This window comes from Electrona antarctica (assembly GCF_951216825.1).
Source record: "Electrona antarctica genome assembly, chromosome: 8".
NCBI classification, from domain to species: Eukaryota; Metazoa; Chordata; class Actinopteri; order Myctophiformes; family Myctophidae; genus Electrona; species Electrona antarctica.
This window is the reverse complement of record NC_136789.1, coordinates 56,846,246-56,909,235: the sequence shown is the minus strand read 5'-3', so window position 1 is coordinate 56,909,235 and position 62,990 is coordinate 56,846,246. Positions and strand designations below refer to the sequence as shown.

The window sequence follows — 62,990 nt, the reverse complement described above, 5'->3', positions numbered from 1 at the left end:
CCTCTCCTCTCCTCTCCTCTCCTCTCCTCAGGAGACTAAGCACATTAAACAAGTGTGTGGAGATGAGAGTGGAGCTGGGCAGATCAAAGCGCAGGGTGAGTGGAGAATGAAGCGGCATAATAGCCTACAGCTCCGTGACGACTGACGACTAACCCTCCTAAACCCCCCACCTCCCCCCCCCCCTGCTGGTGCTCAGTTTAGAAACCCAGCGGCATGTATACACGTTCTGAATGACCCTGCTGACAGTTTCAGTAGCGCAGCGCAGCTTGGAATCTGTTCTCGCGAGATGAGCTAGTGCTATACTGTAGATCCCTACAGAGGCTTCTATCCTAACAATTTTCTGAAAAACCTATGTTTCTATGTCAGTGGTGCTCAACCTTTTTCCTGTCAAGGACCCCCAAACATTATGTATTTGGCTTCGGATCCCCATCTGAAAATATGTTGTTTCAGCCCCCCAAATCCAGCAAAGATTTGAGTTAAAAACGTTCACTCTGAAAGAATACATATTCAAAGATTTGCGCCACATTTTCACGATTTAAAATATAAAAAAAAGTATAACATAATGCGTAAAACACCATCCTGAATGGGTTAATTGGGAAGTTTGCGTATCAATTGGGTCCAATGTTTATATAGCTTTGATTGATTGAATGAAATTCGTATTCACAGTATATAATATTATGTAGAACAAGAAGTCAATACAAAAACTGCTACGAGGATGAAACCAAAAAGCACTATCAACTCAATGGTCGCCAAGGACTTATTTAACTTCTTTTTCATGATGTCCTGGAACGCCAAGGACGTGTTTTTCGTGTTTTATAACATTATAACATTTTATTATATTTTTTTCTTTTTTTAGACTTTTTTTTTTGAAAAAATAAATAAATATATAAAATAAAATAAAAGATATATGGTGGCGGTCTGGGACTTTTGGCGCCCCCTGGTGGCGGTGAATGTTAAAGGGCAGATTCAAACTTCTATGGCTATGGTCCCGGATGTGCACTCGGGACCACTTGGCAGGTGTTGTGGTCAGTGTGAGTGCTGCGTACCGTTCCCGGGGAGCGGATCACCCCAACCGTTCCCGGGACCGCATGGAGGTACAGTTGGAGGCCATCGATATTGTCCTTTTATTTTTGCTGAGGTTTGCGTGATCTGCGCAAAAGGACAGTTAACCCATTTTGGGCGGGAACCCCTTTTGGTGTTTTAAACATTATGTTATAATTTAGCTATTGAAAAATAGCAGATCTACAAGCTCATAGCGTGCCACCGAGTGGCGCGCTACGAGCTTGTAGGTCTGCTTTTTTTGAAAAATCGTGAAAATATTTATTTCAGAAAACTGGAGGATTTATAAGGATTTTTTTTAAATTTTGAGGTCAGGCCTAAATGGGTCAAATGATAAGGGACAATATCGGTGGCACCCAACTGTACAGTCTTCAGGACGGATTGAAGCGTATACTCGGATACGCATCGCTGCGATGTGAAAGCCTTGTAAGACTTGTTTACGTCAGGGTCCTCCATTTTCAATTCATCAGAACATTTGACGACGTATACAAATATACACTTCTCTGAAAAAACGGGGGGGAAAAAAGGAAATCATCATAATATACAGTTTAGGAAAGAAAAAAAAGGGGTAGGTCGGTATAGACGAATTCACAGAGGGGTGCCCTGGGCGCGGCCATTACTCAGGTGTAATCCATGGAGCAGGTGCTCCGTAGGCCAGGTGTAGCTAATCAGTGCTGCTGCGCTTAATGGTACACCTCAGTAATGGCCGCACCCAGGCAAGCCTCTGTGAATTTGTCGGGCTAAAGAATCATTGTGTTCACGCTCACTCTTACATTGGAACTAACAGGCTCCAACCATGCATGCTCCAACCTCCTCAAAAGGCTATACAGATACGGGAGGAAAAGCGGAGATGTATTTCTTCTTTCTTTGTCTTGGGGAAACAACCCTCAGCCTCCTCTTCTTCTGCAGGTACAGGAGCATGTGGATGAAGAGGCGTGCTGCATCAGCCCTAGGTGGCGCTATGACACACGCACGCGCCACTGGACACGCCTGGAGGTATATACGCAAGCGCACGCACGGAGGCACGCACGCACGCACACACAGGCTACAGTTTAATATTGCATTATGTCCAAATATTACAATATGTTTTCCAAATGTAGGCTATACTTACAAAATAAGTAGCTGTCTAGGACTTAGGATGTTGTGACAACCACACATTATTAGTGCAATGCATACAACTACAACATGTTATGTAGTTAACTTAAAATATAAATAGTTTGTGTGCACAAGAGATTACAAAATAAATGAAAAAATCATATAAATTATTTTACGCCCGAAACCAAGCCTGTTGGATCATGACCATGCAAAACCTTTGATTCCGTGTCAAAATGAATAATGAATTAATGAATGAATATTATATACTATATTTAATGAAAAATCTAAAACCTCGAAAATGAAGTTAGGTGGTTCCCTCCTGACAGCAACAATATATTTTAACCATTTACAAACCTTTTTCGGGGCATGCCATTATAGTGTGTGACGATATGTGACGATGTGGCATATTGTCCATTGTTGTGAAAACCACTGATTATAAGTAACATTTGTAATTAACATCAGAAGTGATGCTGTGACATGCCGCTAACATTGCTCAAATTGACCTTGACTCGTTATCTCTCAATCGGTAAATCAACGATCCAATCGATGCCCTCCGACGCCCCCTACAGTCGGAGGGAGATAACGCCACTCCCTCCTGCCTGGACTTCCCCCCCGCGGACTCCGTCCCCTCGTCATGTGACGCCTGCTCGCTGCACAGCACCAGCAGCACGGACAGTGAGGGCCACCGGACCCTGCAGAGGGGCCCCCGGCAGACGCACAGGGGCCCCAACACCAGCAGCAGCACCTTTGGGTGATTTTATTTTTCCATGTTATGTGCTCCTCTGTATTGAGTTTAACCCATTTTGACCTGAGATCAGATTCTAAAAATGTCTTCTACATCCTGACAGTTTTCTGAAAAAGCTATGTTTCTATGTCAGTCGTTCTTCGATTTTTGAAAAATAGCAGACCTACAAGCTCGTAGCTATGAGCTTGTAGATCTGCTATTTTTCAATAGCTAAAGCGTAACATAATGCTAACACCAAAAGGGGTTCCCGCCCAAAATGGGTTTTAAGTACCCAACAACGCTTTACATGGGGGGGAGGAGAGAACGGGGTGCATACGTTGGTTAGACATACTGACATACTATTAGTCCGACAACACCGTCGCTCCCGAAATGCATGGCAGGATAAAACGAACCCGTGGCAGGTCAAAACTAACCCGTGGCTCCTGACATGCGTGGCAGGTTAAAACTAACATGTGGCAGGTTAAAACTAACCCGTGGCAGGTCAAAACTAACCCGTGGCTCCCGACATGCACGGCAGGTTAAAACTAACCTGTGGCAGGTTAAAACTAACCCGTGGCAGGTCAAAACTAACCCGTGGCTCCCGACATGCGCGGCAGGTTAAATCTAACCTGTGGCTCCCGACATGCACGGCAGGTTAAAACTAACCTGTGGCAGGTTAAAACTAACCCGTGGCAGGTCAAAACTAACCCGTGGCTCCCGACATGCGCGGCAGGTTAAATCTAACCTGTGGCTCCCGACATGCGCGGCAGGTTAAATCTAACCTGTGGCTCCCGACATGCACGGCAGGTTAAAACTAACCTGTGGCAGGTTAAAACTAACCCGTGGCAGGTCAAAACTAACCCGTGGCTCCCGACATGCGCGGCAGGTTAAATCTAACCTGTGGCTCCCGACATGTGCGGCAGGTTAAAACTAACCCGTGGCTCCCGACATGTGCGGCAGGTTAAAACTAACCCGTGGCTTCCCGTGAGGTCATAGGATTAGGGTTTGGGTTTTGGGTATACACTATATAGGGTGTCGGGACTAATGCCTGTCGGACACGCAAAACAATCCAAGAGAGATTCCATGACCTGTGTTTGTTGCATTCTGTCTGCTCTCCATTCCAGCGACAGCACGGACGACCAGGAGCTCTCCAGTAGTTCCCCCGGCAACGAGGCCCCGTCCCTGGGCGAGGAGCCCCCCTCCCCGCCGGGCTCCTCCAGCCAGAGCTCCGAGGCCGAGCGCTGCTTCCCAGACGTTAAGCCCCCCGTCAGGAGGAAAGGCCCCGGCCTGCTGAGGAGGATGGAGAGGCTGAGACTCAGGGGCACGTCCGGCGCGCTCTACCCGGGCAGGGGTCCCCCCGGCGCGGGCCGAGCTGGGCTCGGTGCAGGGACCACCAGGCTGGTGATAAGCGGACCGGTGCTGCCGGAGGAGAGCCGCGTGGAGGAGACGGACGAGAGACTGAGGAGGTCAGAAGGAGACTGTCAAAGCACTGGTTCCCAAAACCTTTTAATAACCCGGCCGTAACCCATAAGAGAAGTTAGATATTTGCCCGGGACCGCGCATGCATGCATGCATGCATGCATGCATGCATGCAAAAAAGCAGATCTACAAAGCTCACAATGCACCGCTTCGCACTGCGTTGTGAGCTTTGTAGATCTGCTTTTTTGCACTTCTTAAACATTTTTTTTTCCTCAAATTTATCGAATTTCTTAGAAAAGTCAAAAGCAATTTGGCTGGAATGACATTTGTGATGATTCCATTGGCTGAGCACGGAATTGATTGATGTATGATGACGTATGATTATAATGGCCCCCCTCACGGCCATGGCTCAGCGGTCCAGGCACCTTGGCTGCGTGGTAATCTAGTCATGGCAGCAGTGTGCCGCGGGTTCGACACCTGATCTCAACGGCCTTTACCGCATGTCAAAAGATTAAAACTATTGCTAGAGCCAACTCTATTGTGGACTGACAGTCATACGTGATCACAAGGCTGCGGCTTTTTTAGCCACGGTTTCAATTGATATTGAAATAATTGAATTGATAATTGATATGCTGTGCCTCCAGGGTCCTACAGGGGCGACCGGACAGCCAGGCGTCCGCGTCCTCCACCTCCACCTCCACCTCCACCTCCACCTCCACCTCCACCTCCACCTCCACCTCCTCTCCGCACGCTGCCGACAGCAGCAGCAGCAACGCCAGCAGCACCAGTCCATCGGCGAGCAGCAGCGCCGTCAGCACGCCCAGCCCCGTCACCCGGGTGCGGAGGTCGGGCAAACGCTCCGCCGTCGGCACCGCCCCGAACGGCCCGGAGGAGGACAAGGGACTGGCGCTTCACTGCAGGCACACGCTGGCGGTATAAGTGCATGCTTTCATGACAACTATACAATGCTCCTGTGAGAGAGACAATAGTTTTCGGGGAGGGGTGTGTGTGAGATATGAAATGTGCGCCTATACCATAATCACAGTAATCCTAATCGTTAATCATAGTCCATCATATTCAAGGGCTTTTGCAGAGGGGAGGTGCGTGCCTGCGACTGTGACCAGCTGATGGTCGTTGACGCTCTAAGATAGCGTCTTAACACTACATTTCTAATATAAATATATTTATTAGAAGGGACCCAGACTTAAATATATGTTATCAATGAACAACTTAAGCTCCATTAAAAAATATATATTAAAAAAAGAATAGTGAAAATAGCTCACAACTTGTCAGGCCGTGACACATTGCAACTTTGTAAATCTGCTATTCTCTCGTTATTGAAATGTTCTGAACTTTCTTTCTTTTTCCCCAATTTCTTTTTTACGTTCTGAATTTCAATACATCGATGCAACGATATTTAAAAGAATACAAAATAAATAAACAAACAAACAAAACAAAACAAAACAAATAAATATAGGCTACGTCATAATGTGTATTTTTGAATACTTTACTTGAGTATACTTGAGTATATATACTTTGTCCACCACTGTCTGTAATTAAAACGCATGCATAACATGGCAGGCTTGTTTACATACACACAACAGCTTTATTGGCATGCTTTCCAGTGAGCTCAACACATTACTTTGCTCTCCAAATATTTAGCCGGGGAACTTTGTTTACCAGTGAAAATTGACCTTGTTGGCTTATTTATTCAAGGCGTCTTATAATTACTTGCCACAAAAGTGTGAAAAACACACGCACAAGGAAAACAATGAGAGTATAGGCTATTAAACTCATAATTAGCTAACTTATAAACCTCTATCTGGTTCGCAATGTGGGGTCCACGGACCACCAGGCCGTCCAAACGGGTGTGTAGTACCCCTGAGATAGTGCTGATTTTCACAGCACATTTTGATTTAGTTTTAGTCATAAGAGTTTAGCCGACTAAATCTACAGTTGATTTAGTCGACTGACATGTAATGTTGGCGGGCCTTGATGGTGTCGTAATGGCTGATTGTGATTTTACACTTGGTTGCATGCTGAAAATAGCCGATTTACAAGCTCACAACGCGTCGCAGTGCGACATGTTGTGATTATTATTAGAAAACGTCTATATAGGCTACTGACATTTTGCCCATTTGAAAATAGTCGATCTACAACCTCACAATGTGTCGCGATGGGATGCATTGTGAGCTTGTAGATCTGCTATTTTCAAAAGATGAAATTGGACCTTCTGCAGTATAATTTTACAATTGGTACTTTAAAAGTACATTTTGAAGACAATACCTCTGTACTTTTGTACTTTTACTGTTGTCACAGAGTGTTTCTACATTGCAGCACTTTTACTTACATACTTTGTACACCTCTGTTTGATTCACCTCCCACTGCAGGACCACAGACCCCAGGTCAGCAACAACAACAAAAACAACAACAACAGCGGCGGCGGCCATGACAGACTGCTGTTCCACGTACCGCGGGGACACAAACCGGGGACGTTCCCCGCCTCCCTCTCCCGCCAGACGCCCCTCCCCCTCCCCCCGCTGCACCCTGGCGTTGGTGAGTAGCGGGAAAAGTAATACTATTTTTTTTCTCAGTAAAGGTTATTCAAGTTTCAAATGTATACAGCTGCCATGTTGGGGACCAACACAGGTGTTTCAATTTGTCTGAACGGTCTGATTGGTGTATAACTAATTAATTGGTTTGCTACACCTGTTGGTCCCCAACGGTAGGTGTAGGACTACATTTGAAAATCACAAATAGTAATATTACTAATTACTAGTGTTTTGAGTAATAATGATAGTTACTTTTTCTCCCCCAAAAAATAATGAATTCAATTTTGTTACAATTGATTGTTACAATTGATACACATTTAACCAAAGTAACAGAAAAGTAATACAACATTTACTTTAGTTTTTTTGTTAATGTTTCGAAACGTATGTACTTTCATAATCGTCCATTCTTACCTCGCGCTGGTCACGCTAAAGTCTCTCTAGAAGCGTTAATATTCCAAACGAGAGGCATGTTGAAGTCAGAACTGAAGACAGAACATTGTCCTTCTGGCGGAAACCATGGAGAGCTCCCTAGATCAGGGGTTCTCAACGTTTTTGGCCGGGGACCCCCGGAAATGCTTTGGCAATGTCTCGGGACCCCCGCCCCGCCCCCTCCCGACCCCCAATATAAATTGACTGCTATAACCTTAAACCATTTTGGGCGGGAACCCCTTTTGATGTTTTAAGCATTGTTATAATTTAGCTATTGAAAAAAAGCAGATCTACAAGCTCATAGCGCGCCACCGAGTGGCGCGCTATGAACTTGTAGGTCTGCTATTTTTGAAAAATCGTGAAAATATATATATTTTTTTTTTGGAAAATATTTTGGGGACCCCCCAAAATAATTTGGCGACCCCCCGAGGGGTCGCGACCCATGGGTTGAGAACCCCTGCCCTAGATTAGGAGTTACGAGCCATTCTTTTGGAGCCGCAAACAAGGAAGTGAACGGCAGTGCGCATGCATGCACATGTCCTTAGCACAACATGGTTTCGATATAAAAGACGTATATACACGTCCTATAGCAAAAATGGTGTTAAGTAAACTAATATCACTTTTGAAAAGAGCATCGCATAAGTAATCATGCATGTTATATAATATATTGTCATGTCTTAGTAACGAGCCGAACACTGCCCGGCATCGACCACTCCTCCTCCTCCGTCAACTGGCGGACGGGCAGCTTCCACGGTTACCGCGGCCGAGGCGGTGGCGACGCCCGCCAGCAGCAGCCCCCCTACGCTGACGCAGCCGGGGACGATGATGATGATGACGATGGCGATGTGGGCGGGGCTGGGGTCGCAGCAGAAGGAGAGGCGGACCACCGTGCCAGCATCTACGACAACGTGCCGGACGACCAGCGCCCAAGTTGCCCGTTTGTGGCGCCAGGTGATGGGGAGGAGCCAGGAGGAGATGGGGAGGAGCCAGGAGGAGAGCACAGGGTGAGGCACTTTTTGGTTTGCTTTATTTCTTTATACTTTTTGCTTTTTAAACTTTTGTTTAACCAGGCAGACAAGTCACCTTTTTCCCCTTCCTAGAAATGTACTGGAGTCAAAAGTACTCCACCTCACCCCCTAGCACTCACCTCTTCAGACTCCACCTCACCCCCTAGCACTCACCTCTTCAGACTCCACCTCACCCCCTAGCACTCACCTCTTCAGACTCCACCTCACCCACTAGCACTCACCTCTTCAGACTCCACCTCACCCCCTAGCACTCATCTCTTCAGACTCCACCTCACCCCCTAGCACTCACCTCTTCAGACTCCACCTCACCCCCTAGCACTCACCTCTTCACTCCACCTCACCCCCTAGCACTCACCTCTTCACTCCACCTCACCCCCTAGCACTCATCTCTTCACTCCACCTCACCCCCTAGCACTCACCTCTTCAGACTCCACCTCACCCCCCTAGCACTCACCTCTTCAGACTCCACCTCACCCCCCTAGCACTCACCTCTTCACTCCACCTCACCCCCTAGCACTCACCTCTTCACTCCACCTCACCCCCTAGCACTCACCTCTTCAGACTCCACCTCACCCCCCTAGCACTCACCTCTTCAGACTCCACCTCACCCCCTAGCACTCACCTCTTCACTCCACCTCACCCCCTAGCACTCACCTCTTCACTCCACCTCACCCCCTAGCACTCACCTCTTCACTCCACCTCACCCCCAAGTTGTTTAGACAAAATTGTGAAAATATCAGATCTACAAGCTCACAACGCATTGCGGCATGCTGTTGTGTTGTTATTTTGAAAAATGTTTGTATTCTTTTGTAATACACAAAAAGGTAAATCCTTCTAGATTAAAAAAAGAAGAAGAAATGTAGGAAATAAAAAACAGCATATTCACCCAGTGTTTGCGAAACAGTGCGGTTCAGAGATGATGTATAAGAAACAGTGTGGTTCAGAGATGATGTATAAACAGTGCGGTTCAGAGATGATGTATAAACAGTGCGGTTCAGAGATGATGTATAAACAGTGCGGTTCAGAGATGATGTATAAGTGTAACACAGCCTCTCTGTCCCATCAGGTGGGCGCTGGTCTTCTGGACGACGGTGACCTGTTCTCCGCCCTGGACAGTGTCATGGAGAGGATCAGCCTCCTGGTGGCCTCCTGGTCCCGGGACCTTTCCGACGAATCCCCCTCCTCCCCCTCTTCCTCCTCCTCCTCCTCCCCCTCCTCCAGGGCCTCCCCCGCCCAGCAGCGCTCCTCTGCCCCGTCCCACATCCACCTGGAGGTCCAGCGTCCCGAGGTAGAGGAGGAGGAGGAGGAGGAGGGGACCGCCCCGTCACCCCCCCTGCCGCCCGAGAGGAGGTGAGAAACCACTAAGGACCCATTTACACTGGCAGCCACATCTATAGCCTGAATCAGATCTGTGCAGTGGTGGAAAGTAACTAAGTACTTTTACTTAGGTACTGTACTTAAGTACAATTTTGAGGTATTTGTACTTTACTTGAGTATTTCCAATTTCCAGTACTTTTACTTCTACTCCACCACATCTCAGAGGCAAAATTTGTACTTTTACTCCACTACAATTATTTGAAAACTTTAGTTACTAGTTACTTTGGAGGTTTTGATTAGAAAACATACATTAACCACTTCAACCCTATACATTTCGACCATTTGAAAATAGCCGATCTACAAGCTCACAATGCGTCGCAACACATTTTGAACTTGAATGGCACATTCTGCACAATGAGTACATTTGAAGCCGATACTTTTGTACTTTTACTCAAGTACATTTTCAATTTTCAATTCCGTTCTATACAAAAAGTTTCTACTTTTGGTACTTTTAAGTACATTTTTCTACCAATCATTTTATACTCAAGCACATTTTGATTACCAGACTTTTACTTGTGACCGCATGTGTCCTTGTCCTGCCACAGGCCGAGTCTCCCCTTAGCTGTGTTAACCGCATGTGTCCTTGTCCTGCCACAGGCCGAGTCTCCCCTGTGTTAACCGCATGTGTCCTTGTCCTGCCACAGGCCGAGTCTCCCCTTAGCTGTGTTAACCGCATGTGTCCTTGTCCTGCCACAGGCCGAGTCTCCCCTGTGTTAACCGCATGTGTCCTTGTCCTGCCACAGGCCGAGTCTCCCCTTAGCTGTGTTAACCGCATGTGTCCTTGTCCTGCCACAGGCCGAGTCTCCCCTTAGCTGTGTTAACCGCATGTGTCCTTGTCCTGCCACAGGCCGAGTCTCCCCTTAGCTGTGTTAACCGCATGTGTCCTTGTCCTGCCACAGGCCGAGTCTCCCCTTAGCTGTGTTAACCGCATGTGTCCTTGTCCTGCCACAGGCCGAGTCTCCCCTGCAGTGAGCGTGGTGTCTCCCATGGTCCCGGGATAGAGGGCCTGTCCGTCTCCCAAATGCACCTCCTCCAGAAACTGTCTCTGCTCAAACTCACGTCGCTCATGGACAAGTACTCCCCCTGCAGCAAGCAGGGCTGGAACTGGTGAGACCCTGTGTGTGTGTGTGTGTGTGTGTGTGTGTGTGCGTGCGCGTGCGTGCGTGCGTGCGTGAGTAGGGATCAACAAGGTGTTGGTCGGCAATTTTCGGGCTTTGCTGGGCGTTCAAGTGGATCATACAAGTTTAAGCATGTTTTTATACTGTGACATAATTTTCATATCGTCCCATTCCGAGTTGCGAGGCGCTTACAAAATGTCCGGCCTCTCCAACAGGAGGGCCAAGCAGTTAGCAAGGTATTCTGCTCAGTATCGGCTATTATAGGAAGCCGCTCAATTTGGAGGAGGCGTTGTTTCCTTTTACACATGATTCAGGTCTGCCACCGTCTGACAAGTATATGTCAACTATAGCCTACTGTATGTAACAATGTTCTGACAAGTATATGTCAACCATACTGTAGGCCTATGTAACAATGTTCTGACTTATAGGCACGTTGTACTATGTATGTGTCATGTGCCATGCGGGTGGGAGGGAATAATTATAGTATGCCCCCCCAAAACAGATCTAGAACACTGCGCCACTGACTGTGATCCCAACGTGCGTGTGTGCGTGCGTGCGTGTCCGCGTAGCATGCAGGGAGAAGGTGCAACAGGGTGAAATTGTCTGTTAGAAGTACAGTTCATCTATTATGTATCCGTGTCGAGAAACACAACAACTGCAATAATGGGTCTTCTGTTGAAAGAGTTCAGCGCTGCCCGGCAACCCTACCCCATGAGCCACTGACGCCCCGTAATCAGACAGGCAAGGCAGGCAGGCAGGCAGGCAGGCAGGCAGGCAGGCAGGCAGGCAGGCAGACAGACAGACAGACAGACAGACAGACAGACAGACAGACAGACAGACAGACAGACAGACAGACAGACAGACAGACAGAGGCTGACTCTGATTGCAAAGTGTCTATAGATCTGCATATCGTCACTATACTTCGTACGGCCAATCGTATAATGTGCACTATAGAGCTTGTAGATCTACCATTTTCACTACGTTTGGAAAGAAAGGGCTCAGGTGATTGCAGGTTCATTCCTTTTTTTTTTTTTTTTATTTTTTTTTTTTGCGGCTTACGCCTTTTATTGGTTTTTGAAGGGACAGACAGTAGGCTGACAGGAAACGGGAGAGAGATGGGGGAAGACATGCAGTAAAGGCCGTGTCGGGCTCGGGAGTCGAACCCGCGGCACACTGCGACTGGATTACCAGTCGGGTGCCCAGACGGTTACGCCACCGCCTGGGCCTGCAGGTTCATTCCTAATGTACAGTAGACCACTTTTTTTCTTTACCGTCCTTGGAACGCGGTTGAGTCAAAAGTCGCGCCTATATACGACTTTCACAATACTTTGTGGAAGACAAAAAGTATATCCAAAAAATGCAAATACTCAAGTAAAGTATACATACGGTATAGTAATATTTTGTATTTAATTGTACCGAAAATGTGCTTTGTTACTGCCGTGTCCACCACTGAGATACTGTTACTGTAGCATTGTGGCAATTAGTCAATAAAACATATGGATACTCTCTCTCTCTCTCTCTCTCTCTCTCAGGACGGTGCCCAAGTCTCCGAGGAAGGTCAAGGGGTCGGAGGTGAAAGGTCGCCGGGTGTTTGGGGTCCCCCTGCTGCTCAGCGCTCAGAGGACAGGAGACCCTCTCCCTCCCAGCATCCTCAGAGCGCTGCTCTACCTCCGAAACCACTGTCTGGACCAGGTACACAAACCATGCAACTGTATTTATACTGTATGGCATTCAACATTAGAACATGGGTTAACCCTAGCCAGAACATGCTTTTCTGGTTGCCTTTATTATAGGCTTTGTAAACAAGCTTGCGCATATACAGTATGACAAATAACGAGCATAATCGTCAATTATGTGTGATCAAATTTACCAAAAAATACAAAACGTTCAAATATGGATAGAGGAGGGTTCTGTCTGACAGTAATCAATACATATAGGTTCCTCTCAGTGTAGATTTGACAGCATTTTTTTTTTATTATTATTTTTTGAATAAATTCCATTCGCGGGCTGTGATTGTGTTGACATGCCTGATTTATACTGTGTGCTGAAAATAGCCGATGTACAAGCTTGAAGCTCACAAGTGTGAGCTTGTAGATTGGTGACAGCTGCACACAACCAAACATAAAACTTAATTCTACTGGATCTCTTCTATACTCTCGTCCCTCCCTTAACATTTCTGTCTGGGGGGCACGGTGGCACATTTGTTAGTGCTGTCGCCTCACAGCTAGAAGGTCCTGGGTTCGATTCCCGCTGGGGACGCCGTGGGTGCTGGGGGCGTGCTCTCTCCTCCGCGTCATCAGTGCCCATACCCGAGGCGGGGGTTGGCGAAAGGGCCCCTTTGTGTGGAGTTTGCATGTTCTCCTAGTGTCTCCTAGGGTATAGGTACCCTCACAAAAAACATGCAGTAATCCTGGTCTCTAAACTGTATACCTCCCCCTGGCCAGCCGGGGCGCCTGATGGAGGGGAAAAGAACTGGTCGGAATAACGTGCTATGTCCGGCCTGGGAAACTCTCCCCTGTCAGGTGAAAAGAAGCAGCTTGGACTCCTCATGCATTGAAGGAGGTATGAGGTCAGTCCGCTGCCCTCCCCAGGTTGGCAGAGGAAGTGTAGCGCCCAGGATTACATTAGATAATTGACACTGGGTGAAAAACGAGTTAAAAAATTGTGGGATAAAAATAAACATTTCTGTCTAGTTTTTATTAGCCTCCCCCTTGCTAGACAACATTTTCTGCCAGCGGGGATGAAAATATTTCAAGGGGGAGGAGGGGTTTACCAGGCTAATATTTACTAGTCATAGTTTTAGTCGTCATAACTTAGTTTTTTATCAGCTTGCAGAGCTGGTCAATGATCAGACTTTCTCGTCTAGTCATGTGGTCTAGTAGCCATGTATAAGTGGTGAGATTTTCATGATTGGCTGGCCTCTAAGCCAATGGGAGACTCGCCCTATACAGCCAATGGGACACTAAGCCTCTCTCCCCACCACCGCACCTGAGCCCCTCTAAGGTACAATGTGGAATGGAATGCAAGCTGATACATAAGTGGAAATATCTACAAGCTTTTAGATCGGCTATTAGTGCATTGAAGAAGGTCAGTAGACCGAAAGCTTGCTAATTAAATACATTGATTGTGCGCAGATCTGAGTGCGCAGAGCTTCCCTTTATTTTTCTCATGTTCCCTTTGTGGCTCCAGCACCTCACTTAAGTTTTTTCAGCGGATGAGCGGTGGTTCTTTTTACATTAGATCGGCTATTAGTACAACATGGAAACGATCATGGCGGTGATTGCTTACGTCTCTCTCTCTCTCGCCCAGGTGGGTCTCTTCCGTAAATCGGGGGTGAAGTCTCGTATCCAGTACCTGAGGGAGGCGGTGGAGACGGACCCGGAGGGCGTGCGCTTGGAGGGCCAGTCGGCGTTCGACGTGGCCGACATGGTGAAGCAGTACTTCAGGGACCTGCCTGAGCCTCTGTTCTCCAGCCGGCTGCGGGAGTCCTTCCTGCACATATACCAGTGTAAGCCAGTGGTTCCCACATAAGTTTTCACGTCAAGGACCCCCGAAATGGGCCCAGGCGGTGGCGTAACCGTCTGGGCACCCGACTGGTAATCCAGTCGCAGTGTGCCGCGGGTTCGACTCCCGAGCCCGACACGGCATTTACTGCATGTCTTCCCCCATCTCTCTCCCGTTTCCTGTCAGCCTACTGTCTGTCCCTTCAAAAACCAATAAAAGGCGTAAGCCGCAAAAAAAAAAAGGACCCCCGAAATGATACTCATTAGCCCGCGGACCCCCCCATTTGAAAAGATATGCCAGGGACCCCCCATAAGAGAAGGTTTTTACGGCACTAGCATGTGATTCTCAACCAGTTTAATTTCAAGGACCCCCCTGGTTTGACCTGAATTAGGCTACGGTCCATAATTTAATGGCATTTCTATCTCTGGGAGGATGTACTGTATATTGTAAAATCAAAGTTAATTTAACTCTGAGAGTGTACAAATGTATACGTGCATTTGTACACTCTCGGAGTTACAGACCCATAAGGGACCATTTGGTTCCTAATTATCATTTAGCATGGGGACCCCCTGGAACTCTCTCAAGTACCCCTAGGGGTCCCCGGGCCCCACTTTGGGAACCACTGGTGTAAGCCATAGAGTTCTATATAGAGAAACTATATAGAACAGCTACTCAATGGAAGTAGCTCAGTGGCGTTTGAAGCATATAGATATTTAAAAAAATCACACCCGTGTGAACTGAGTGGTGTAAGGTTTTATATAGCATGATCAGCTGTGGTCTGACGTAATGAAATCACACCCGGGTGAACTGAGTGACCACTTTCCTAGATCTAGGCTATTGAGTTCAGCAAGGTATTATATAGCCTGATCAGCTCTGATCAGTAAGGTATTATATACCCTGATCAGCTCTGATCTGACGTAATAAAATCACACCTGGATGTGATTTCACAACTGGCTTTTTTTGTGCAGAGAAAATGACCACGGTTGCTACGGTCATCCAGTTCACCCGGGTGTGATTTAATTACGTCAGAAATTATTTTGAACATAGCAACCATGGTCATTTTTTTATGCACACAAAAGCCAGTTGTAGGAGTGGTTTACACCACTCAAAAATAGATGACTCATTGGCCACTGCGGTTCGTTGGAGCGATGTGTGTTGAAGGAGGGGTGGAAGAATTTACACTGGGGAGAGGAAGTACGCCGGAAGTGTGGAAGGCACGTTACGTCACGCGGCTGCCACTCAAGTGATTACTGGCCCCCCTACGCACCCCGCACCAACCTTAATCCGGTCATTTTAACGCACCCCTCACCATCCTTAATCCAGTCGGACCAATGCTATGTCTAACCAATGCTATGTCTAACCAAAGTATGCCTCCCCCCACGGTTGTCCAGAACCGCCCCAAAAAAGGCCTCTGCCCGGGCTCTGGACATCGCCCCCTGCCCAGGGTCCAGTTATGGAGCAGGCCTGTTCTGACATCATTCTAACGTCTGCATAGACTCCATGTTTGGGCATGCCTGATAAAGAACTCCATATATGGGCATAAAAAGGGACACAGACATAATATCTGGGTGGGGCATCAATTTCCAACTTGCATCATTCCAAGTAGGCCAGTGCCCAACGGGCAGCGCTGTAGAGGCTCCAACGGGCACCGCTCTAGTACCATAAATAAGCCGATTTTTCTATTCTTCAGCCATAAATATATCAATGATCTTTAAACATTTTAAAACTTCTGAAATGGGACATTCTGCATAATGAGCTTTTACTTTTGGTACTTTAAGTATACTTTGATGCCAACACTTTTTTTTAATACTTTTCCTCAAATAAATCTTGAATACCAGCCTTTTCACTTGTAAACAGAGTATATTGCACTATTAATGCTTGTACTCACGTAACAACATGTTGAGTGCCTCTTCCATCAGCACTGCTCCACCGCCGGGACCCAAACTAAAAGAAAGTAGAACTCGGTGAGCTCCCGGTTGAACATTTGCAGCCGTTTGCTTTCAGAAACATTGAAGACAAATCCATGTCATGTGGAGGAGAAGAGCAGACAGCACACGTTACAGACATTAATGATGTAGCAGCCTGGCCTTTGAAGGCCTGCAGTGTTTTCACCCTGCACGTGCTATAATATGATACACCAGCTGAATACAATTATACACTCGTTGAGGTAGAGGGAGACAAAAAAAAAAAGCAAGTCTACACTACAGCACTGTTTCCCACACACTGGGTCCCGTTAATTCTTTTTCGTTTCCTATTTTTTGTTTTAAATCATCGTTTCAAAACATTGAACTTAGCTAACTCGAGCGCCCAAGTTAGCCAGAGAGAGAGAGAGAGAGAGAGAGAGAGCTCAAGTTAGAAACTTGAGAGCTTAAGTTAGAAACGCTCAAGTTACTAACTCAAGCGCTCTAGTTAGTTGAGTTAACTAACTTGAGTGCTCAAGTTTCTAACCGAGTGGAATAGTGAGCTGACAACACTAGCGTTGACTCCCATTGTAACAATGGAATGCGGAAGTGCTCATTCTATCTCAATGGGATAGTTCCAATGTTTGGAACTATAGCCCATTGCGGCGAGATCAAAGCGTGTCGCCACTCTGTTACTATTCCACTCAGGTTTCTAACTTGAGCTCTCGAGTTATAGCTTTTCCCCCTCTCTCTCTCTCTCTGTCCCTCTCTCTCAATGGCCACTCCGGGGCTCCGGGCGTACATACACACCGAATGAACGGAATTAATCTGCAGTCTAGTATTGTTCTATCAATCTACCGCAGTTCGCCAAACAGATGCTGCAGTAGATTTTTAAAAGAAGAAGAAATATGAGGGAATAGCACTTACAGTATTGATACTGAAGGTAAATATTGCTGTTGTGTGAAAAACATGTATCGTCCGATACCGATGCGTTTGCTGATTAATCTCCCCATCACTACTTTTTTGGAAACAATACTGCGAAAAGGGTTTAACCCATTTTGGGGCGGGAACCCCTTTTGGTGTTAGCATTATGTTATGCTTTAGCTATTGAAAAAAATAGCAGATCTACAAGGTCATAGCGCGCCACCGAGTGGCGCGCTACAAGCTTGTAGGTCTGCTATTTTTGAAAAATCGAACGACTGACATGGAAACATAGCTTTTTCAGAAAACTGTCAGGATGTAGAAGACATTTGTAGAATCTGATCACAGGTCAAAATGGGTTAATCCACCATTTGTGGACGGCTCGACCCCACTTCGACCCATGCAGGGAATATCACGGTACGGAAGCTCATCTCGGAGCTAAAGCATACAGCAGCGTATAGATACTGAGGTCCCAGTATGGACGTTGTCAAGACCAGGCCTTCATTTCTTTTCCGCTCCGATCTGCGCAGACTTCCCCAAAGACCAGCAGCTGGCGGCGTGCCAGGCGGCCATCCTGCTGCTCCCGGACGAGCGCCGCGAGGCCCTGCGAACGCTGCTGCTCTTCCTGGCCGACGTGGCGGCCTGCGTGCAGCACAACCAGATGACCCCCACCAACCTGGCCGTGTGCCTGGCGCCCTCGCTGTTCCACCTCGGCATGCTCAGCAGCCGAGACCCCCACCACCCCCCCCACCACCACCACCAGCACCACGCGCAGCCCAGGTAAAGAGACTTAGATATCAAAGGGCGCTTCGGCCCCTGCCCTTTTAGCCTATACCCGTCTGTAAAACAACTGCCCTCTCCAGACCACGAATGCAGCATTTATACCCCCCCCTCCCTCCTTTCCATGCCATACGGGAAGGCAGCATTCAGGAACTAATTTGTTTCCAAATCCATGCCGTATATACACCGCATCTCCAGTAAAGAGTGCAGGGGGTTTGCGCCCCGAAAAGAGCTGATCTACAAGCTCTCAACGAGTCGCAGCGCGACACGTTGTGGGCTTGTAGATCTGCCGTTTTGGGCCAAAAGTGCCCTCTTATGGGATTTCAGCCCCTGCCTCTCTAACACTCTCTGCACGTGCCTGCAACTCAGCATGCTCAGCAGCAGAGACCACCACCATGCGCAGCCCCAGAGCCATAGAGTAAAGACATGCTCAGCAGCAGAGACCACCACCATGCACAGCCCTATAGAGCCATAGAGTAAAGACATGCTCAGCAGCAGAGACCACCACCATGCGCAGCCCCAGAGCTATAGAGTAAAGACATGCTCAGCAGCAGAGACCACCACCATGCGCAGCCCCAGAGCTATAGAGTAAAGACATGCTCAGCAGCAGAGACCACCACCATGCACAGCCCTATAGAGCTATAGAGTAACGACATGCTCAGCAGCAGAGACCACCACCATGCGCAGCCCCAGAGCTATAGAGTAAAGACATGCTCAGCAGCAGAGACCACCACCATGCGCAGCCCTATAGAGCCATAGAGTAAAGACATGCTCAGCAGCAGAGACCACCACCATGCGCAGCCCCAGAGCCATAGAGTAAAGACATGCTCAGCAGCAGAGACCACCACCATGCGCAGCCCCAGAGCTATAGAGTAAAGACATGCTCAGCAGCAGAGACCACCACCATGCGCAGCCCCAGAGCCATAGAGTAAAGACATGCTCAGCAGCAGAGACCACCACCATGCGCAGCCCCAGAGCCATAGAGTAAAGACATGCTCAGCAGCAGAGACCACCACCATGCGCAGCCCCAGAGCTATAGAGTAAAGACATGCTCAGCAGCAGAGACCACCACCATGCGCAGCCCCAGAGCCATAGAGTAAAGACATGCTCAGCAGCAGAGACCACCACCATGCGCAGCCCCAGAGCCATAGAGTAAAGACATTCTCAGCAGCAGAGACCACCACCATGCGCAGCCCCAGAGCCATAGAGTAAAGACAGAGTTACGACAACATCACGGGGCCAGTCCAATTATGGCGGCTCTTCTACACTTCTGTTGGCGAAGAGCTGCATTGCGAAGAGTGACAATGTCCAATGACCGGAAGTTGGCACAGCCCAGCTTTAATGATCTTAAATCCCTTTATTTTAGATCATTTTTTTAAGTAATAGTACAGCATACACAATACAGAGACTTTAGTTGTCACTGTACACATGCCTAAAATTGCTGGTATTTGCGCCGCCCAGGTCCCGCCTTCGTTGAAAACTATTTATTTCAAACTCTAGCTTGTCGCTCTCCAGGGCTGCATGGATGAACAGCGCTCGAGTGCTGCTCTGCCCCCTCAATGTCGTAACTCTGTCTTAATCTAAGGCTCTGGCACAGCCCAGGTAAATTAAGACGCACGCCGCGGCGTCTCATTAGCGTTCCTGTTTAGCAATGGTGTAAAGTACCGGTAACTAAGTAGGTCTACACATAATTAAAGGGCCACTTCACCCCTTTAGCAACCAGATATTATTAGACAATAAACACTTTCCTGCTGGCTTTTATGTGGGTAATATGTGTTTTTAGATATTTTAGTATGTCAAAGTGTCTGCGATGTCATGGACACTGGTGTCACTTCCTTCCTGGACTACAATTCCCATAATGCTTTGGTGCACTGCTCCTCCTTGTGGAGAGGGGGAGGGCTGTTTTACTGAGTCAACATGTATAGTCACTTTGTGCTCACAAGTACGCACGCACGCTCATTTGGACAGGAAACGAGTTTATTGGAGGGGGGGGGGGGGGGGAGGGGGCGTCCCTCCCTGTAATGTCATGCTGTCAGCGTAGTTCACACACACACACACACACACACACACACACACACACACACACACACACACACACACACACACACACACACACACACACACACACACACACACACACACACAAGTGTGATGTGTTACATAACTAGGTTCAGTCTCTCATCTGATAAACAGTTCATACAGTAGTTGAGAGAGAGAGAGAGAGAGAGAGAGAAAGAGAGAGAGAGACTAAAGAGTGAGAGAGAGAGCGAGAGCGAGAGCGAGAGAAAGAGAGAGAGAGAGAGAGAGAGAGATACTAAAGAGTGAGAGAGAGAGAGAGAGAGAGAGAGAGAGAGAGAGAGAGAGACTAAAGAGAGAGAGAGAGAGAGAGACTAAAGAGTGAGAGAGAGAGAGAGACAGAGAGACTAAAGAGTGAGAGAGAGAGAGAGACAGAGAGACTAAAGAGTGAGAGAGAGAGAGAGAGAGAGAGAGAGAGAGAGAGAGAGAGAGAGAGAGAGATATAGATAGATAGATCGAGAGCCAAATGTAGGTCACTTTCCCTGTGACCTGAACTAGTGATCCGAACTAAGCTCACAACACGTTACCTTGCGGGATTTAGATTAAATTCTTGTAAAACTAAAAGTGTGACATTTCATTTGTATGATTTTGGGGCGACTTCCTGCCCTTATACTGTAGTACAGTGACAGAAAACAGAGGAAATAGTCAGGGAGTGACATTCAGCAAAGGTCCGTCAGGATGGGGAAAGGAACGTGCGACTCGTCAGACTGCAACAGAACTATGCGCCTTAACCTCTAGGCCATCGCCATCCCTTGTGTGACATTATTTTTAAATGTTTTAAATATTAATTAGTTTTAAAGTAGGAAATAACAATAACAACGGGTTCGGAAACAATATAAACTAGAAATGCACTCTATCTGGCAAGTGGCAACTTGCACCATGCGCACAAGTAGGCCATAAATGGCCTACTTGTGCGCAAGCAGAGCGCGCAAGTAGCCTGCTGCCCACAGACAGACAGACAGACAGACATACATACATACGCAGCCGACCACAGTACTTGCGTGCTCTTGCTTGCGCAAGTAAAAAAAAACTACAGCAATTATATATTCTCCAGCGAATGTCTTAAATACAACAAGACCATCCAGTGAAGCATTTCACACACATGCAGCTAGGTGGATGAAAGTGGGTATGGCTGCCTCCTATAGGGGTGCGACGATATAGTAACTGCATTCTATTACGGAGGCAGTGCCTTCACCATTAAACAAACTGCCTCGCTGATAGGGGGTTTTGTACCACGGAATGTCATTGTGTCTATTTTCAGGATTCAAGGATTCAATACTTTATTGCCATGTTAACAGAGTTGATTGGAATTTGTTTCAGTGGCACTCATTGCAGTAACGGGGGATAGAGACAACAACTAGAACTACACAGCTGCAGCCATATTTCGGCGCTGCCTTCAGCTTTCTTGCATCGCGAGAGGAAACAAATAAAATAAAAGGTGGGGGGTGGGAGGGGGGGGGGGGGTAGGCGAGGCGGGTGGGGTGGGGGGACCCAACTTTTCACGGGAGATAGTAATGACAACCCCCCCCTCCTCGAAATATTGAGACGGAAAACAGACCTAACGGGGTGTGTGTGTGTGTGCACGCGTGCGTGCGTGCGTGCGTGCGTGCAGTACTGATGCACGCAGTCATTTCCTCCTGTTCTTTCCATCTGACCTCCTCTCATTCAGTTTCTCCTCTCTTTCACTTTCTTCCTCTCCATCACCTGTTTGCTACTCTGGACATTGCTACTCTCTCTCTCTCTCATCTCATTTCATCCTCTCACTCTCTCTCTCTCTCATCTTCATCCTTCAGTTTGACAGGTAGTTGATAGAATTCACACCTCTCCTCTCCTCCGTTTCCTGCTGAAGCTTTCTGTGAATCAGCTCAGAGTCCGATCCGCTCCATTTCACAGAAACCTGCAGATCCTAGAACGTACCATACCGTATATGTACAGCTGCGTTATTATTGTTCTGTCCAAAATGTTTGCACGCATTCTTTGCTTTCGGGGTACACACCTTGTATATGTCCAAAGCCATTACTTTTCAGGAAATGGAAGAAAGAATAAAAAAATAATAATAACGTGTGTTCCATTTGATCCCATGTTATTTAGTCACAAGCTTTTTTTTAAAAATACTTTTCATTGGTTCAATATAAATCCTGTATAGAAACACTTAACCACTTTCACTTTCAAAGATAGCTAACATAGCGGGAATTGTTGCTATTGTGTGATACTGTATAGTGTTGTATAGTCACGTCCACCTGAAGCTCGCTGTGTGCTTGCCGGTCGGCTATTTTCACAATTTTTGGGGAAATTGATAGAACGATTATTATTTACATTTTTTCCTGTTTTGAGATATTTTCTTTTGAAAAGGTTTTGAAATAAAATAAATAACACCCGCCTGATGTGAGGGGCGCTCTTATCATCGTACATCTATCATCAGACACTATGATGATGTCTGTGTTTGTGAAGCACAACGTTTGTGCACACGCACCAAAAGCTGGACATATGAGTCCTAGCCGAGAACTGAAGGCGACCATGGCACAAATCCTCCTCTTTTATGACTCAACAAAATGCTCACATCATCCAACCATGCAGCCACTGACCCGTCCGCCCGCCCTTCGGGAACCAGCTCAGAGATGACGAGGAGTCAGCTCCATTAATGTTTCACTCCCAAATCTAAAAGAAAAATACGGGGGGGGGAGAACACAAAAGGTGACAGAACAGGGGATCCAGGTCACGCCCAAATACATCCGTTCATGTAGGATGCTGCTGTGTCGCGGAAATAATGACTCACGCTTCGCAGCTCAGCCTCTTCTATTGCATTCTGGGTTATGACCTTTGTCACGTGTTTCCTGTCATCTGTACTCTGTGTGACAAAAACAGAACAGAGAGAGAGAGATCGAGAGCCAAATTTAGGAGAAAGTGATGTCTCACTTAGTGCTTGTGATTCTGACTTCCTTCCTGCCTCTGTCTGATAGGTCGAGCCACAGGAAGTACAGCCTGGGTCGTCCGGACCAGAGAGACCTGAGCGAGACCCTGGCAGCCACTCAGGGCCTGGCGCACATGGTTGCCCAGGCAACCACACTCTTCCAGGTAAACATTCCACACGTCAATATAGACGCTTTCATATATTCAAACGTCTTTGTGTTGCTAGCACAGGGCTTCTCAAGCTGTGGGTCGGGACCCCAGGGGGGCCCCCCACATGATTTTTTTTTTTAAATAAAGAAACATTATTAGGTGAATATAGTAATATTTTCGTTATTATTGAACTTTTTTGTTGACATCGGAATTGGCCAATATGCATGCGATAGCTCCCGATTTTTAAGCACTTTTTTCAACTTTGTGTTCCTAATTTGGGCATGTCATTATGCAGTAGGTGAAAGCTCTCAAAAGATTGCATTTAATTTAAATCATAATAGGTCTTCAGGCTCACAATGTGCACGACACGTTGTGAACTTGCAGATAATCTCTATAATCACTATTCACTATAGGCTATATATTTTTTAAATGATTATTTTACAAAAATGTGATTAAAAAAACAAAATGGGCTATCTCTTTTGCTTCTTAATTCAATACTGTATTCAAATGCGATTATAGTCCAGCAGCTGGGCTTGTGGGGTGGGAAATCATGAAAACCCCCTAGTTTGACATGTCACATGCATGCTACTTAGGCCTGTTTTACACTGGCAGCCACATCTAGCCTGAATGTAGACTGAATCAGATCTGTGTCACTTCAAGATAGAAATCCGATTTGCTTAAATAAGTCTAAATGCAGACAGGTCACATGGAATCCGATTTTTTCAAATGTGACTTGAGTCACATCCAGAGGTGATTTCAAATCCGATTTAAATCCGATCTGAATGCAACGACCACATGAAGTGACCTGAGTCACATATCAAGCGATTAGTAGCGCGACCCGAGCGCTACTAACATGACGTCATTACAGAGCGCGAGTATTTTTATTTAAGTAAACAAACGAGAGAGAAAAACAACCAAACGAGAGCAAAAGAAAACAAGCTAGAGGACAGAAAAGAGAGGAAAACAATATTGCAACACACGTTTGTTTTATAGGAATAATGTCACTTCATTATGTAAGCACTACAGCGGAGCGGACAGACGATGACATCTGTACCAAAGTCCTGACGTCACTCGCTCATCCCTTGGTCCAGGGTCGAAAAAGTTAAATTTTAAATCGTCTCATATAAGCATTGTGGTCCAAAAATAAATAAACTGTCAAAACGATATGTCGGGGAGGTGTCTCTGTATCGTTCAGTCAGTCACTCATATTTGATACAGTCTCTTTCTAGCGAAAATGTTAATAATTCGGTGGCAGTAACATTAGAGTTTTCTGCTCTGTCAGTTGATTCTTTATATCCATTTGAGTCAAACCGCTGTGGTCATTTGTTTATTTTTGGAACACAGTTCTTCTTTGACGCGATATGAAGAAGTTATTGGAATTCCGAAGGGGGGGTGCGGTTAAATGCAAACCGGGTAGGATGAAATGACGCTCCTCGGGGAGGAGACACTGGAGGATGCCTCCGTTACTCGGACTCCGTACAATATTCTAAACTTCTCTAAATGTACAGAAACATGGCCGTTTATGAGGATATATGAGGAGAACGGCTACACGCGGTCCTATCTGCAATGTCAGATAGTTGTTGGTTAAAATAGAAAGGAGAGCTCATAGTCCCGATGCCAAAAATACTTTTTAATGTATTGTATAATGACTCTCGTCAGGTAAATAAAATCATGCAAAGGACATACAATGAGTGCTGGGATTTTCTTCACCTCAACTTATATCTTGAGCCTTGAACCTAGAAGGATTTTGTTTTAACCTGGAGTGCTGCATGTTGTCTGCTACGGCAGTACTTGTTTCTCAATGTATTGTATAATACAAAATATTTTTGGCATCGGGACTACGAGCACCTCCCTACCGTGTGCGCTCCTAATGTTTTTGTTAGATTGTTGTTGGTTACCACGGAAACCAAAGCAGATATGTCGATGCAGGGCGGCTTTGCGGTGAGTTGTTAAAATCAGTCTGAATGCACAGATCGGATCTAGTCACTTGCAAACGGTAGTGTGAATGACTGGGCCAAAAGATCGGATTTGAGAAAAAAATCGGATTTGAATCGGAACTGACTTTATGTGACTGTAGTCTAAAGCCGGCCTTAAAAGCATAAGGAAAGTTTGGCATTTTTGACATTTTTTGCCTTATAGGATCAGGATGTTCACAAGAAACCCCTATAAAAAATGCTCAATACTGACATCCGGTCAGCAAGTGGATACATGAATGTATGTATTATAGACAATATTTTAGGCCAAAGAAAGACTATATACCAAATTTCCCACAACAAAAGAAGCCTGTTGGCTGACTATTATGTTTGAGCAATGGATTCAATGGATTAGTTGGATGATGTTATGGTTGCAGGTTCCAGAGTTCTGGGGAGGTCAGAGCGCCCTCGTCCCCAGCGAGGAGTCACTCCTCCTCCTCGGGGAAGGAGGCGATGGTGGCATGGAGGTGGCGGAGGAGGAGGAGCAGGCGATGAAGGAGAGGAGGTGCCGGCTCGAGCGCAATACCCAGCTCCTCCTGAAGGAGGCGGCAGAGAAGAACAGGGGCTGGGAGACGACACACGCCGCTGCGGGCAACCATGTCGAGCTGTCTTCTAAACAGGTGTGTGTGTGTGCGCGAGTGCGTGTGCATGCGCGCGTGTGAGTGAGAGACAGAGAGAGAGAGAGAGAGAGAGAGAGAGAGAGAGAGAGAGAGAGAGAGAGAAAGACTGGGAGAGAGAGAGAAAGTGGTATATAGTGGACTGGTTCCCAAACTTTTTTCATGTCAAGGACCCCCAAATTGACACTAATTAGCCCGCGGACCCCCATTAGAAAACATATGCCAGGGAAACCCCATAAACAAGATGGTTACGGCTCTAGCAATGATTCTCAACCCGTTTAATTTCAAGGACCCCCTGCAGTTTGACATGCATTAGTCTACAGACCCCCATTTAATGGCATTTCTATATCTTGGACCCCCAATGTATATTGTAAAATCAATGTTAATTTAACTCTGAGTGTACAGATGGAACCAAATGGACCCGTTATGGTCCATTTGGTTACAGACCCATAAGGGTCCACATGGTTCCAAACTATCATTTAGCTGGGGACCCCCTGGAACTCCCTCAAGGACCCCTGGGCTATATATATAACATGCGAGGGATAATGAATGGCTACGTGGTCATCGTTGATAAATAAATCACAGACGGGGTGATTCGCCACCGATGCAGAGCGGACGTCGCTCTGCTTATTACACGGCTACTTAATAAATAAATTCATAAATTGACCCAAAAGGAACAACAAAACGAAGTGGCCGTCGAGCCCAGGCACAAGTCACTGCATCGTCCATTTCTCGCTTCAAAATGTTTTCAAAAACATTCTTGAGAGCAACGTTTAGCTGTAAATGGTCATGGTGTGTGTGTGTGTAAAGGCTGTCATGTTGGATACGGCATAAAATCCAAGCAGCGCAGCCAGGTGCTCTGAGGCTTTGATTAGACAGCGGTCTGTTATAGAGCGGAGCGGTCTGTTATCAAGAAATTACATGCAACTGAAGTCAGCGATTGACCAATCAGAATCAAGCATTCAACCAAGCTGTGTAATAAGTATATATAATTAGTTCTTATTTTGTAAGCTAGCTTTTCTAAGTTGCCGTTTTGAGTGTTTTAATTTCACATTAAGCTTTGGCAATGTAAACGTATGTTTTCACATGCCAATAAAGCTCCCTTACTGAACGAATGTTGTAATTATAATGTTTATAATTGAATTGAATTGAGAGGCAGACAAAGGAGGCGGAGAAAAAAACAAGGGAAAGTGGGCCGAGCGGAGAGAGTGAATATTGAGGATGAACGAAGGAAATACAGAGGAAGAAAGAAAGGGAAGTTATCAAGCAAATATCAATCAAACTTAGATGCTCAGAAAAGATGGATCCACAAATAAATGTTGTTCTTATACACTATACAGTAAATTCTCTCTTGTAGTGGTTTTCAACCAGTGGTCTGGGGACCTTGGCAAAGTTCCAGGTGGTCCCCAGCTAAATGATGACGTGTTGGTAACCAAATGGACCCGTATACTGTACATCTTTAACTCTTGAGAGCGTAAAATTGTACGCTCTCAAGAGTTACATTACTGTTAAACATCCGCATCACTTCATTCACAAGAAGTCTACACAATTCGAGAATGTGTAGAAGAATTGTTATTTTTGACGAACGTTTCCCAAAAGCACGGAAGTGTAGACAAAATCTTATCCAACGAGAACAAAATATTCTTTTGTTTCGGAGGCTATTAATGTCATCAAATAAATGGCGGACCCGTGGCTCAAAATAGTGGACCCTCTCCCCTCCCCCCTCTCCTCTCCCCTCCCCAGGTGGACGATGGCTGCCCGCTGCCCCTGTGGCGCTGCTCCGTGGAGGTGGAGGCCCCCCGGGAGGAGGTGCTGCACCGCCTCCTCAGGGAGCCCGAGCTGTGGGAGGAGGAGGCGGGGGGGTGGGCCGTGCGCCGGGCGTCCGTGCTACGAACCCTGGCCGGGGGACGCGCCGAGGTGTACCGCTGCCTGCTGCTCCACGAGGGAGGCCTGGGGAGCGCACTGGCCCCGCGGCCCCCGCGGGACCACCTGCTGCTTAGGTACCGAGGCCAGGCGAGGCCCAGGCTTCATGTACGGCCTAACAGCAAAAATTAAGAAAAAAATTAAATAATCACACATTATTATAAATAATTATACATTTTGAAACAAACAAATCTAAGAAATGCCCTGAATAAAACAAATGTGAAAGTAGCCAATCTACAAGCTCACAACGTGGCGCGAAGAGAGACTATTGTGCACTTGTAGATCTGCTATTTTCACTAGATTGGGTCCCTGAAAAGTATCCTGTTTGACTTCGCTCTCTTGTTTTGTTTCCTGAAGAGCTTGGCTGTATTATTAGTTTATACTGTATTGGAAGTCTGGGGAAGGAAATAGAGGTATTCTAAAACAAAACAGCACAACAATATTCTCTCAAGGGTTACAGTTGTTTAGAGTGAGTAAAGAGACACAACTCAAATTAATCCGAGTGACTGTCCTTTGGGTATAGAGCGTCGCAGTCCCGCCCCGGCCTACCAGGGCCCAGGAAATTATTCTCCGTTCATTTTCCTCAGACATTTCAAAAAGTATTTATTTAAAGACCTTTTAAGCCTCGTACAAAGCCAGCTCTTGTCGTGACAAATCATGACAACAAAGACAATTTTTTGGGCAAAAATATTGTGTTTGTTGTCATGATTTGTCACAACTCGAGTTGGCTTTGTCCGCGGCGGCGTAACAGTCTTTAAATAAATACTTTTTGAAATGTCTATGGGAAAAATGCATTGGGACTTATTTCCTGGGCCTGGCGTCGTCATGAAAGGGGGCGGGGACTGCGACGCTCTATAGTTTATTTAATTAAGCCAGAAATGCCCAAATAAATACATGCCCAAATGACTTCATTTTCAGAGCGTTCTGTAGAGTCTTCCACTTGATTGTGGTGAGACCTTCATTTTAAAAGACAATCATTTTAAAAAGTAATCAAGTTATTTTGCACACAAAATGAGGGAAAATGTCTTTAGTTTAAGTAAACACATGTACATTTCCAATCAGAAGAGAGAACCCCATTCATCAACTTCACTTGCGTAGAGCAGTGGTTCCCAAACATTTCATGTCAAGCTAAGGACCCCCAAATTCACACTAATTAGCCCACGGACCCCCATTTGAAAAGATTTGCCAGGGACCCCCATGAGAAAATATTTGTACGGCTCTAACAGTGATTCTCAACCCGATTAATTTCAAGGACCCCAGTTGAGGACCCTCAATTTATAGTGTAAAATCAATGTTAATTTAACTCTGAGAGTGTACAAATGGACCCATTACTATCATTTAGCCTGGGACCCCCTGGAACTCCCTCAAGATTGTTTTCTCATGCCAATAAAACTCCTTTGTATTGAATAGGGGCAGCGACGCAGCGTGCCTTCAGCACTTCTGGTATTATGTATTTTTAATTCATTTGTAGGAAATAAAATAGAAAAAAACTAAAGTTTAAGAAGTAGTGAAAATAGTCGATCACAGCGTGGCGTGGACCGTGAAGCGACGCGCTGCTACTTTCACTAGTTTGGGTCACAGGCAGTTTGGGTGTTGAGCCAAAACATTTGACTGTTCTAACGCAGGGGTTCTCAACCCGTGGGTCGCGACCTCTCGGGGGGTCGCCAAGTTATTTTGGGGGGTCCCCAAAATATTAAAAAAAAAAAAAAAAAAAAAAGATTTTTTTTTAAATTTTATTTTCACGATTTTTCAAAAATAGCAGACCTACAAGTTCATAGCGCGCCACTCGGTGGCGCGCTATGAGCTTGTAGATCTGCTATTTTTCAATAGCTAAATTATAACAATGCTTAAAACATCAAAAGGGGTTCCCGCCCAAAATGGTTTAAGGTTATTGTAGCAGTCAATTTATATTGGGGGTCGGGAGGGGGCGGGGCGGGGGTCCCGAGACATTGCCAAAGCATTTCCGGGGGTCCCCGGCCAAAAACGTTGAGAACCCCTGTTCTAACGTGCTCTGTCCTCTCCTGCTCTCCATGCAGGACGTGGCAGTCGGACCCGAGTTCCGGTCCCGTCTACCTGTCCAGCGCCTCCACGCAGTTCCCAGCGCTGCCAGCAGAGGGCGTCAGGGTGCAGGTGTCCAGCTGCCTCTACCTGCTGGAGGCTGTGGGAGACAAGAGGACCAGGCTCACTCACCTGGACCGCACTGACACCAGGTGAGAGACTGACTCACTCACCTGGACCGCACTGACACCAGGTGAGAGACTGACTCACTCACCTGGACCGCACTGACACCAGGTGAGAGACTGACTCACTCACCTGGACCGCACTGACACCAGGTGAGAGACTGACTCACTCACCTGGACCGCACTGACACCAGGTGAGACTCTCCCCTGGTGAGCAGATGACCAGACCAGATGTCCCTCTTTGCGTGGGACAGTCCCTCATTTACAAGAAAGACTTTTCAGGCGTCCCACAGATTGAGACCCTGCCTGTCCCACATTGTGACTGGCAGGCATCAGTGTTCACATTGAGACCCTGCCTGTCCCACATTGTGACTGGCAGGCATCAGTGTTCACATTGAGACCCTGCCTGTCCCACATTGTGACTGGCAGGCATCAGTGTTCACATTGAGACCCTGCCTGTCCCACATTGTGACTGGCAGGCATCAGTGTTCACATTGAGACCCTGCCTGTCCCACATTGTGACCGGCAGGCATCAGCGTTCACATTGAGACCCTGCCTGTCCCACATTGTGACTGGCAGGCATCAGTGTTCAAATGCCCCAATAGTTAGTCCCCTAATAGTTGGCTTTCTGTTGTAAAGCTCTCTCATTCGCTCTTTTCCTGCAATATGTATTTTTAAGCCTGTTAAAATAATAAATAATGATAAATATCCCCTATAGGCTACAGTACCAAGTCAGCCATATACCATGCACCCATGACCAAAGTTTTAAAACTAAATGTGAGACGCCAGAGGGGTTTAATAACAAAATGATAGGTAATATTAGAGGCCTGTGGTTGAATATGACATCAAGGCATTTGATAGTAACTTAAGTAATAAGTTGCAATAACCCATACCTGTACGTCCCGTCCCACTTGTCCCGATACTTCTGTCCCTCAAATGATCACCCTATAAGTGAGAGACTCACTAACCTGGACCACACTGACACCAGGTGAGAGACAGGACAGGCACAGACTGACTGGCATGCGGATGGACGGTCGACGGACTGACTTAACCCGCATTTCAAAAGTTGCTGTGAAAATAGCCTGTCTACAAGCTCACAACACGTTGCCGCGCCGCGCGTTGTGAGCTTGGTGATAGGCTATTTTCATAGTTAAGGAATGAAATTAGATTTGTCTTAACACATTTAGACCTGAGCTCGATTCTACAAAATGTCTTCTAAATGATGATAGTTTTCTGAAAACCCTATGTTTCCATGTCAGTGGTACTCAAACTATTTCATCTTCATGTCAAGGACCCCAACAATGATATGTATTTGGCCTCCGAAGTCAATCTCAAAATATGTTGTTCCAGGGAACCCCCCAGAAGCAAAGATTCGAGTTAAAAATGTTCGCTCTGAAAGAATATATATTCCAAATTCGCGCCAGATTTCCACGATTTAAAGAAAATAGGCACTCGGTTCCGCGCTATGAGCTATTTTCAATAGCTAAAGTATAAAACATCAAAAGGGTGGGTGGCCAAGGATGGGTTAAGTAGCTACATTTCTGAAATTCTTATATTTTTTAAAGGGGTGATCAGTGATCTACTCTAGACCTAAATCCCGGCCATCGTGTCTTGTGTGTTACAGGGGCAGGTCTCAGGAGTGGTACCACACAGTCAGAATCTAATGCTGTCCATATCGTGTCTGTGTTACAGGGGCAGGTCTCAGGAGTGGTACCACAGTCAGAATCTAATGCTGTCCATATTGTGTCTGTGTGTTACAGGGGCAGGTCTCAGGAGTGGTACCACAGTCAGAATCTAATGTCCATATTGTGTCTGTGTGTTACAGGGGCAGGTCTCAGGAGTGGTACCACAGTCAGAATCTAATGTCCATATTGTGTCTGTGTGTTACAGGGGCAGGTCTCAGGAGTGGTACCACACAGTCAGAATCTAATGCTGTCCATATCGTGTCTGTGTGTTACAGGGGCAGGTCTCAGGAGTGGTACCACACAGTCAGAATCTAATGCTGTCCATATCGTGTCTGTGTGTTACAGGGGCAGGTCTCAGGAGTGGTACCACACAGTCAGAATCTAATGCTGTCCATATTGTGTCTGTGTTACAGGGGCAGGTCTCAGGAGTGGTACCACACAGTCAGAATCTAATGGTCCATATTGTGTCTGTGTGTTGCAGGGGCAGGTCTCAGGAGTGGTACCACAGTCAGAATCTAATGCTGTCCATATCGTGTCTGTGTGTTACAGGGGCAGGTCTCAGGAGTGGTACCACAGTCAGAATCTAATGCTGTCCATATCGTGTCTTGTGTGTTACAGGGGCAGGTCTCAGGAGTGGTACCACAGTCAGAATCTAATGCTGTCCATATTGTGTCTGTGTGTTACAGGGGCAGGTCTCAGGAGTGGTACCACAGTCAGAATCTAATGCTGTCCATATTGTGTCTTGTGTGTTACAGGGGCAGGTCTCAGGAGTGGTACCACAGTCAGAATCTAATGCTGTCCATATTGTGTCTGTGTGTTACAGGGGCAGGTCTCAGGAGTGGTACCACACAGTCAGAATCTAATGCTGTCCATATTGTGTCTGTGTGTTACAGGGGCAGGTCTCAGGAGTGGTACCACAGTCAGAATCTAATGCTGTCCTTATTGTGTCTTGTGTGTTACAGGGGCAGGTCTCAGGAGTGGTACCACAGTCAGAATCTAATGCTGTCCATATTGTGTCTGTGTGTTACAGGGGCAGGTCTCAGGAGTGGTACCACAGTCAGAATCTAATGCTGTCCATATTGTGTCTGTGTGTTACAGGGGCAGGTCTCAGGAGTGGTACCACAGTCAGAATCTAATGTCCATATTGTGTCTGTGTGTTACAGGGGCAGGTCTCAGGGGTGGTACCACACAGTCAGAATCTAATGCTGTCCATATCGTGTCTGTGTGTTACAGGGGCAGGTCTCAGGAGTGGTACCACAGTCAGAATCTAATGCTGTCCATATCGTGTCTGTGTGTTACAGGGGCAGGTCTCAGGAGTGGTACCACAGTCAGAATCTAATGCTGTCCATATTGTGTCTGTGTGTTGCAGGGGCAGGTCTCAGGAGTGGTACCACAGTCAGAATCTAATGCTGTCCATATCGTGTCTGTGTGTTACAGGGGCAGGTCTCAGGAGTGGTACCACAGTCAGAATCTAATGCTGTCCATATTGTGTCTGTGTTACAGGGGCAGGTCTCAGGAGTGGTACCAGTCAGAATCTAATGCTGTCCATATTGTGTCTGTGTGTTACAGGGGCAGGTCTCAGGAGTGGTACCACAGTCAGAATCTAATGCTGTCCATATTGTGTCTGTGTGTTGCAGGGGCAGGTCTCAGGAGTGGTACCACAGTCAGAATCTAATACTGTCCATATTGTGTCTGTGTGTTACAGGGGCAGGTCTCAGGAGTGGTACCACAGTCAGAATCTAATACTGTCCATATTGTGTCTGTGTTACAGGGGCAGGTCTCAGGAGTGGTACCACAGTCAGAATCTAATGCTGTCCATATCGTGTCTGTGTGTTACAGGGGCAGGTCTCAGGAGTGGTACAACAGTCAGAATCTAATGCTGTCCATATTGTGTCTGTGTGTTACAGGGGCAGGTCTCAGGAGTGGTACCACAGTCAGAATCTAATGCTGTCCATATTGTGTCTTGTGTGTTACAGGGGCAGGTCTCAGGAGTGGTACCAGTCAGAATCTAATGTCCATATTGTGTCTGTGTGTTACAGGGGCAGGTCTCAGGAGTGGTACCACACAGTCAGAATCTAATGCTGTCCATATCGTGTCTGTGTGTTACAGGGGCAGGTCTCAGGAGTGGTACCACAGTCAGAATCTAATGCTGTCCATATCGTGTCTTGTGTGTTGCAGGGGCAGGTCTCAGGAGTGGTACCACAGTCAGAATCTAATGCTGTCCATATCGTGTCTGTGTGTTACAGGGGCAGGTCTCAGGAGTGGTACCGCACAGTCAGAGGACACCTCCTGGCCTTCAGGCTGCTCTCCATCAGAGACTCATTCAGACCCGAGCACAGAGAGAGCACCATATGAATCCCCTCGGCAAAAAGTAGTCCGGTCTGCACACAAGCTCTCAACCAACGTGAGGCGACGTGGCGCGCTGCGGCTAGTGTCCCAGCCAGACGCTGGGATTCAACTCGTTAAGAAAGAAGATTGGAACATTCGGAACAGGAGTAGACATTGACTTTTGAACTCCACGACGCAAAACGGATATGAATGATTATTGAGGATCTCTCTCCCTTTCTCTCTCGCTCTCTAAAATGCAGACTAAATTACTCAAAGGGGTAATTTCACTTTAAACACTTGGAGTCATTTTAACTTCTACTTGGATTTGTGTGTGTGTGTGTGTGTGTGCGCGTGTGTCTGTGCGCGCACCGCATAGTTTTATTTTTATTTATTTGTTTTGATTAGTAAATATGTAGATATTTGTTAGCCATGTGACACCAGGTGACTGATATTATCATTTTTTTGTTTTTTTTAACCAATAGGGAAACTTACATTTTGGCTTTTCATCGTTTCATCGTGTTAACATTTTCTAAAATATAATATTGCACCAAAACGTAAGTCCATACATCTTATTCTTCTTAGGGAAGGGGATCCTTGTTTGACCACGCAAAAAACTCGGACGCGTGTCTCAGAGAATTGAATGATTGTCAGAATCGTTTTGAAAGTTTAGAACATCCCACCCCTAAAAGCGATTGTACAACTTAATATATATTGTTCCTCTCTCTTGATGTCTGCTTATCCTAGCTGTGTGTGTGTGTGTGTGTGTGTGTGTGTGTGTGTGTGTGTGTGTGTCCGTGCGCAACAGACCAGGTAAACATAACACAGTCAAATCCTCAGTTCCAATACTGAGAGTGTACAAAATGGAACCAAACGGAACCATAATGGTCCATTTGGTTCCAATGGTACACTTACAGATTATCACTGAGGATTGTACTCTGTACTGTGAATATATCCATGTACATACACACCTGCACCACATGTAATCTGTCATACTTTCCCAAAGTTTATTTAACTAAATATATTCAAATCTATGTGTTTATTTAATTAAATTGATTTACAGGAAAAAAAAAGGAAAAAATCGTTATCTTGTTTGCCGTTGTGTGGGAAATCTGTATTTATCTGCCAAAGCAAGTAATTCAAATGTTGACTTTTCAGTGATCTCGGCTCCTGTATTTTTGCGTGTGCATGCGTGCACAGATTAAGCCGATTATCATTTGTAGAGCAGGTTAAATTAATACCATGGCTTGATTTTAAAGCGTAAAATCGTCAAGATGTAATTCTCTTGGAGTTACCAACAGATACATGTGAGGATTATTTTCTGCTGTGAGTCGCGGAATTTCTGCCGAAAAGATATTTTTTAGACACTACTGTATAGTAAATTAGTAATAATAATGTAAGCCTCTACAACAGTGGTTCCCAAACATTTTCATGTAAATTGGGACCCCCAAAAAGACACTAATTAGCCCACGGACCCCCATTTGAAAACATATGCCAGGGACCCCCATAAGATCTAGCAGCGATTCTCAACCCGTTTAATTTCAAGGACCCCCAGTTTGACATGCATTAGGCTACGGAGCCCCCATTAAATGGCATTTCTATCTCTGAGACCCCAATTTATATTGAAAAATCAATGTAAATTTAACTGAGTGTACAAATGGAACCATTAGGGTCCATTTGGTTGACCCTCAGGTCAAAAGCTGTGCCAAACCAGAAACGGATCGTGTCAAAGGCAGTGTTCTCACAGGATCCAAATCTCTCAATTTAGGGGCGGCAGTGGCTCAAGGGTAGAGTGGCCGGATGGGAACAGTTCGATCCCGGGCTCCCCCAGAGTTAGTGTCGAAGTGTCCTTGAGCTCCTTGAGCAAGACCCTGAACCCCTAATTGCTCCCAATGTGCAGGTTGGTGCCTTGCATGGTTTCCTCCGCCATCGGTGTATGAATGTCGAATGTGTGTGTGTGTGTGAGAATGTAATGCACAAAGCGCTTTGGATGAAAGTGCTATATAAATAAATGCACCAATTACCAATAAAATGGCACCATTTCTGTACACAGACCTCTGAGACAGAGTCTGTGTACAGAAATGGTGCCATTTTATAATGAGCATTAGTGAGGACCTAGCCTGACACTCAGTCTGAATTTTCATTTCGTTTCACTTCTCTTAATGGGCGTGGCTAGCGATTCAGGGCTGGATTACATAATGTTGTCCAATATGTCCAGTATGACATAGAAAATATAACTTTTATACAATAGGGGTGGTTGTATTTTGTCTATACCCGCTCTTCTACCGAGACATTTAGATCATGTCAAAGTCTCACCCATGGACACAGGATCTGACACGGATTCCTCCAGTACATAGAAAAGCACTATAAAAGTCATATGTATTATTCAATGTATCCCCAGAGCAAGCATGCAGACTCTAGTGGCTCAATGGTCAATTTGGTAAAGGACTGAGTAATAAGTACTAGTAACGGATTACTCTTCTCGAGTAACTTGCCCATCCCCAATTGGGATGACGTATATTTTGGATACTGAACTGGATATCTAGCCCCCACTGCCGTCAGTCAGCAGTTTCATTTCAGCATCTTACTGTACGTTGAGGACTTCTGCTTTGCTCACATGTGACTTGATGAATCATGTTTGATTTCCGATGGAATATCGTTTTCTTGTCGTTTACAATGCATACTTTGGGTAAGTGGAAATTACATTTTGCAGCAGATGTTGCTATAATATTGTCCTGTGCTATAGAGGTGACGACAGTCTATCATTTCTGAATGTTTCCACCAAGGTTATTACATATAGCTTTGAGTTTTTATTTTGGTCAAGTTTCGACGTCCAGTTTTCATCATCAGTATTGTTTCAATTCGTTTTTAACCCATTTAGACCTGAGGACGCATCCGTGTCACCTCATAGCTTGTAACCACTTTAACCATTCATTGAAGCTTTAGCTGTTGAAAAATAGCATTTGCATTTGCAATTTTTGAAAAATGTGGCGCAAATATTTGAATATATATTCTTTCACAGTGAACGTTTTTAACTCATATATTTGCTTATGTGGGGGTCCCTGGAACAACATTTTCAGATGGTGGTCGGCGGCCAAGTACAGATAATTATGTGGGTCCTTAACATGAAAAGCTTTGAGCACCAATACTGATACGTTTTTCAGAAAACTGTGATCTTAGTGGGTTTTTATTAAGTATCCGATATTACCTATAGAGGGTATGCGTGTGACATCCTCAATCATCATCATACCCGGAAGTAATGTGGAAACGCCTACAGAGTGGCAAAAAACTACTTTCTGACCTTGACAGCTCGGGAGGGTCCCTGGAACAACATATTTTCAGATGGGGGTCGGAGGCATATTACATATAATTTTTGGGGTCCTTGACATGAAATATTGAGAACCACTGATATAGAAACATGAGGTTTTTCAGAAAAAGAAAATACATTTTAAAAAGACATTTTTTAAATTTCGACGTCAGGTCTAAATGGGTTAAAGGGGGTTTGCTAGTTTAGTTTTGATTCGTTTTAGTTTTTTCATTGTAATATGGGTTAGTCAGAAAAAAATGCAGGCTTAGCCGATCCACAAGCTCACATCAGATCGCCACATGTTGTGAGCTTCCAGATCGGCTAATTTCACCTCTCTCTCTCAAAATATTCGGAGAAATATTAAACTAAGGGCACGATCACGCCACACTTTTATTCTACCTAAGAGGGTGGATTATGTCAATGCATTTCAATGCGAATGGAGTGTTTTTTTTTTTGCAGAAATCCGCTCCATTCCCATTGAAATGCATAAGCGGAATCCACCCTCATTGGTAGAATAAAAGAGTGGCGTGCCTGTGACCGTGCCCTAAGGACATTTTCTCTATGATCTTAGTTTTAGTTCGTTTTGTAAAAACACACTACCGTTGCAGGTTATTTATTAAGTTGATTCTTTGTTATAGTTTTATTTAACTAAATTACCGTGATCCATGCAGCATGAACACCGTGATGCACGGTGTACAAATCTACAAATATTTAGAAAATTGCAGATCTACAAGCTTGTAGATGCGCTATTTTCAAATGGTCAAAATGTATAATATAGGGCTGAAGTGTTTAATGTATGTTTTGTAATAATAATCAAAATCTACAAAGTAAATAGCAACTAAAGTTTTCAAAATTGTAGTGGAGTAAATGTATAATATTTGCCTCTGAACTGTAGTGGAGTAGAAGTAAAAGTACTCGAAATTGGAAATATACTCAAGTCAAGTTTGCATCACATTATGGCTGAGATTTCACTTCCTGCTTTCTTTTTCTCTGCTTTAGGAGGTTTTATCAAATGACTTCCCAAGTTCCCTTTAATTCACTGCATTGCTCCACATCTGTTGCTGATTAGACAAAATAATACATGTGTTGTTTGACATCCGAGATGTGAAAGTACATTTAAGTACTGTACTTGGGTAAATGTTTTAGGTATTTGTACTTTATTTGAGTATTTCCATTTTCCAACAATTGTACTTCTACTCCATTACATGCAAATGTTGTACTTTTACTCCACTACATTTATTTGACAACTTCAGTTACCTACTAGTTACTTTGTAGATTGTGATTACAAAACAATACAATAACCACTTCAGCTCTATACACATTTCGGCTATTTTCAAAAGATCTTAAATACATTTGAAAACTTGAAATGAGACAAATTCTGCATAATGAGTACTTTGTACATTTGGTACTTTAAGTACATTTTGAGGCCAATACTGTTGTACCTTTTCTCAAGTACATTTTGAATTACGGACATTTCCTTGTAACAGAGTAGTAGTTATTAATATATATCCTTAAATCTTGTTTAAAAAGAATCTGCCTAACGATGATGTCTCCGGTAGATGGGTTTCTGAACTGCCCATATAGCCCTCCTATGAGACACAGACTGGGTAGAAAATAATTGTGGCATTTTATCATGAACATTATAGTGAGGACCAATTATATGAAGATAGGTTGTAAAGTGGTGAAGTGGTCCTTATAGTAAAACATTTGAATACTTTTTCCACCACTGGTGAAATAATGTTTTAGTGGGAGCTCTGAAGACTACAGTTACATAGTTATAATATCACTGCTGTCTGGAAGAAACCACCTAACTCCATTTTTTAGGTTTTTGATTATTATTATTATTTTTTTTTTAATTTCAATAAATTAATGCTATTGAGCACCCTTTACTGTCGGTTGGTTCAAAAAATATTGAACCAATGGAAAGTATTAAAAAGTGCTTCGGCGAAAACCTCCTACAACTCCATTGGACCCTCAAACTATATCTGCCAAACCAGCTAACTCCACCCATTTAGTCTCTCCTTTCCCCATAAATCAGTGCTATATTGAATACCTTATACATCTGTGTTTGGTTAAAAAATATATTGAACCAATGAAAAAAAAGCGCTTTGACAAAAACCTCCTAACTCCACTTGAGCTGGATATTTCTTTCGGGTGCGTTCGGAAATTCGCACTGAGCGCACTGATGTGCCCGACCTCTTGTTTATTCAGTGCACTCGAGGGGGGGGGGGGGGGGGGGGGGGGGGAGGGGTTGTCGTTCGAAAATCTAGTGCGCTGCGTATGCCGAGTGCTTGCACTGACCGGCCCGACTCAGAAGTTGGGGGTTGTCCAGTGTGCGTGCGTCACTGCGGTGTCTCGAGCAATCCCCGGCTGCAACATTGTAGAGATGTGACGTTCGTGAACGAGTCGGATCTTTTGAACGGCTCTTTGAAAGGAACGATGGGATCCGGTTCACAGTAGGGAGCCGTTCCTTTTTAGAGGAGGAGGGGGGCAGGGGGGTTTCAACTGGGGGGGGGGGGCACTGGGGAGACACTGGGGAGGCACTGGGGAGTGGGGAGTCCCTAGGGAGGCCCTGGGCAGATATTGGGGAGGTACTGGGGAGGCACTGGGGGGGACACTGGGCAGACATTTTTTTTTTTGCCCCCCTTCCCCCCCCCCCCCATCGGGAACGTCGTTCAAAAGAGCCAGTCTTTTGAACGACTCTTTGAAAGGAACGGATCCCAGAGATCCGGCTCCCTTCAAAGAGCCATAAATCCCATCTCTACAACATTGGTACTTTGAGCTTTATTATTACACAAGCATCAATGTGTATAGAACCAACAGCAGACAGGCTAATGTTATGAATGACCTTTTCAATGTTACAGGAAGCCGTGTTGTTTTAACTGGTCGCTCGTAAATAAGCCACACTCAGTGCGCTCTACGACATCACCCCATTTCCAAACGCACCCTTAATTTCCTGAAAAATTAACATTAGTTAGTTAGGTGGTTCCTGCCAGACAGCAGAGATATGGAAGAGAGACTTCCTGTAGTGTTAAGCCCTAACCAAAGGGTCACCATGCAACTCCTTGGGTCCAAACGGTTGCAAGGAGTTAACGCTAAAACCGACTCGACCCTTTGGTGTGGTTTGGGCCATTGCATTCCATGCGTTGAATCACTAGGGACGACGCGCGTCAACGTGCAACAGGACATATCACACCACAGGGACAACGCTAAAACCGTCTTGACCCTTTGGCATGGCTAGGGCTTTAAAGTAAAGCGCAGCACTGTCACAACAGTCAGTAGCTTCCAATCTCAGTCTCCGAGGAGGAATCTGCTGATTCTTTGCGCACAAAACTTGACAAAAGAGAACATGTTGGACGTTCGATGGAATATAATTTCTCTCGTTTACGATGCATACTTTGGGTAAATGGAAATGTTCCAAACGTGTTAGCATATCTGGCACTGTATTTTCCTAGCCGATACCTGTAGACATGTTGCCTAATTCCTGCATTCCCCCCCCAGCTCAGATGCATCCAAAACCTCCAAACAAGCTCTGCACTGCTCCAGAATTATCCTTTCTGAACAGTAGGTTGCAAAGCTCCAGCTCCATACGACAGAGATACGCGCATAACGAGAAGGTGTTTTATGAATGCATCACTCCATCTGGAGGACATAGATATGCCGTTTACTCGTGTTTGGCTGGAAAATGGACACCTAAATCAACATGTGAAAGTAAGTGAGTTTGTCGATATTAGCTTATAATTCAAGCCTATACGCGTACGTTCTGTTCCGTTTGTAGTTGTGCGTAAAAGTAAAACAAAAAAGTGGAGTAGCCTGTGCTTCATCTTTACTCCTACTGTCCCTTGCCGGAAATGCCATGTCCATGTCTATTGATAAATGGCATATTTAATGATTACAAAATGGGACCACGTGATATGAATATGAACTCTCTCTCTCCCTCTCAGCAAGCAGTCAGTCACGCTGATTTCCATAGTCGACATTCAGCAGCAGCGACAATAATAATACCAGATTGCCCGGTGTTCCCTGGTGCATCTCCTACTGTTTGTCTTCTTCCTGACTGCGCTCCAAATAGAGCTTGGGGGGGGGGTTCAGGGTGTCACTCGCCGAGCCCACTCCATGACACATGTTTGTGTTTAGTGTATAAAACCCAACTAAATGTCTGTATGCGTGTTGTCGGTCTCACCGGGTTGATGGCGCTACAGTCAACGATCACCACCAGGAGGAGCCCGCGTCACCTCTGCTCAGCAGTCAGCGGCGATGTCATGTGACGTCCAAATCCTTCATGAGGACAGTCGAAGTCCGAGGAGCGGAGCGTGACACAATGTTGTATCGACAGTGACAATATACAAAGTCCAATATACATTAAAGTGCAAAGATTTTTTGCAAAGATGTCATGTCACTACGAAGAGCACAAACGGCGACGGCTCCAGACATTTGTGAAGTGGGGGGACTATATGGGGGAGCGGGGGGCTAATAGATTTTGGTTTACATTGTGGGGCTAAGCCTCCACCAGAGGGGGCTTAAGCCTCCACCAAAGGGGGCTTACGCCTCCACCAGAGGGGGCTAAAGCCCCACCAGCCCCACCAGGAGCAGTCCCGCACAAATGCGTCTTGCATAGGTTGAAAAATGAAAACGTATCCAACAAATACAGTAGAAAATAAGTACAAAAATGCTAAACAACAATAACGTTGATGTCTTTCAGTTGTCCACTGTCCCGATCCACCAGAGGTGGTGAATGCAAACATGTCGCGTGCGTTCCGGCCGCACACCAACGGCAGTGCGGTGAGCTACCGCTGCCACAAGGGGGCGCTCATGGGGCACGAGCAGCTCTGGTGCACCGACGACGGAACCTGGAGCTCCCCGCCCCCTGCGTGTATAGGTACCACTGATGTCACGCGCAGTTGTTGATGTTGTCTTGGTCATACTACAGCAGGGGTTCTCAACGTTTTTGGCCGGGGACCCCCGACAATGCTTTGGCAACGTCTCGGGACCCCCGCCCCGCCCCCTCCCGACCCCCAATATAAATTGACTGCTACAATAACCTTAACCCATTTTGGGCGGGAACCCCTTTTGATGTTTTAAGCATTGTTATAATTTAGCTATTGAAAAATAGCAGATCTACAAGCTCATAGCGCGCCACCGAGTGGCGCGCTACGAGCTTGTAGGTCTGCTATTTTTGAAAAATCGTGAAAATAAAATTTAAAAAAAAATCTTTTTTTTTTCTTTTTTTTTAAATAATTTGGGGACCCCCTAAAATAATTTGGCGACCCCCCGAGGGGTCGCGACCCACGGGTTGAGAACCCCTGTACTACAGCATCACACAAAAGCATCAAAAGTAGCAACTCTGCAAGCTTGAAACGCGACGAGGTGCGAAGCGACACGTTTTGAGCCTAATGTGGATCTGCTATTTCTCGCTACTTTTTAATTTTAATCGTGAAAAGTAACAGTTTGGGACATTTGAGCTTTACACCGGACAGAGACTATATACACTACTTCTTACGACACAGACAGTGAAAATCAGGCCCGGTTCTTCCTACAGGCCGACGAAGCAACGGCTTCGAGCGCCATGGGGGAGGGGCGCACAGTGTCTGTCAGTTGCATTAATAAATGTACAAAACTGTGACACTGGAGTAAATCAAGTTTACAAGTTCAAACATGTCAATGCAGGAAGGCATTTTGCACTGTATTGTCGTAGAGACAAAGTCAACTTACGTGTAGTTGCGATGCCGTTTACACATTTTCTACAGCAGGGTTCGATTTCCATTCTGTATTATTGAGGGGCTATATTCAGCTATAGTGTAGATTTGTATCCTATAACACAAACATTAACATATGTAGACGAGCAAATCGGCTATTTCTTCCCAACAAACATTAAATGCCATTGACAATGAATCGAGAATTTACGTCATATGTGTCTGAGCAAATCGGTATTTTGGTTAAATTCCCATTGGCAATGAATGGAGAATTTACGTCATATGTGACCGGGTGAGCAATGCAAATCGACATGTTACGTCATGATGATGTATAGGACGATAAGAATGCCCCTCACTTCACACGGCTGTGATTTTTATTTTTTTAACGGCCATTACAGGAACGTGTCCCTCCCCAGACGTGCCAAACTCTTGGCAGTCGGGGACACTCAGGCCGCCGTACAATCCCAGAGACGCCGTGTCATTTCACTGCGAGAGAGGCTTTGAGTTGGAGGGCCATACCAGCATTGCCTGCGGCGCCGATGGCCAGTGGCAGCCTCATCTTCCCACGTGTAGACGTCAGAAAGGTAAACCACTATTAATACTGGTAGTTTGATTACAACAATTCCACTAAATGTATTTGAAACACTTTAGTTACTGGTTACTTTGTAGATTATTATTATTATTACAAAACATAGCCTACATTAGCCATTTTGGCAAATTTGAAATTAGCTGATCTACAAGCTCACAATGTGTCACGGTGTAACGCAGTGTGAGCTTGTAGATCTGCTATATTCAAAAGGTTATTTTTTGAGTGGTGTAAACCACTCCAACAACTGGCTTTGTACCTGTGTCTGTTCGTACCAAAAAAATCACACCCGTGTGAACTGAGTGGTGTAAGGTCTTATATAGACTGATCAGCTGTGGTCTGACGTAATGTCTGACGTAATGAAATCACACCAGTGTGAACTGGGTGACCATAGCAACCATGCAAATTTTTTGGTACGAACAGACAGACAGACAGACACGTAAACTAACAAAGCCAGTTGTAGGAGTGGTTTACACCACTCAAAAAGCGATGTACTGTACTGATGTCTGTCCGTACCAAAAAATATCACACCTGTGTGAACTGAGTGGTGTAAGGTCTTATATAACCTGATCAGCTCTGATCTGACGTAATGTCTGACGTAATGAAATCACACCCGGGTGAACTGGGTGACCGTAGCAACCATGCTCATTTGTTGAGCACAGACAGACAGACACGTAAACTAACAAAGCCAGTCGTAGGAGTGGTTTACACGACTAAAAAATGAGCACGGTTGCTATGGTTAGTATGTGACGTCACTATATAAGACCTTACACCACTCAGTTCACACGGGTGATTTTTTGAGTGGTGTAAACCACTCCTACAACTGGCTTTTGTGTGCATAAAAAAATGACCATGGTTGCTATGTTCAAAATAATTTCTGACGTAATTAAATCACACCCGGGTGAACTGGATGACCGTAGCAACCGTGGTCATTTTCTCTGCGCAAAAAAAGCCAGTTGTGAAATCACATCCAGGTGTGATTTCATTACGTCAGATCAGAGCTGATCAGGGTATATAATACCTTACCTTATATAATACCTCACATCAGACATTACGTCAGACCACAGCTGATCATGCTATATAAAACCTTACACCACTCAGTTCACACGGGTGTGATTTTTTAATATACATTTGAAAACTTGAAACGGCGGCACATTCTGCAATAATGAGTGAGTACTTTTACTTTTGGTACTTCAAGTACATTTTGACACCAATACTTTTGTACTTTCACTCAAGTACTCAAGTAAAGTATTTCTAAATTGCACTTAAGTACATATTTTTTGTACTTTTATCCACCACTGTCCCTTTCCCTCACAACTTTTTGCCCTGAGCCAGTTGCTAGGCAACGCCTTGCTCACCCCCCGCACGCACCAAACGTGCTCACGCATGCGTAGACTACGGTTATATAATTAGGCTCTTCCATGGCTCTGTACGCGAAAACTACGTCGCTATCCGTTGTGCTGATCAGACATCCGAGGTTCGGATCTGATTTCAGATTTTTTTTTAACGCATCGCGACTGAAATATAAACGTTTCTCGAGAAAGATAGCTAGCGTGAGCTAATGCTAACAATAACATTACAATAGTGGTCTGCGAGCGGGGAAAACGGAAGTACTTGAGTAGTAATCTCCACAATTCCGTACAAGCTATTTACCACTTGTGGCCACACGGCCAGTCTTTGTGTTAACCTGTCCCTTCCCCTCATGGCTGACACTGTCTCATTACAGATATTTAACCTGTCCTTCCCGCGTGTAGATGTAAGTAAACCGCGGTTACTTGTTATGTTACACACTTTTTTTGGTAATGTTCTGTTTTTTTCCTCACCCATTTGTTTGCGTTTTGTTTTTCAGGGCGCGGACGTTACCGAAACCCTTCCCAAGCGCCTTGATACATGCACGTGGTGGAATTAATAATACAAACGGCATTCTTCAGACAAAGACTTAAGTACATGCTGTGGGGAGAAATATCATTTTAGCATTGCATTTAGCATATAATTGTAACAATTTTGTATATCATTTTAACAATGTTGCAATATGTTTTATCTTTTGTGATTAAGCTTAAAACTAAGCTACGGGTACATTATAAAATGAGACGCCTAAAACATTTTTTTTTAAAGAGCTAAAACTTGAATCAACAGATTAAAGTATGATTGAAAATAAAGTGAAATCCGGTATGTATTTATTCTTGATGGTATATAGGTATTGAACTAGCTCTACTCCAGCCCCTGTTCAATGGGTTTGTCCCTTCTGTCTTTTTTAATGGCCTAAAATATTGTCTATATACATACATTCATGAATGCACTTGCTGACCAGCTGTTGGTATTGAGCAATTTCTGTTATAGTTAGTCTGTTAAGTCAGGGGTTCTCAACGTTTTTGGCCGGGGACCCCCGGAAATGCTTTGGCAATGTCTCGGGACCCCCGCCCCGCCCCCTAATATAAATTGACTGCTACAATAACCTTAACCCATTTTGGGCGGGAACCCCTTTTGGTGTTTTAAGCATTATGTTATAATTTAGCTATTGAAAAATAGCAGATCTACAAGCTCATAGCGCGCCACCGAGTGGCGCGCTACGAGCTTGTAGGTCTGCTATTTTTGAAAAATCGTGAAAAATAAAAATAAAAATCTTTTTTTTTTTGAAAATAATTTGGGGACCCCCTAAACTAATTTGGCGACCCCCCGAGGGGTCGCGACCCACGGGTTGAGAACCCCTGTGTTAAGTAGCATGTGACATGTAAAACTAGGGGCATGTTTGGCAAAAAACACTCCTTGGGCTAAAAACAGCCCTAGCTATCACCACAAATGTGATGAATTGAAATGTGATGAGGTCAGCACATTTTGGGCACATTTGGGCAAGTGGCTTTGGCCGTTTTTAGCTCAGTGTTTTTGTATAAAAATATAAAACATAATATAATATAATATAATATAATATAATATATAAAACAAATTGCTCAATGCTGACAGCCGGCCAGCAAGTGGATTCATGAATGTATGTATATAGACAATATTTTAGGCCAATAAAAAATACTTACCAAATTTCCCACTTTAAACAAAAGAATCACCTTCTGTCTCTTCACTCGGCCACTCCTACATTCCATTCGATGTCGCTTCAGCCCCAGTCATAGGAAGATCGCACCATGGCTGGACTGTCACAAACAAGCTAGACACCCTTCAGCACCAAGGATAGCGAAAACACACACAATGCAACTCTTAACAACCAAAACCCATCACTAAATCTGCCAGTGAGGATCACTGTTGCCATCATGTCAGTACCATCTCATTATGTAAGTATTATGGTCACTATTAGCTCTGATCCATAGCTCTAAATGCGTTTCATTTAGAGCTATGTTACTCTCAACTTCCGCCGCTCGCATTAATGCAGACCAGCCTCTCCTCTTTAGCGTAAATAAAAAGAACGTTTTTGCTACTCACCAAAACATAGGTGAGTTGTGTCATTAGAAAGCCTACTTTCCTTAGTGGACGCACTCTGAGCCCCCCACCACACGTATAAACTGTACTTGTTGGCCAAATGGGGATTTTGTTTCCACCAGGAAAAAAATACTTTGTTACTCCGCTGCGCCCTCTACCGATATTGCCCAGAGAACTGCCTCATAGAGAATATTTTTCCTCCAGTGAAAAAAAATCCCTTTCTGGCCAAAAAGTACAGTTTATACATGTGGTGGGGGGCTCAGAGTGCATCCACTAAGGAAAGTAGGCTTTCTAATGACACAACTCGCCTTTGTTTTGGTGAGTAGCAAAAACATTATTTTTATTTACGCTAAAGAGGAGAGGCTGGTCTGCATTCATGCAGAGCGGCGGAAGTTGAGAGTAACATAGCTCTAAATGAAACGCATTTAGAGCTATGGGTCAGAGCTAGGTCACTATCATATCAGAATCATTAGTATTTTATAATGGTCAATATAATAGTCGGTATCCTGTCAATATCAGGGTCAGTATCATGGGGCGGCAACAGACAGTAGCTGAGGGCCTGTTAACACCTTATGTCAATTTTGGTTCAATCAAGGTTATCAGTTTAAAGGTGTCTTGCCTTCCGTCTACACCAGAAAGAGAGGGAGAGTATAATGCCAGAGGCACCTGAGCCATTGAGCACGCTCCAAGCGCACGGTGCGCACCGACAGCGAGAGTGACTAATTATTTGAAATAAAACCTTTTTTGTCCACACAGTCCTACATGACATGACAGCATACCTTTTCACTTCACTCTTGTGACGAGTCGTTTTGTTTGTGCACTCAACTAGCCTGGCTACATGTGTTCAACTTGTTTTTGTTTCGTATAATTCCAAACCGACCGACCGCAGCTTAAATAGGTGAAAAATCAACTGCGACAGAACGGGCTGCGATGCGATTATAGTTTCTTTAAAAAAGAAAAGAAAAAAAAAACACTGCCTAGCGCGAGGCCTCGCATGCGCGAGGCCCGGTGCGGCGGCACCATTCGCACTACCCAAAAAGCGGCCCTGACACACACACACACACACACACACACACACACACACACACACACACACACACACACACACACACACACACACACACACACACACACACACACACACACACACACACACACACACACACACACACACACACACACACACACACACACACACACACACACACACACACACACACACGTGCAGTAGCCTACCAATGCTTGTTAGCCCTGCAGTTAACCATGTGGGTATTTTTAAACAAGGTCAGTAGTGACTTCTTAGTAGTGGCTGTCATGCTTTTAACAGTTAGAATCGTGCTAAGACACCCGACTCGGCCCGAAAAAAAACGGCCCCAAATTGTGCGTGCGCAAGCGCGCGCATATATGAGTCCAAATCTGTGCTCCCCCACCTGGAAACAAAGTTAGGCGCCCCTGTATAATGCATCTGTATCAGTGTACAGACACTACTGTGTGTGTAGCAACTCATAATGTAGTAGGTATATATTGTAATAACCCAAACGTAATAAAAGCTAAGAATGTAATAATCAGCTCCTAATGTAATACAACCATGACCACATATTGTATCCTTACATAGCTGTGCATTATGTACTAAGAGATCATATTGTTGAGAAAAGTGTTACATGGTAATAATCAGTAACAGTATCATGGTCAACTGCCATGTTTACCTTTATATTTTACATTACTTTAACCCATTTAGACCTGAGGACGCATCTGTGTCATATTATAGCTTTTAACCCATTTTGGGCGGGAACCCCTTTTGGTGTTTTAACTAAGCATTATGTTATACTTTAGCTATTGAAAAATAGCAGATCTACAAGCTCATAGCGCGCCACCGAGTGGCGCGCTATGAACTTGTAGGTCTGCTATTTTTGAAAAATCGTAAAAATGCGGCACAAATCTTTGAATATATATTCTTTCAGAGCGAACGTTTTTTTTATTTCGACGTCAGGCCTGAATGGGTTAAGTCACACTGTAAAAAAGTGCATCCGCTAAATTGCATTGCAAATTGTGATGTGAATATTGACTTTGTAAAACAGGTCTATTGTCTGATATTATCCTACCCCAGTGACAGCATTAACAAAATAAAGAAAATAATGAATGTACAATGAGCCCACCGTCAAAGCAGCCTCTCCTCCGTGGAGTGACAGTCAATCTCATTGGTTGTTATTGAATCTCTGTTTCTGCAGCCCCCCCCCCCATCTCCTCTTTCATAAAGTGTGCATCAAAATGCTTTATACTCTCCGTCCTTCAGACTGAGAGCGTCACGAAAGGAGAAGAGACGACTTCCTTCGCCGAGGTTGTGCTGAATGTTTCATGAAGGCGTTTTGAGCTTTGAGGGGAGGTATCGTTTGTGTCGCCTCTCGGGTTGCGATGTCATTGAGAGCAGCTTCCCCCCACGGGTGGAGGGACTGCATGACAAACAGAAATGAATTAGGAGGGAGAGAGAGAAAGGAGAAAGCCATTTCACTTTACTCTTAGCTCGATTCACGGACACACACAATGCTCCTCGATCGGTTATTTTAGAGGGGGGCGCATATACGTTGGTCCGACTTGCAACAGTCTGACACATGGCGTGGCTGGTTAAGACTCACCTGTGGCACCGGCGGAAATGCGTTGCCGGTTAAGACACATGCGTGGCTGGTCAAGACTCACCCGTGGCTCCCGACATCCGTTGCCGGTTAAGACACATGCGTGGCTGGTCAAGACTCACCCGTGGCTCCCGACATCCGTTGCCGGTTAAGACACATGCGTGGCTGGTCAAGACTCACCCGTGGCTCCCGACATCCGTTGCCGGTTAAGACACATGCGTGGCTGGTCAAGACTCACCCGTGGCTCCCGACATCCGTTGCCGGTTAAGACATGCCTGGTCGGTTAACACTCGCCCGTGGCTGCCGACAGTTAAAATATTAAATATCACTACAGTTCAAGTATTTAACAAAAGGAAATATTACTACATGGCTGTATATGCCATTCTGAATTATACGACACTGATTGGTTTGTCACTAATGATATTAGAAAGATTCATCACACTAAGCCTATCTCACAGAATTTCCCCGCCCCCCTTAATACGCCCCCTTTCGGGGTTAGTGGTGATAGCATGACGTCACTCCATAGACGCTACATGTTAACAGAGGTAATTTAAGAAGTCTACAACTTTTGTTTTCTCAAGGTAAGGTTTGTTCTATCTGTTCGACCTGATTTACCATCTTGTTTGCTTCATAATATTGGTCTGTCACATTTTTACATTAGAAAATGTACTTAGATTCTCCAGAGAAAAAAACGTGTAAATGCTAATGTTAAAGACACCACTATTTACCGGAAGTGGGCGTGGAAAGCGGGCTGTGAGATAGGCCTCTTGGTAAGACTTCGGGTTTGAGAGATGTTCTGGTCGGGAATCGAACCCGGGACCTTTGATCGTTTTTAGGATTCCAAATTCGGCAGGGATTTTCGAGCGGACGTCCAAACCATTCCTTTACAATTACATTAAAACAAAATAACCTTCGGGCTCTGAACCTCCAATAGAGGGCTGCAACATGAGCGGAATTTAAATACCTCCATTCCTGATGAAGACCCAGAAGGGTCGAAACGTTGATTCTCATTCCCTTAATAAAGTATTTGGGAGCATACCAGGCGGTGTGCGGACATCCTGCCTTCTTCTGTATGTATGTGTTTTTGTTCAGCACCCGACAACACCGTTTCGTATGTATGTGCGTGCTTCCCATTTGGATTTCAACTCCACACACAAATAAACAACCGCTCTATCGTGCACGCCTGCTCAATCACAGCAACTGTTTGGGTAAATGTAAACAAATATTTAGCGGGACTACGCTTTTTCTTCTTTTCCGGCCGGGGGTCCCAACGCGGCTGCTGCCTTCCTCTCACTCCACTTTGTCTCATCTCCTGCTGTCATGTCAATGTCATGCAGGACTTTCAAATTATTGTAAACACAACATGAACATAGTACTCTTTAACTCTTATTATGCATATCGCATTCTCCCCTAGATATATTTTCGAGTGTATTCGAGCCCATTAATTAAGATTAGAGGGCCAACCATAACGAGCGATTGTTCAAACTCCCAAAGGTTCACGGACATCCTTACAAGACACTTCCCCTAATTGCTCTCGATGTGCAGGTTGGTGCCTGGCATGGTTTCCTCCACCATCGGTGTGTGGATGTGAATGGCTGAATGTAATGCACAATCATTGTAAAGCGCCTTGGATAAAGGCGCTATATAAATGCATTGCATTGCTGCGTTGTGGCCATTGGAGGTAGTTAGCTTCTGCCGACGGAAATGACTAGATTACTACTGATCTCGTTTCCCGGCCTCGCATACTGAGCGAAGACGAAACGGCTAATGTTAGCATTAGTTCACAATGTTTATCTTTCGCCAAAAACGTTAATATTTCAATCGCGATGTGGTGAAAAGTCACAAATCAGTTCCGAACATCGGATGGATGATCAACACAGCGCCGTTCCCCCCCGAGATAACAGCCAAAGCAGATCTAATTTTACATGGGACTCTATGGGATGTTTCCTGGTGCTGCGGGGTATGCAAGGTGTTGCCGAGCAACCGGGACAGGGCTAAACGTTGGTTTTCAGCTAAACGGTTTCATATTGATATAAAGCAGTGGTTTTCAACCCTTTCCATATCAAGGCCCATTATGTATTGGGTATTTGAGCCACGGAACCACCATTTGATGACATTTAGCCTCTCAGATCCAAAACCAACAAATATTTTGTCGTCGTTGGACAAGATTGTGTCCACAATTCCATTCTGTATTGATGTTGGTACCATTAGGAGAGATAACAGCCACACGTTGAATTGAGTAGGACTTCTTGTAAATGAAGCAATGCAGATGTGTAACAATAATTTAACTCTTGAGAGCGTAAAATGAAACCAAATGGACCCTATTCATTTTACGCTCTCAAGAGTTAAAGATCTTAAAGGAGAATTCCACTCATTTTCAACATTTTACTATGTCATTAATATAGCTTAGAGCTGTTGTGTGGAAATAATAAAAAAGTCCCCCCCATTCTGTTTTTCCTAGAACTGTAATTATGAAAAAAAACATTTTTTTCCAGACCTCCAGTTCTAGGAAACACAGAATGGGGGGGACTTTTTTATTATTTCCACACAGCTCTAAGCTATATTAATGACATAGTAAAATGTTGAAAATGAGTGGAATGCCCCTTTAAGGGCCCATTTGGTTAGCATCTCTCCATCATTTAGCTGGGGGACCACATGGAACCCTCTCAAGGACCACTGGTGGTCCCCGGACCACATGGAACCCTCTCAAGGACCACTGGTGGTCCCCGGACCACTGGTTGAGAACAACTCATATAAAGTGATCAAAGACGCGATATCAAGTCTTCGGCAGTGAAAGAATTTAGGCTGGACGTCGAAATAAAAAAAATAAGTCTTCTGAAAGAATATATATTCAAAGATTTGTGCCGCATTTTCACGATTCTTCAAAAATAGCAGACCTACATGCTCGTAGCGCGCCACTCGGTGGCGCGCTACGAGCATGTAGATCTGCTATTTTTCAATAGCTAAAGCATAACATAATGCTAACACCAAAAGGGGTTCCCGCTCCAGAAGGGGTTAAGAGTGTATTTTTGCTTTGTTCAGAACCTGATGCCGAGACTTTGAACGAAGCCAAATGAAAACGACCTTCTACACCTCCCAGGCTGGGCATTCAAACAAAAATGACTTTTATTTCTTTGTCATGTATATGATCGACATCGTCCGTCCGCTCGAGCGCTGGGCATTCAAACACACGTTTGACGTCGATGTGTCCGTCACGTGGGATCGACATCGTCCATCAACTGCGGCGGGGGCTGAGACGACGAGAGGCGGGCCCTCCCCGGGCGAGGAGTCAACCACGCCGTGAGTGACGTCATGATGCGACATCACATCCTGTGCACGGGGTTGATGCCCAGGATGTGGAAGCCTTTGGCCATGACCGCTGCTGTGGCCTCGCACAGCAGCATCCTCCACATGTTCACCTTGATGACCTCACCTAGAGAGAGAGAGAGAGACAGAGATAATGTTTCTGTTGTGTGTTGCATTTAAAGGGCCACTTCGGCAGATCTTATTTTAATGATGTTTGGGAGACAAGAAACACTTTCCTGGGGTTTTTATGTGGGTAATATGTGTTTTCAAAGTGTCCATGGACTCCATGATGTCATGGACACTGGGCTCACTTCCTTCCTGGACTGCAATTCCCATAATGCTTTGGTGCACTGCTCCTCCTTGTGGATAGGGGGGGGGGGGGGAGCTGTCTTACTGAGACAACATGTAAGGAAGTAAGTGAGCCCAGTGTCCATGACATCATGGAGTCCATGGACACTTTGAAATACTAAAATATCTAAAAACACATTTACCCACATGAAAACCCCAGGAAAGTGTTTCTTGTCTCCCAAACATCATTTAAATAAGATCTGGTTGCAAAAGGGGTGAAGTGGCCCTTTAATGAACGCGGTTCTTCTGGTATGAAAGATGTTTATTTGTGGCAGAGTGGCTCCATTGCTGACCACGCACACGCACACGCACGCGCACACGCACACGCACACACACACACACACACGGCGCACTGTAAATGGCATTCCATCACACACCAACAGCCAATAACAACAGGCCATTAAACCCCATTAAACCAATGACCTTAAGGCCCCGCCTCCTCCAGCCCCCATCGACATCACGGCAAGAGAAAGCCAATAGAAATGATGTCGTTAACGAGCAACGCGGACACACGGCTCGTTAAGAGGGGTGGGTGTGAGTTAATTGATGGATGATAAAATTAGCGAGTAATTTAACTGTAGATAAACCTAACACGGGCCTTTGTGTGAAGCCCCAGAACTTTGAATATTTATATATTTGATATTAATTTGATCAGACACGCCCCCCCTCCTAAGACCATTCAACTCCATGTTAGTCAGGGGTGGACAAAATACTTGAGTCAAAGTATAAATACTCCTGGTCAAATATTACTACTATTCACAAGTTATATATAAGCAATATTAGACGAGAGGGTGTTCTTTATAGTCATTAAACCATTTTAGGGCGGGATCCCCTTTTGGTGTTTTAAAGCATTATGTTATACTTTAGCCATTGAAAAATAGCACTTGTAGGTGGCTATCTTTGAAAAATCGTGAAAATGTGCCTCAAATCTTTGAATATATATTATTACAGAGTGAACATTTTAACTCAAATCTTTGCTTCTGGGGAGGTCCCTGGTACAACATATTTTCAGATGGGGGTCGGCTGGCCAATTACATATCATTTTTGGGGCCCTTGACATGAAATATTGAGCACCACTGATACAGAAACGAGGTATTTCAGAAAACTGTCAGAATTTTTTAAATGTTGACGTCAGGCCTAAATGACGATAAACAACACCCTGAGTGTAATATTGCAATTATACAACAGTTACCCTTATTAACCCATTCAGGACGGAAACCACTTTTGGTGTTTTAAGATATAGATTTTTTTTTGGCTTTCGCCTTTTTTTACTTTTTTATTGATAGAGGGATAGATGAAGGTAGGCTGACAGGAAATGGGGAGAGAGATGGGGGGGGGGGGGGGGGGGGGGGGGGGGGGGGGGTGACACGCAGCGAGGGCCGTCGGGATCGGGAGTCGAACCCGCGGCACATTGCCAGACTGGATTACCAGCCAAGGTGCCCAGACAGCTACGCCAGCCGCCCGCACCCCCTTTTGGTGTTTTAAGCATTAGCTTTAGCCATTGAAAAATAGCAGATCTAAAAGCTCATAGCGTGGCACCGCGTGCCACGCTACGAGCTTGTAGATCTGCTATTTTAGAAAAATCGTGAAAATGTGGCGCAAATCTTCACAGGAAACGCTTTGAACTCAAACCTTTGTTTCTAGGGGTGTCCCTGGAACAACATATTTTCAGATGGGGGTCAGCGGCCAAATACAGATAATTCTGGTGGTCCTCGACATGAAAAAGGTTGAGCACCACTGACATAGAAACAGGTTTCTCTGAAACTTTTAGGATTTAGAAGCATTTTTTTTTTTTTTTTTTTTTAAGAATCGGGCTCAGGTTCGCTAAAAGAAAATCTTATTTTTTTTTAATGACAGATGTAGCCACTACGACCCCAAATGTCCCAAGAAACTAGCTAGCCTAGCAACACATTCGGCTGCGATCTGGGAGAGCAGCACAGCTGATGTCTTTGTTTTGATTAGGTGTTCCTATATCGTGGTTTAAGCACGGCTAGAAAGCTGTTTCAACCAATCAGATGTCAGTCTTGATACAGTAAATGCTTTGCATTGAAAAATGATAACACGACACACTAGAAGCAATCTGGGAACCCATCAGCCTCTGGGGTCACCTCCACTTGCGGGCGGGCGCGCGCGCGCGCGCGCGCGCGCGCGCGCGTCTTGGTTTACATTCCTAACTCCTAATGCCGTACGTAGTAGTTGCGTTTACATATTGTTTGTAGTTGGATTGTTGGAACTCGTATGCGATTCATCGATGCAATTACTATATTGTTACAAACCTGGTTAACCCATTTTGGGCGGGAACCCCTTTTGGTGTTTTAAACATTATGTTATAATTTAGCTACTAAAAAATAGCAGATCTACAAGCTCATAGCGCGCCACCGAGTGGCGCGCTATGAGCTTGTAGGTCTGCTATTTTTGAAAAATCGTGAAAATATTTATTTCAGAAAACTGGAGGATTTAGAAGATTTTTTTTTAATTTCGAGGTCAGGCCTAAATGGGTAAATTCTACTAAATTGTAACCTCAAGGTTCCTTTTGCTCTCTCAGAGCTAGGTAAAGCAGCCTTCTCTGTCAGTGCTCCATTTGATTGGAACGAACTCCAGAAGTCCTTAAAAATCAGATCACTGCCTTCCCTATAGGTCAATTCAGGGAAATGATTTCTAGCACTTTTGTTCAACAATGTAACGGTTAATTAATTCTCATCTATCCATTATAGTTATTTTAGTGTTTAGTAACACTTTCTGTTTTCCAATATATATATTTGATATTGCTGTATTTAATGTATATTGTTGATTTTGTGATTGTATTTCGGCTACATTGAAAATGAGGGCCTGCCCCTCAATTGTACTCCGAGCTTAAATAAAGGTTATGATGATGATGATGATGAAGAACTGTGATTAACGATTTAAATTGTGTGGGGTTTGTTTTGCATTGAACATTGGAACGTAAATTATTTGTATTTCTGTTTGCCTTCTAGGCTTTGCAATCACAAATTGCACAGGGCAGATATGACACATAACTTAGATATACACATTTAACGGTCACATTTGACGAGCGGCGGTGGTGGCTCAGGGGTAGAGTGGCTCAGAGTTAGTGTCGAAGTGTCCTTGAGCGAGACGCTGAACCCCAAATTGCTCCCGATGTGCTGGTTGGTGCCTTGCACGGTCATCTGTGAATGTGTGTGTGAATGAGTGAAAGTAATGCACATCTATGTAAAGCTCATTGGATAAAGGCGCTATATGAATGCACCATTTACATTTAATATATTTTTTTTCCAAAAGATTTTACAAAATAGCGGAAATAGGCCTACTACTTGTACATCTGCTATTTTTTTAAACATTTTGAAAATGTATGGACATTTATCAACAGAACTAGAACTCGTTAGGCTACAATAAGCGTGGTTCCTAACCGGTCTGTCGGTCCTTCTCCACGCAGCAGCAGGTGTCGTAGAACTCGTTAGGCTACAATAAGCGTGGTTCCTAACCGGTCTGTCGGTCCTTCTCCACGCAGCAGCAGGTGTCGTAGAACTCGTTAGGCTACAATAAGCGTGGTTCCTTACCGGTCTGTCGGTCCTTCTCCACGCAGTAGCAGGTGTCGTAGAACTCCTTAGGCTACAATAAGCGCGGTTCCTTAGCGGTCTGTCGGTCCTTCTCCACGCAGTAGCAGGTGTCGTAGAACTCGTTAGGCTAAAATAAGCGTGGTTCCTTACCGGTCTGCTGGTCCTTCTCTACGCAGTAGCAGGTGTCGTAGAACTCGTTAGGCTACAATAAGCGTGGTTCCTTACCGGTCTGCTGGTCCTTCTCCACGCAGTAGCAGGTGTCGTAGAACTCGTTAGGCTACAATAAGCGTGGTTCCTTACCGGTCTGCTGGTCCTTCTCCACGCAGTAGCAGGTGTCGTAGAACTCGTTAGGCTACAATAAGCGTGGTTCCTTACCGGTCTGCTGGTCCTTCTCTACGCAGTAGCAGGTGTCGTAGAACTCGTTAGGCTACAATAAGCGTGGTTCCTTACCGGTCTGCTGGTCCTTCTCCACGCAGTAGCAGGTGTCGTAGAACTCGTTAGGCTACAATAAGCGCGGTTCCTTACCGGTCTGTCGGTCCTTCTCCACGCAGTAGCAGGTGTCGTAGAACTCGGTGAAGGTGGTGGCCAGCTCGTACAGGTAGTCGCTGAGCGTGTGGAGCAGGAGGTCATCGAGGATCTTGTGGAGGATCTCGGGGAAGCGCAGGATGCACTTGCCCAGCTTCCACTCCTTGTCGTGGTCCAGCAGGATATCTGTGCTCTCTGCTGCCCTCTTCAGGGTGGCTTCGTCCAGGTTGGCCAGGCGGGCGATGGACCTACAGGGTAGAAACATTGCACAATTACAGAGTGTCTGAACGATGCCAAGATTTTGGGTATCGATGTCTCCATTTTGGAGAGTCCTAGACCACTTATTACCGATGTTTCAATCTGGCAACCCAACGGCAAAAAGTGAGATGCTTAGTGTTTTTTCAGGTACAGGATTCAAAAAGGTCAAAGTAAGTAGCTAGGCCTATTGTGTAATAAAAACTCAAAGATTATACGTGGCTGTGTTTCCTCGATCCGGCCCTGTGTGCGTGCGCGTGTGCGTGTGTCGGTGCGCGCGCTCTCACCTGATCCTCGTCAGGGCGTACAGCAGGTACACGGCCGTGTTTCCTCGGTCGGGGTGTGTGTGTGCGTGCGTGTGTGTGTGTGTGTGTCGGGGCGCGCGTTCTCACCTGATCCTCGTCAGGGCGTACAGCAGGTAGGCGGCCGTGTTTCCTCGGTCGTCCAGCATCTTGTCGAAGGAGAACACGTAGTCGTTGATGCGGTTGTGGGACAGGTCGGCGTACTTGATGCAACCGAACGCCACGGAGCGCTGCGCCCTGGTCAGCTCCTCGGGAGTTAACACCTGGACACACGCACGCGCACCCATTTTAACCATGTATTTATGTCCACACAAAGGAGATGCATACAAGGACACAAATATTATAGATGCATTAATTATGCACATAATGAATGCCTGGAACATGGACATTAAACCCATTTAGGCCTGACGTCGAATTTAAAAAAAAAAAAGAATATATATTCAAAGATATGTGCCACATTTTCACGATTTTTCAAAAATAGCAGACCTACAAGCTCGTAGCGCGCCACTCGGTGGCGCGCTATGAGCTTGTAGATCTGCAATTTTTCAATAGCTAAAGTATAACATAATGCTTAGTTAAAACACCAAAAGGGGTTCCCGCCCAGAATGGGTTAAGAGTTTACATAGTACCTTAACGATTATCTGGTTTCAGAATTTATTCACAATGTATTTTCTCTAGTATGAAGGTTATTGTAGCCGTCAATTTGTATTGAGGGGGGGGGGGGGGGGGGGGGGGGGGGGCAGGGCGGGAGTCGCGAGACATAGCCAAAGCATTTCCGGGGGGAGTCACCAGCCAAAAAGGTTGAGAACCCAAGTTGTTGGAACCCTCTAACAACCAGTCTGTGGGTAAGCCCTAGGCTGCCAAATAAATAGACCAATAGGCTGCACCTATGGCCCAGCTCTGAGATGGTATGTATGTAGAAGTGGTTGGTATTTAATGACCGTGGTCATACAGTCTTCTAGGCTCTAGGCTATGGTGAAAGGTGCAGGCTATCTCTACTACAGACACTTACAGACAATCTACAGTTGACTGAAACGCATTTTGGTGGGCCTTGATGGAATTGTCATGGCAGACTTTACACTTGGTTGCATGCTGAAAATAGCCATCTACAAGATCACAACAATTTAGGCAATTAGAAACAGTGGAATATCTATATAATGAATTATGCAATATGCATATACACTATATAGTGCTATGTCTACATAAAATGCTATCTAAGTTACATAAGTTGAGCCTTTTGCTTGCGCCTGTAAGGTCGTCGGGGGCAATGGCAAGTACTACGGCAAGTGCTGCGGGCTAAGATGGAGTCTGAAGAGGTGGGTTTTCAGACTACGACTACGTATGAATGAGTCAATTGCAATGGGAAGTGCATTCCAAAGTTTTGGAGCCAGAAGGGAGAAGAGTTTGGGACGTGTGGAGCGTTGTCCCGGTGTTTTTAGTGAAGGTACCTACAGCTTCCCTGCGTCGGCTGATCTGAGCTTGTAGATCGGCAATTTTCCCGAGCTCAACCAAACAAACTCCGTAACATTTTAGTCTTAGTTTTTATTTGTTGACGAAATTGACAGTAAATTAGTCCATGGTTTTAGTCATCATGGCTTAGTTTTTATTGCGTTTGTCAGTAAAACAAAAAAGGCAGTCGATGAATATTTTCCGTCCTGTACAGAACATGAACTGACAGACACAGAGCCATAAAACACTAGAACAAACACAAAACAACCAAACCACACACAGCACATAAACCATAAACTACAAGGACAGAATACAATCACCCTGCACAGATGAGCTCTACCGCCACTTTAACACAGCAAGGAAAGATGACGTTCAACAAATACGACACAGAGGCCTTCCCTGTACTCAACAACTCCACCCACACCGCCGAGTGTGTGTGTGTGTGTGTGTGTGTGTGTGTGTGTGTGTGTGTGTGTGTGTGTGTGTGTGTGTGTGTGTGTGAGAGAGAACCATTCACATATGCACCCACTGCAACAGAGACTGTGAAGGATTGGCCTCTTCCAGCACCTGAAGAGCAATAATGTCACATTTTTAATTACCTTTTGTTTTTGTTGGTATTCAGTCAGCCAGCAATGGGTAGGATGCTCCCAACAAAATGTAGTCTCTGTGAAATATCTAGGGGCCGCAATCCTTGCATTCAAAGATGTTCCTAGAAGCGTTGTCATTGGTCGGAAAAAACCCCGGTCGCAATGACTAACCAATCAGGAAGTAGACAGGCAAATCGACCAATGACAAAGCTTCTAGTAAAATCTGCAGCCCCTAGATGTGTCACAGAGACTACATTTATTTTGGGAGCGTTCTACCCATTGCTGGCTGTCTGAATACAAAAAAGTCAGTAAAATGTTGACATAGTATTGCTTATAGCAGCTTTAAGTAGCCTGTGCCAATCAAACAGTAAGCCTGTTGTAAACGGGATTGGCAGGCGTTTATCCGACGCCTTCCAAGAAGCAACATTACTGCCGTTCCCCTGGGACCGCTGGCCGCTTGGCTTGGCCTCCTGGCTATGAGATCCACCTATGATAAATAGTTTCTTTACAGAAACGACAGGTTTAGCAACCGGGTTAGCCATAGTGACATGATTGACGACAACAACGTCATCTGCTTTCCTATACTATTTTGATTGGTTGGTATGAACCAATCGCCGTAGACTGGCAACGCCCCGTCCCAGAAACTGCTGCCGTGGGAAGGGCTTTCAGTCTGACTAATGAAGTGAAACGAAATGAAAATTCAGTGTCAGGAGTGAATTTGTTCCCTTTTATTTTTCTGACTGGCTGACGGGCACAGCGGTGTGTCCGCAAAACTGCTGTTTTCAAAGTCAAACTTGGGTCTCCGTGAGCGATGGGGTGGACTGCAGACTGAGCTGCAGGCATGGGTCCTAACACCTGTTGGGCCCCCCGTGAGCGATGGGGCGGACTGCAGACTGAGCTGCAGGCATGGGTCCTAACACCTGTTGGGTCTCCGTGAGCGATGGGGCGGACTGCAGACTGAGCTGCAGGCATGGGTCCTAACACCTGTTGTACATGTTGTACCGCGTGCCAATCAACAGGCTACAGGGAGAGAGAGGGGTGGCAGACGCGCTTGGACTCTTCTTCCTTCTTTTCCCTTCAGGGCTCGGCACAGCGAATCATCTGCCTCCATCTCACCCTGTCCTCTGCCTCCCTCTTCTCTCACACCAACTGACCTCAAGTCCTCTTTCACTTTTTTTACATCCATACATCTTCTCTTTGGTCTTCCTCTAAGTCTATAGGCCTCCCGCCTGGCAGTTCCAACCTCAGCATCCTTCTAGCGATATACTCACTATCCCTCCTCTGTACGTGTCCAAAACAGACATGTCAAAAGGGACTGTTCCAATTCAGTGGAGATACAAGGTTTCTGCCCAACAGCAACTGCATCAAATGTGGGGTCCTTGAAATGTTACGAGGTTGAGAATCCCTGAGGGAGACGCGATGGCCAACAGCTGAAACGGGATCTCAATAATAAAGCCACAACACATTTGTGAGGACATGGACATTAAATGCCCTAAGTTTTTTAGGACAGCAAATGGTAAACTGTGGTAGTGAAGTACGACGCAGAGCGCAGTGACTCCCAACCCCGTGCACGTACACCTCTCCAATTCATCATGTCCGTCTAAGGTCTGTCTGTACACCTCTCCAATTCATCATGTCCCCGTCTAAGGTCTGTCTGTACACCTCTCCAATTCATCATGTCCCCGTCTAAGGTCTGTCTGTACACCTCTCCAATTCATCATGTCCCCGTCTAAGGTCTGTCTGTACACCTCTCCAATTCATCATGTCCGTCTAAGGTCTGTCTGTACACCTCTCCAATTCATCATGTCCCCGTCTAAGGTCTGTCTGTACACCTCTCCAATTCATCATGTCCCCGTCTAAGGTCTGTCTGTACACCACTCCAACTCATCATGTCCGTCTAAGGTCTGTCTGTACACCTCTCCAATTCATCATGTCCCCGTCTAAGGTCTGTCTGTACACCTCTCCAATTCATCATGTCCCCGTCTAAGGTCTGTCTGTACACCTGTCTGTATGTCTGTCTGTCTGTCTGTCTGCACACCTGTCGGTCTGCAAACCCCGTCTGTCTGTCTATCTGCACACATGTCTGTCTCTCACTCAAAACCGGTCTTTCGGTCTCTATTTGTACCGGGCTCGTAGTTAACCCATTTTGACCTGCGATCGGATTCTAAAAATGTCTTCTACATCCTGACAGTTTTCTGAAAAAAAGCTATGTTTCTATGTCCGTCGTTCTTCGACTTTTCAAAAATAGCAGATCTACAAGCTCGTAGCGCGCCACTCGGTGGCGCGCTATGAGCTTGTAGATCTGCTATTTTTCAATAGCTAAAGCATAACATAATGCCAACACCAAAAGGGGTTCCCGCCCGAAAATGGGTTAAATGAACACTGGGGGATTTTTGTTTTTGACGGTATAGATCGGGATCCCGGGGGATACGAAAATGCTTTCAAACGGGGGTCCACTCCGTGGTCTACTGCTCGTCACACTGAGGGGTCCTTGAAACGAGAAAGGTTGAGATCTGCCCACTACTGACCTTGTCGCGTTCTTTGTCCTGCAGTTTGTCCATGGATCGCTTCAGGCCTTCATCCAGCAGGTCCCTCAACCTCACCGTGTCACCCGACCGAGTCTTAAACTTCTTCCTGCACACACACACACACACACGCAGACGCACACGCACGCAAAATTATAATGGAACGGTTAATCTCAAAGTTCATTTATTTATTCATTGAATTTCAAGGACCACCATAACTGATGAGAAATGAGAATGTATAAACATTTTGAATATAGGATTTTGGGACAACCGAGCATTTCTATTTTGTGGTATTGCAACTTCTACCAAGTAAAGAAAAATGGAGCGTCTCCGCCCCACCACGGCGCGTCAAGTTGTGAGCCATTTAGGATGCGTGGGGGTGCACCTCGGGGAAGGGGGGGGGTCTTCCAAAGGCTGTTAGGTGGCTGTTAAGTCTTTAACGGAGTGTTAAAGGACCACTTCACCACTTTTCAACCTATCTTCATATAATAGGTCCTCACTAATAATCATGATAAAATGGTGCAATTTTTTTCTACTCTGTCTGTGTCTCATAGGAGGGCTGTGGGCAGTTCAGAAACAGTCTTCCAGTGACATCATCGATGGGGAATACAAGCTAATAGAAACTGCAGGCTTTCTAGTCCTGAAAAGTTGCAATGCGAAAATGGAAGCCATCGTTCTCACGATAATGAAAATCTAAATATTTTTGTAAAAGAATCTTGTTTAAAAAAAATCTGCCTAATGATGATGT

The 62,990-nt window shown here is 45.4% G+C and overlaps 3 protein-coding genes across 4 annotated transcripts in view; 2 read left to right on the top strand and 1 right to left on the bottom strand.

Annotated features, from left to right (window-relative positions):
• Positions 1 to 2,452: 2,452 nt before the first annotated feature.
• Positions 2,453 to 34,038, top strand: LOC306928864 (rho GTPase-activating protein 7-like; the record flags this gene model as incomplete). The annotated part of the gene is made up of 16 exons (XM_079509138.1): positions 2,453 to 2,479; positions 2,724 to 2,905; positions 4,003 to 4,344; positions 4,942 to 5,230; positions 6,688 to 6,853; positions 7,960 to 8,282; positions 9,373 to 9,656; positions 10,635 to 10,790; positions 12,334 to 12,493; positions 14,111 to 14,309; positions 17,658 to 17,907; positions 22,944 to 23,058; positions 25,394 to 25,636; positions 27,377 to 27,633; positions 29,593 to 29,766; positions 33,668 to 34,038. 16 exons carry the CDS (start codon positions 2,453 to 2,455, stop codon positions 33,774 to 33,776), a joined length of 3,276 nt encoding a protein of 1,091 aa, XP_079365264.1. The 3' UTR covers positions 33,777 to 34,038.
• A 2,296-nt stretch (positions 34,039 to 36,334) lies between these two features.
• On the top strand, positions 36,335 to 45,569 carry LOC306928432 (C4b-binding protein alpha chain-like). 2 transcript variants are annotated; one of them, XM_079508536.1, is made up of 6 exons: positions 36,343 to 36,435; positions 40,555 to 40,764; positions 41,756 to 41,932; positions 43,145 to 43,330; positions 45,059 to 45,088; positions 45,182 to 45,569. In XM_079508536.1, exons 1-5 carry the CDS (start codon positions 36,381 to 36,383, stop codon positions 45,064 to 45,066), a joined length of 636 nt encoding a protein of 211 aa, XP_079364662.1. In that variant the 5' UTR covers positions 36,343 to 36,380; the 3' UTR covers positions 45,067 to 45,088; positions 45,182 to 45,569. The 2 variants fall into 2 exon arrangements, with proteins under 2 accessions (XP_079364663.1, XP_079364662.1); XM_079508537.1 differs by lacking the exon at positions 40,555 to 40,764 and having other exon boundaries at positions 36,335 to 36,435.
• A 6,804-nt stretch (positions 45,570 to 52,373) lies between these two features.
• rars1 (arginyl-tRNA synthetase 1) overlaps positions 52,374 to 62,990 on the bottom strand; it is a 36,947-nt gene continuing 26,330 nt past the window's right edge. The window contains exons 12-15 of the mRNA XM_079508500.1: positions 62,246 to 62,351; positions 57,772 to 57,944; positions 57,125 to 57,372; positions 52,374 to 52,821 (exon numbers count right to left, since the gene is read on the bottom strand). Coding sequence (XP_079364626.1) covers positions 52,712 to 52,821; positions 57,125 to 57,372; positions 57,772 to 57,944; positions 62,246 to 62,351 — 637 coding nt within the window. The 3' untranslated portion in view covers positions 52,374 to 52,711. The remainder of the gene's footprint in view (positions 52,822 to 57,124; positions 57,373 to 57,771; positions 57,945 to 62,245; positions 62,352 to 62,990) is intronic.

What these genes read in the sequence shown, in the direction of transcription:
- LOC306928432 (XM_079508536.1), top strand. Translation starts at nt 36,381, where the DNA reads ATGTTTGATTTCCGATGGAATATCGTTTTCTTGTCGTTTACAATGCAT. An exon ending in GTTTACAATGCATACTTTGG is followed by an intron (nt 36,436 to 40,554) that starts GTAAGTGGAAAT and finishes TTCCCCCCCCAG; the next exon opens with CTCAGATGCATCCAAAACCT. An exon ending in CCCGCCCCCTGCGTGTATAG is followed by an intron (nt 41,933 to 43,144) that starts GTACCACTGATG and finishes CGGCCATTACAG; the next exon opens with GAACGTGTCCCTCCCCAGAC.